The sequence below is a fragment of the Papaver somniferum genome, chromosome 2, assembly GCF_003573695.1.
Source record: "Papaver somniferum cultivar HN1 chromosome 2, ASM357369v1, whole genome shotgun sequence".
Lineage (NCBI taxonomy): Eukaryota > Viridiplantae > Streptophyta > Magnoliopsida > Ranunculales > Papaveraceae > Papaver > Papaver somniferum.
Window position 1 is genome coordinate 207,219,646 of NC_039359.1, and position 72,089 is coordinate 207,291,734.

General features: G+C 37.4%; 1 long non-coding RNA gene across 1 annotated transcript; it reads right to left on the minus strand.

Annotated features, from left to right (window-relative positions):
* Window positions 1-29,457: 29,457 nt before the first annotated feature.
* LOC113354448 lies at window positions 29,458-30,359 on the minus strand. The gene is made up of 3 exons (XR_003361883.1): window positions 30,026-30,359; window positions 29,829-29,890; window positions 29,458-29,661 (listed from the first exon to the last, which is right to left on the minus strand). It is a non-coding gene; the product is annotated as an uncharacterized LOC113354448 (long non-coding RNA).
* Between the last annotated feature and the right edge of the window lie 41,730 nt (window positions 30,360-72,089).

The window sequence follows — 72,089 nt, forward strand, 5'->3', positions numbered from 1 at the left end:
TCTAAAGGAAAGGGCCAAAACATGGTTTTACGGTTTGAGACCACAATCAATCAACACTTGGGACCAACTCACAGATCTATTTTTCAAAAAATTCTTTCCACATCATAGGACCATCGCTATTCGTCAAAGTATCAATTGTTTTGTCCAATTGGATGAGGAAACTGTTTTTCACTATTTTGAACGTTTTAATGATTTGTTGAGCGAATGTCCGCACCATGGACTTGAGAAGTGGAGACTTGTCGTCATCCTCTATGAGGGACTAGACTTTAAATCTCGAACCATGGTTGAGTCTATGTGTAATGGTAAATTTCTTGATAAATCTGTGGATGATGCATGGAAATTTTTAGCTGAAATTGCAGAGAAAACCCATTAATAGGAATCTGTTAGGGAAACAGGGACAACGCCACACGGTATGAGTCACCCCCATGAGTTAGAGTCTTATTCTTGTGATAGCTCCGACCTTAGGATTGAAAATTATCCTAGATTGAAAAATCCCAATCATGATGATGATGATTATTATGATATTATGTTAGAAGAACATGTCTATACTGAAAATGTTATGGAACCTTTGGGTTCAAATACATTAGGCTTGTCTGCCTCGACCTTCATGAATGATGTTTCTTCTAGTATTCCATATACATGTGATGTTGATACTGATTTTGAGCATGTGCATCTGTCCTATGAAAATGACTTAGGTAATATAGAATCTTCTGTTGACACTAATATGCATGAAAATATAATTGATGTGTCTGATTCTCTACCTGGGTCACGTTGTGATGTTTCCACTGGTTTGCCGATGCATGAGAATAATTCTTCTGATGATGTTGATGATTCTGATTTGTGTGAGCATGGTGAGCATGTTCTGACACTTGTAGAATACTTATGAGATGTTGATTTGATTAATAATGATGTGCCTATCTTCCTACATAAGTCACAATCTGATGGCCTTCCACCCAACCTAGATTTGGTTTGTAACAAAACTTTTAAACCAACTTTTCTGAAAATTCCCAACCTAGGATTGGAACTGTGTGCCTCCCAAGTCCTTTTGGACTATTTTGCATCCAAATACAATACCTTTAAGGAGCCACAGTTGGAATATGCATGTTTGCCCGTCCCTAGCAAAGTCCATTTCGAGTTAGACCTTGTGCATGATGAACCCCCAAAACTGCGATATTTTGTATCCAAAATTTTATCTGTTGAAAAATCTAGGTTTGGGGGTAGCTCATTTTGTTTCACAGCTTCACTTGCATGCTTATCATATTATTATTGTGTGAAGCTGTTGAAATGTCTACACTTCGTCTTTTGGGTTGATCCTCAACTCTTTAGATTGTTAGTGTATGGTGAATTTTCTTGTATATAATCCAGTAGATAATATTCTAGATAAATCTTTTGTTTCTTTTGTATATATTGTGCTAATCCAATATGATCTCGGCTAAAAACTGTTGGATTCTAGCCTTGAATAACGGAGTTCTAATCTTGCTTTCGCCGTCAAATTGGGTAATCTCTTTCCTTTTTCTTTACTCAGCATGATCCTCTTCGTATGTTGTATTACAATTTTGTTCATCTTTTGAAACATTGAGGACAATGTTTAGTTTAGGTTTGGGGGTAAAGAGTAGATACCACGATAGCATGCAATAATTGAAAACAAAACTCTTTCTTTTTGAAAAAAAAAAAAATCATAAAAATGGAGGTCATTTACCTTGAAATGTTGACTCTTGTGCATGTATGTAAACATAAGGATTCTTAGTCTAGATATTTAGGCACCCTGATTCTAGCACAATTCACATGTGATAAGAAACTTGCGCACGAACAATCTACCAATACATGTATAGCCTCGATCTTCAAGGTGTTTGATAAGAAGTTAGATTGCCAATCACTTTAGAATACTGAATGAGACTTGACTAGCTTGTTCTTTGGTTGGCTGGGATAGAAGTTGGAGGATACGTTAAGAAAAGCAACCATAGAATTTGACCGGATGCATTAGATAAGGGCCACCTCTTGCTAAGAGTCATGTAATTATGTTTTTCTTTTTGTTCATGTATCAAAAGTGTCACTATGTTGTAAAGATCAAAGTTATTTCATCAAAAAAAAAAATAAAAAAAATCAAGTATTTATTTATTCCATGTTTTGTCATGTTAAAGACAATAGTTCTCTCTTGTTCCAAAAATAAAAGAGAGTAATCAATGTAAATAAGAGTCATGTAATGGTAGGCATTTAAAGATGTGAAAATAAGACAATAAATGGATGCCTACAGTGATACCTGCAAGTGCACAGGGTCAGTTGTAGCTTGTGTGCAAGAACAGGGTCATTCCACAGGGACTTGGGGTGTTATGAAGTTTTCCTATCTAAGCTATATGCAAGGCAGTGACAATGAGGGATAGGCCAAGGCAGTGAGCAAGGCAACGCAATAAGGCAGAACAGTGAAGAACCAAGGCTGGAAGCCAAGGGCAAGGGGGAGTTTGTGCACTGATTTTAGTGCACAACAGCTACAAATTGCAAGAAATTAAACAAGCAAAACAAGTAAGGAGATATACTGAACAGGAAGCAAAACAGAACTGAATTTATAAGTGACTGTAAAAGGGATTGTGGCTAAGCTAAGGGCTTAGAATCCACCTTGTGTCCTAATCAAGTAATGTAGTTCTAGGTTGAATCCCTAATGGAACTTAGTGACAGTTAAGGCCAACTTAAGATCCTAAGCATACAAAAAGGGAATAGCAAGATAATCAGCTTGCTCAACTGATGTGCTCCTAGTATTGACTGTCTTTTGACAGTACAATCAATCACAAGCACTAGTGAGCACTGATTTCTCCCATTGCTCAATCAATTCAGTGAACTAAGGCTTCTAACCTAACATTCCACTACCTAACAGTCCACTAAAGCTTCATCTGAGCCTCAGCTAGTGAGACTTAGCTCATGACTAACATGCTAACACAAACATACATCATACAAGATAATTGAAACATGAATTCAAATATTGAACATAAACAGAGCATTGAACTGAACATAAACAAACACAGAAGACATAAAACAAAAACATGAACTGAATTGAAACTAAATAAGAGCAACTGAACTGAAACTAAACAAGAGTAATGGAATAAACATAAAGATAGTTGAAAATTAAACACTAACCCTTGAGACACTGGATATTCCAGTGCTCTTGGGTGACACACTGGCTAATCCCGGCATGATTCCAACACTCACCCAATATCCCCTTTTATACCCAATTACATAATTAGGGTTTACACCCTTTTCACCCAAAAATTCCCAAAACAGTAGACATTAGGGTTCTACCTAATGTGACAGAAAATCACAGTTAGGTTCAATTACCTACCCTATATCACCCACTTTATCTTCTCCATGCTCTATCTCAACCTAATTAGGGTTTATGTAAAAACCCCCAAATTGACAGAACTAGGGTTTGGTAAATTCTTACCCAAATTGATGTGATTACACGCTACTGACTTCGACCCATTCTTCTCCTTAGTCTCCTGCTCCTCTCCATGCCTCTGATTATCTCCATCTCATCATCCTATTTCACCTATTTCACACCTAGGATTTCTGTGGCGTGAGAGGAGGTGAAATTGGTTGTTGAGGGAGGTGTAGAGTGTGCTAATGATGAAGGGTTTGGTGTTTGGTGGTGTTTAGGTGGCTATGGAGTAGGTGGTGGCGATGGCAGTGGCAGGGTAGGTGGTGGTGGTTCTGCAACAGGGATGGGTGAAGAAGAAAGAAAGAAAAGAAGAAGAAGTGGTCGATTTGGAGGTATGGGTATTAGGTTTTTAGAGTGTTGAGCGGCTTCATCAAATTTTGATGTTCTGTGACTCTAAGCTGCGGGATGCGAAGATGGTTGGTAGATCTAACGGTGAGATGAGAAATGAATCGCTGCGACCGTTGGATTTTGAAACACAACGAAGTTAACGGTGTTAGATGATGTTAGGTACTGTAGTGTAGATCGGGAGTATCTAATTTTGATGCACATGCATAGAAGCGATCGTTGGATTCAACTACAATCTAATCTGAAGGCTTGGAATTTAAGAGCTGTGGTGTTTGGCAGAGACTTCAGATTTTGATGCTCTACGAAGGAGCGACCGTAGGATTTCGATGTAGTCCCATCTAACGGCTGAGAATGGAGGCGGTTATGGATATAGAAAATGGGTTTGGGTAAGGGTTTTGGGCCTTGGGTATGACAAGCCCATATCTTCTTTAAGAACAATTCTTCCTTCTTGAGCCCATTCCTAGCTCTTTGGACTTGTGCGCACCATTCTTCGCGGCTTCCTTGCGTAATTTCTTCCGCCTTTCTACTACTTTTATGCTCTTTTCCGCTCCGCAATTCATCCAAACTTCATTTATTACCTAAAAATACAAAATTAATTAAGAAAAATATTTATTCTTGATTACAATGAAAATACAGAATATGGGATAAAATGTAGAATTAATGCACAAAAGATGAGTTAAATGCCAAGAAAAATATATAGAAATATGCACTTTTTAGCACTCATCAAATACCCCCAAACCTGAATTTTACTTGTCCTCAAGTAAAACAAAACTAAGGAAATCCTACCTATACCACTGTCGCTGGTCTCTCGAATGCATTTAGCGTATGCACTAAGCCTTTTAAACCACTAAGTGTCCCTAGTGGACGAGTTAAGTCTGTGAAGGTTTGCTTAGAACGTACCTACAAAGTTCTAGGTCAAAATATAAGCTCATATTCCATCAAATGTGACATGTGCAAGACAGTTTAAGCTCACAGCAAAATGGAGATGTCAATCTAGCTATCAAAGGCACAATCCTAGCACTGATAACAAAAAAAGACATGTGATAAGAGTGTAAAGTGTATCTACACATGTGTAAAGAAAGATCTGAAGTTATGACTACTAATCACCAAGAGATAGTTTCTCAGGCTAAGAACCAAGGTCGAAATCTAGCTAGTTGTCCGGACTTTACGAGAATTGTGAATGAGTTGGAGGTATTTCACAATTACTCGCGTTGTACATCAATGGCATACAGCCTTCCTTGCTTATTACAATAAAACACAAAAGATGACTCTTTACATGACTCTTATTTGCATTGACTACTCTCTATTATTTTTGGAACAAGAGAGAATGGAATTGATAAATACTTGATTTTTTTTTTTTTTTTTTTTGAATAAGGAAACACTTTTGATACATATACAAAAGGAAACAAAAGATTACATGACACTTTGCAAGAGGTAGCCCTTTTTGATGCACCTAGTTAAATTCGATGGTTGTCTTTCTTAATGTAACCTCCACCTTCTATCCCAACCAACCAAAGAACAAGCTAGTCAAGTTTCGTTCAGTATTCTAAAGTGATTGGAAATCGTGACTTCCTATCAAACACCTTGAAGATCGAGGCTATACATGTATTGGTAGATCGTGCGCGTGCAAATTTCTTATCACTATGTGAATTGTGCTAGAATCAGGGTGCCTAAATATCTAGACTAAGACTCCTAATAATTACATATTTGCACAAGAGTCAACATTTCAAGGTAAATGAGCTCAATTTTTATGTTTTTTTTCAATTTTTTATTTTTTAATTTTTTTGAATTTTTTCGATTTTTTCAAAAGAAGAAGGAGTTCGTTTTCAATTATAGCATATTATCATGGTATCCATTCCATACCCCAAAACCTAAACTAAACATTGTCCTCAATGTTTCAAAAGATAACAAAATTATAATGCAACATATGAAGAGGAACATGCTAAGTAGAGTAAAAGGAGAGAGAATACCCGATTCGTCGAAAACACGAACCGAACTCCATTATTCACCGACTAGAATCCAACATTTTCAACTTAGATCATATTGGATTAGCAAAAATATATACAAAAGAAACCAAAAAGTTTTAAAATTTATCTACTGGATTATATACAAAAAATTCACCATACACCAAAAGTCTAAAGAGTTGAGGATCAACCCAAAAGACAAAGTGTAGCGGTTTCAACAACTTCACACATGAAAGAAAAGCACGTGAAGCTGTGAAACCAAATGAGCTACCCCCAAACCTGGATTTTACAGAAGATATAATTTTGAAAACAAAATCGCGCAGTTTTGGGGGTTCATCATGCACAAGATCTAACTCAAAGTGTACTTTGCTATGGACGGGCAAACATGCAATTTCCAACTGTGGTTCCTCAAAGATATTATATTTAAATGCAAAATGGTCCAAGAGGACTTGGGAAGCACACATTTCCAAACCTAGATTAGGCATTCTCAGAAAAATTGGTTTGACAATATGGGTACAAACCAAATCTAGGTTGGGTGGAAGGCCATCATATTGTGACTTATGTAGGACGATAGGCACATCATTACTAATCACATCAACATCTCCTAAGTCTTCTACACGTGTCACAACATGCTCACAATCATCAAACAATTTGGCAAGATCACAATCAGAGTCATCAACATCATCAACAAATTTATTCCCATGCATCGGAAAATCAGGAGAAATATCACAATGTGACCTAGGTAGAGAATCAGACACATCAAATGTATTTTCATGCATATTAGCATTAGTTTCTACAGAAGATTCAACTATTCCTATGTCATGCTCATCTTCACAGAATAATTGTACGAATCCCATGTCAATATCAAAATCATATGAATTACAATGAGTATTAGAAAAAACAACATTCATGAAGGTCAAGGGCGAGAAGCCATATGTTATTGACCCAACAGGTTCCACAATATTTTCATGTTCTTCTAACATATCATCATAATCATCATAATCATCATAATCATCATCATGGTAGCATGCATATTGGTCCTCATTAACAGTGGTGGTGTCATTAGTCGATTCATGTTCCTCTAAATTAGGTTCATATTCAACATCATTTACATGAATGGGACTAGACACTTCATTAGGGACAACATACATTTCCTCATGAATTTCCTCCTTTTGTAGGTGAAGCAAAATCTGATCTAAATATGCATTAATTCGTGATGTAGATCTATCAAAGTTTTGCTTACTGAGTCTTAAAGCTTCTGTGGTGGAGTCTAAATTCATGGGAGTACAAAATTCTTCATGTTCAAATTGTGGTGAATGGTACATGTGTGCATGGTCATTAGGGTTTACAAAATATTGATCGCAACCCTCAAAGGATTGATTATGGTCCCAATGACTACCATTCTCACAATTTATGGGCATTTCATACCTTGGATTTTCTCTAGATTGCCTAAAATTATGCAAAATATGACAATTCTCAACGGGGTGGTCTAAACTACCACATGCGGGACATGCATAGATTTCAGGTTGCCTAAGAAAATTAGATGTGACAGATTCCTCATGTGATTGCATTTCTAAAGCTGTGATTCGAGCTTTTAATTGATCGATCAGTGATGATTGTGTGAGTGAGGCACTAGCAAAATGTTCATTTTCACGTTGTGATGAATGATGCATGTATGAATAGTCATTAGGGTTCATGTATTGCGGCTCGGGACTTTGAAAATGTCCATAATAATTCCTATGACTATTGACATCATGGTCCGTGGAAGGTTCATAACGTGAAGTTTGTCCATATGCAAGTTCTCTAAGGGATTTGTTGTACTCCCCAACTGTAGAAAAAGATCTATTCATGATTGGGCTCAAAGGCTAAGTAAAGAGTTTACAAAGCTCAAAATTTGGTTTTTAAAGGGTTTGGATTTTTGGGAAAAATTTGGTTTTGGTGGGAGACATTTTTTTTTTTTTTGGTTTTTTAAAATTTGGGAGCAAGTTTGGTTTTAATGGGATAAAGAAGAAAAAATTTGGTTGTTAAAATGGGAGCAAGTAAAATTTGGTTTTTGAATGTGAGAAAAGTTTTGGTTTTTGAAATTAGGAGCAAAATTTTGGTTTTTTTTTTTTTTTTTTTTTTTTTTTTAACAGAAAATAAAATTTGGTTTTTGAATGGGAGCAAGCCCACTGTTGGTTTTGTGTTTGCTTTGGCTCAGCTGGTTTGAAAACGTTTGGTGAAACTGAGTCCAAAATCTTGGCCTAGAATTTGGGTACTCGGCCCACTAACGAGTTAACCTAGCATGATCGGTTACAAGCTCAGCTGGGTTTAAAAACCCAGAATACAAAATACCAGTCCAAATTAAACAAGCTCACAAAAATTAAATAGAAGCCCACAAATTAAACAAACAAGCCCACAGAAATTAATTACAAACCCAACAGAAAATAAAAAGCCCAAAAATTGGCTTTAATATTACAAGCCCACAATTAAAAATTGGAAGCCCACAATTCGGGTTCTATTAAATGGGTTACCTTTTAAGCACAGCCCAGCTGCTCTGATATTGTTGCAAAAACCCAGTTGGGCTTTGGTTCTTTTCCTTGGTGGCGTCCCAGCAGAGGAAAAACTGGTTCGGAACAGCAGGGCCAACAGCAAAAGAAGTGAAGCAGATGCAGATGCAAGTGCGATGAAGTGAAATGCAAAATAGCCAAGAAAACTACAAGAAAAACACAACACCAATCCCCGGCAACGGCGCCAAAAACTTGGTAGGCATTTAAAGATGTGAAAATAAGACAATAAATGGATGCCTACAGTGATACCTGCAAGTGCACATGGTCAGTTGTAGCTTGTGTGCAAGAACAGGGTCATTCCACAGGGACTTGGGGTGTTATGAAGTTTTCCTAGCTAAGCTATATGCAAGGCAGTGACAATGAGGGATAGGCCAAGGCAGTGAGCAAGGCAACGCAATAAGGCAGAACAGTGAAGAACCAAGGCTGGAAGCCAAGGGAAAGGGGGAGTTTGTGCACTGATTTTAGTGCACAACAGCTACAAATTGCAAGAAATTAAACAAGCAAAACAGGTAAGGAGATATACTGAACAGGAAGCAAAACAGAACTGAATTTATAAGTGACTGTAAAAGGGATTGTGGCTAAGCTAAGGGCTTAGAATCCACCTTGTGTCCTAATCAAGTAATGTAGTTCTAGGTTGAATCCCTAATGGAACTTAGTGACAGTTAAGGCCAACTTAAGATCCTAAGCATACAAAAAGGGAATAGCAAGATAATCAGCTTGCTCAACTGATGTGCTCCTAGTATTGACTGTCTTTTGACAGTACAATCAATCACAAGCACTAGTGAGCACTGATTTCTCCCATTGCTCAATCAATTCAGTGAACTAAGGCTTCTAACCTAACATTCCACTACCTAACAGTCCACTAAAGCTTCATCTGAGCCTCAGCTAGTGAGACTTAGCTCATGACTAACATGCTAACACAAACATACATCATACAAGATAATTGAAACATGAATTCAAATATTGAACATAAACAGAGCATTGAACTGAACATAAACAAACACAGAAGACATAAAACAAAAACATGAACTGAATTGAAACTAAATAAGAGCAACTGAACTGAAACTAAACAAGAGTAATGGAATAAACATAAAGATAGTTGAAAATTAAACACTAACCCTTGAGACACTGGCTATTCCAGTGCTCTTGGGTGACACACTGGCTAATCCCGGCATGATTCCAACACTCACCCAATATCCCCTTTTATACCCAATTACATAATTAGGGTTTACACCCTTTTCACCCAAAAATTCCCAAAACAGTAGACATTAGGGTTCTACCTAATGTGACAGAAAATCACAGTTAGGTTCAATTACCTACCATATATCACCCACTTTATCTTCTCCATGCTCTATCTCAACCTAATTAGGGTTTATGTAAAAACCCCCAAATTGACAGAACTAGGGTTTGGTAAATTCTTACCCAAATTGATGTGATTACACGCTACTGACTTCGACCCATTCTTTTCCTTAGTCTCCTGCTCCTCTCCATGCCTCTGATTATCTCCATCTCATCATCCTATTTCACCTATTTCACACCTGGTGTGAAAATGGGGTTGCACACAAAACTTGCAAGTATACAAGGCCAAGTTTTATAGTATAGGGATGAGTAGGGGTTTGTCCACAGGGAGTGGGATCATACAAGAAGTTTTCCTAAGCTAGTAATGGAGACAAGGCACTATGGCAGTGAGCAGTGATGGATGAAGGCAGTGGATAGCACTAAAACAGTTAGCAAGCAAAGCAATTAACACAAGATGGCAGCACAACAAAGATTAAATGGCAGAGGATATAAAATAACAATAGCAGGGAACCAAGGCTGTAAGCCAAGGGCAGGGGGAGTTTGTGCACTGATTTCAGTGCACAACAACTTCAAAATGCAAGAAAAACAGGCAAAACAGGCAAGGAGATAAACTGAACAAGGAGCAAAATAGAACTGAATTTAAGTGACTGCAAAGGATTTGTGGCTAAGCTAAGGCTTAGGATCCACCTTGTGTCCTAATCAAACAGCATATTTCTAGGTTGAGTTGAAAATCCTATGCATACATCTAGAATGGGAGGAAAACTAATTTGCTCCCTAGTTTTCCCCTAGCATTGACTGTCTTTTGACAGAACAATCAATCACAGGCACTATGAGCATTAATCTCTTCCCAATGCTCAAGCAAAACAGGGCAAGGAGTTAACTATCCTAGCAACTTATCATTTGACAGTGCACAAGGCTTCACTGAGCCTCAGCCTAATGCAGTTTAGCTCATGCTAAACATGTTACACACACAAGCATTCATCATACAAACTAAATTAAGATACAACATGCACACAGGTTACACACAATCAACTGTTGCTAAAATGGAAATTGGAAAATGAAAATTGATTGAAAATATTGTTCACTGGCTAGCCCAGAGATGATTTCTACAACACCCATAACATCAATTTATAGTTTACAGAACCCTAAATTTCTACAAACCCTAAATTGAAAATCCCCAAATCAGCAGGATTAGGGTTTTGATAAAATTAACTCACCCTCTGATGCAAATAGACTCGACCCATGCTTGTACTTCTCCTCCTCTGCTAATCCTCTACTCGAATGCTGCTCCAATTTCCTTCTTCTCTCCACTGTGAAACCCTAGCTATGTTTGTCTTCTTGGTAGCATCAAAAATTAATGCTAAGAACAAGACAGACACGACTAGGGAAGAGGTAGGTGATGGTGGTGGTGTCCTTGTGGTCGTGGTGGAGATGGAGACGGCGGAGCAGACATGGTAGTGTCTGCCATGGTCGGGGGAAGAGGAGAAATTTGGGGGAAGTGAGTTTTGGGGAAGAAGAAGGTGGGTGTTTGTTTTGGGTTGATGGGTTTGGATGCTAGGGTGTGAAGCGGGGATAGCGCGGTTTGATGATCTGCGACAAGGAGCGATGGATGGGAAGATGGTAGGTGGATCCAACGGCGATACGGAGGTAAGCGTGGAGCGACCGTTGGATGAAGGGATGTAGCAAAACTGACGACCCAAGATGGAGATGGGCGTTGCGATGTAAAGGGGGGCTTCGGAGTTTGATGTGCGATGATGGAGCGACCATAGGATGCTGAAATGCTTCGATCTGACGGCTGAAATCCGAGACGGGCTAGGATAGTGGAAATGTGTTTGAGTAAGGGTTTTGGGCCTTGGGTATGCCAAGACCATATCTTCTTTAAGGAAAATTCTTCTTCTTCAAGCCCACTTCTAGCCTTTTGGTCTTGTGCACAACATTCTTCGCGGCTTCCTTGTGTAATTCCTCCCGGCTTTTCACTACTTTTCTGCTCTTTTCCGCTCTGCTATTCATCCAAACTTTATTTATTACCTAAAAATGCAAAATTAAGTAAGAAAAATATTTATTCTTGAAAACAATGAAAATACAGAATATGGGATAAAATGTAGAATTACTGCACAAAAGATGAGTTAAATGCCAACAAAAAGGGATAAATATATACATTATTTGGCACTCATCAAATACCCCCAAACCTAAATTTTACTTGTCCTCAAGTAAAACAAAACTAAGGAAATCCTACCTATACCACTGTCGCTGGTCTCTCGAATGCATTTAGCGTATGCACTAAGCCTTTTAAACCACTAAGTGTCCCTAGTGGACGAGTTGAAGTCTCGTGAAGGTTTGCTTAGAACGTACCTACAAAGTTCTAGGTCAAAATATAAGCTCAGATTCCATCAAATGTGACATGTGCAAGTCAGTTAAGCTCACAGCAAAATGGAGATGTCAATCTAGCTATCGAAGGCACAATCCTAGCACTGATAACAAATAAAGACATGTGATAAGAGTGTAAAGTGTATCTACACATGTGTAAAGAAAGATCGGATGTTATGACTACTAATCACCAAGAGATAGTTTCTCAGGCTAAGAACCAAGGTCGAAATCTAGCTAGCTGTCCGGACTTTACGAGAATTGTGAATGAGTTGGAGGTATTTCACAATTACTCGCGTTGTACATCAATGGCATACACCCTTCCTTGCTTATTACAATAAAACACAAAAGATGACTCTTTACATGACTCTTATTTACATTGACTACTCTCTTTTATTTTTGGAACAAGAGAGGATGGAATTGAAAAATACTTGATTTTTTTTTCTGAATATATACATCGTTTTTTTTTTTTTTTTTTTTTTTGTACAAGAACTTGAAATTGATTTTTACATATGGTAGCTCTTTTGATACATGACAAAAAGAAACAAAAAATTACATGACACTTTGCAAGAGGTAGCCCTTTTTGATGCACCCAGTTAAATTCGATGGTTGTCTTTCTTAATGTACCCTCCACCCTCTATCCCAAACAACCAAAGAACAAGCTAGTCAAGTTTCGTTCAGTATTCTAAAGTGATTGGCAATCGTGACTTCCTATCAAACACCTTGAAGATCGAGGCCATACATGTATTGGTAGATCGTGCGCGTGCAAATTTCTTATCACTATGTGAATTGTGCTAGAATCAGGGTGCCTAAATATCTAGACTAAGACTCCTAATAATTACATATTTGCACAAGAGTCAACATTTCAAGGTAAATGAGCTCCATTTTTATGATTTTTTAATTTTTTAATTTTTTATTTTGATTTTTCAATTTTTTTTTTTTGGAATTTTTCAATTTTTTCAAAAAGACGGAGTTTTGTTTTCAATTATGGCATATTATCGTGGTATCTACTCTATACCCCCAAACCTAAACTAAACATTGTCCCCAATGTTTCAAAATATGGAAAGAATTATAAAACAATATATGAAGAGGAACATGCTGAGTAGAGTAAAAGGAGAGAGAATACCCGATTGTACGGCGAAAGCTCGATTAAAACTCCGTTATTCAAGGCAAAAATCCATCATATTAGGAGTCACAATGGATGAGCACAAAATATATACAAAAGGAAATTTAACTAACACATTATCTACAAGAAAATTTGGTTTTTAATGGGATTGGACTTTTCGGGAAAAATTTGGTTTTGTCGGGAGACATTTGGTTTTGATGGGAAAAAGAAAAATTTTGGTTTTTAGAGAAACATTTGGAAAACTTTGGTTTTTATGGGAGAAAAACATTTGGTTTTGATGGGAAAAAGAAATTTTTTGGTTTTTAGGGAAACATTTGGAAAACTTTTTGGTTATTTAGGGAAAGAGTGGACCAGTTTAGTCCACATAGACCGGGTCCTCCAGGTTGGTTGTTTCAATGTCGGGTGGGAATGGTTCAAGGAATGGCTTCAATCTCTGCCCGTTGACTTTGAAAATGTTCTTGTTGGAGACACCTTCTAGCTCCACATCTCCATGAGGGTAAACTGTGCGTACTAGGAACGGACCCTTCCATCTGGAACGCAGTTTTCCCGGAAAAAGATGTAACCGGAAGTCATACAGCAAAACTTTCTGACCAGGAGTGAAGGATTTGCGCAGAATACGCTTATCATGAAACATCTTCATCTTCTGCTTATATAACTTGGCACTATCATAAGCCTCATTTCTCAATTCTTCCAACTCGTTGAGTTGAAGTTTCCTTTGAATTCCAGCTTCGTCCAGAGAGAAGTTCAGCTCTTTGATTGCCCAGTAGGCACGATGTTCTAATTCCACAGGTAGATGGCACGGCTTTCCATACACTAGACGATAGGGGGACATGCCAATTGGTGTCTTATAAGCTGTTCTATAGGCCCACAAAGCATCATTCAATCTTAATGACCAATCTTTCCTAGACGGGTTAACTGTCTTCTCGAGAATGTACTTAATTTCCCTATTAGAAACTTCTACTTGTCCACTAGTCTGAGGGTGGTACGGAGTAGAAACCTTGTGAGTTATGCCATACTTGCGTACTAAAGACTCAAAGTACTTGTTACGAAAATGTGAACCGCCGTCACTGATGATAGCTCTAGGGGTACCAAAACGTGCAAATATGTTTTCCTTTAGAAATGAAAGCACCACCTTGTGGTCATTTGTTCTGGTTGCTATGGCTTCTACCCACTTAGAAACGTAATCAACTGCGACTAGGATGTACAATCTACCGTCAGAAATAGGGAATGGACCCATGAAGTCGATCCCCCAAACATCAAAAATCTCCACAATCAAAATGGGGTTCAATGGCATCATGTTTCTCCTCGAAATGCTTCCTAGCTTTTGACAGCGTTCACAAGCAACACAATAATCATGGAAATCCTTGAACAATGATGGCCAATAGAATCCACACTGCAAGATCTTTGCAGCGGTTTTCTTGGCACTGAAATGGCCTCCACATGCTTGGTCATGACAGAAAGATATCACATCTTTCTGTTCAGTGTTGGGGACACATCTCCTAATGATTTGGTCCGGGCACTACTTAAACAAATATGGGTCATCCCAAAGGAAATGTTTAACTTCATCCAAGAACTTATAGCGGTCTTGTCTCGATCAATGTGAGGGCATCCTACCTGCAGCAAGGTAGTTAACGATGTCGGCAAACCAAGGAAGGTTTGACACAGACATCAATTGCTCATCAGGAAATGATTCTCTGATTAGCATGGACTCATCAATAGACTCAATGGTTAATCTAGACAAATGATCAGCAACCACATTCTCACAACCTTTCTTATCACGGATTTCGAGATCGAATTCCTGTAAATCCATCGAATAAGGCGAGCTTTAGCATCCTTCTTGGAAAGAAGATACTTCAAAGCCGCATGGTCAGTGTATATGATGATCTTAGATCCTATGAGATAAGATCTAAACTTGTCTAATGCAAAAACGACAGCAAGAAATTTCTTCTCGGTAGTTGTGTAATTGAGTTGAGTATCATTAAGGGTTTTGCTAGCGTAGTATATCACTTTGGTAGTCTATCAACACGCTGTCCTAAAACAGCACCAACAACATAATCAGAGGCATCACACATGAGTTCAAACGGTAGTTCCCAGTTGGGTGGTCGGACTATAGGAGGCGGTGAGAAGAGTTTTTAATTCATCCCAAGCTTTCACACAAGCATCATCGAAATTGAAGGTAACATCTTTGGCGAGTAGACTACACAGAGGTCTTGAGATTTTGCTAAAGTCTTTGATGAATCGCCGGTAAAAACCAGCATGACCTAAAAATGATCGAATTTCCCTCACAGAGCGGGGTTTTGGTAAATGTCGGATGAGGTCTACTTTAGCTTTATCTACTTCAATGCCTTTTTCCGAGATGATGTGTCCTAGAACTATTCCTGAATTCACCATAAAATGGCACTTTTCCCAATTTAGAACAAGGTTCCTTTTCTTACATCTGGACAACACAAGGGTAAGATGTCTTAAACATTTATCAAACGAAGAACCGAACACGGAGAAATCATCCATGAAGATCTCGAGAAAACTATCTATCATGTCAGAAAAAATGCTCATCATGCATCGCTGAAAAGTGGCAGGTGCATTACACAACCCAAAGGGCATGCGTCTATAAGAAAATGTCCCAAAGGGACACGTGAAGGTAGTTTTTTCCTGATCTTCTGGTGCAATGTGAATTTGGTTATAACCGGAAAAGCCATCTAGAAAACAGTAGTGACTGTGTCCAAACACACGTTCTAGCATTTGGTCTATGAAAGGGAGCGGGAAGTGATCCTTCCTAGTTACTGTGTTCAACTTTCTGTAGTCGATACATACTCGCCATCCTGTGGTTGTACGTGAAGGGACTAACTCATTCTTGTCGTTCTGAACTACAGTAATGCCTGACTTCTTAGGCACAACTTGAATGGGACTAACCCATTTACTATCTGGTATTGGGTATATGATACCCACATCAAGTAGTTTCAGGATTTCTCCTTTGACTACATCTCTCATGTTAGGATTAAGTCTCCTTTGCATTTCCCTAGATGGTTTGGCATTCTCTTCGAGATTAATGTGGTGCATGCAAATGGTGGGGCTTATTCCTTTGAGGTCTGAGATGATCCATCCTAAGGCCTCTTTGTGTTCCTTAAGTACTTCTAAAAGCTTACTTTCCTGTTCCGTGTCTAAACATGAAGAAATAATGACAGGTAAAGTATCAGAAGAACCTAGGAATGCGTACTTCAACGTACTAGTCAATGTTTTCAATTCAAGATTGGGTGGCTCAACAATGGATGGAATGAGCTTGCAATCAGAGAGTGAGGGTGGTTCCACTTCATATCTTCTTTCAGTGACGTCCATTTGAGGTACAGATTCGAGCAGAGATATGACGTCACTACAGTATGCATCATCATAGGAATCTGAGTTAAAGTTCTCCATACATGCTTGAAAGGGGTCGACGGATAGAATGTTAGTCAACGAATCTTGTATTAATCCTTCAATCATATTAACTTCATGCACATCATCATCATCAAGATTCACAGGTTGTTGACTAATATCGAACACATTCAGTTCTACCGTCATGTTGCCAAAAGACAGTTTCAACACTCCATTACGACAATTAATGATTGCGTTGGACGTAGCCAAGAAAGGACGTCCTAAGATGACAGGAATGTGACAGTCTGGGTTTTGTACAGGTTGAGTGTCTAAGACAATGAAGTCTACGGGAAAATAGAATTTGTCAACCTTGATCAAAACGTCTTCGACCACTCCACGAGGAATCTTGACAGATCGGTCTGCCAGTTGTAGAGTGATAGATGTTGGCTTCAACTCCCCAAGACCTAACTGCTCATAAACAGAATATGGCAGAAGGTTAACACTTGCACCCAGGTCTAATAACGCTTTATTGACCGTGTGTTCTCCTATAGTGCAAGAAATTGTTGGACATCCTGGATCCCTAAACTTGGGTGGAGTTTTGTTCAGAATGATGGAACTCACCTGTTCAGCTAAGAAAGCACGTTTGTGCACATTAAGGTTGCGCTTTTGAGTACACAAGTCTTTGAGGAATTTAGCATATGCCGGGATTTGCCTAATTGCTTCAAGAAAAGGAATGTTGATGTTGACTCTCTTGAACAGATCTAACATCTCATTATAATGGGTACTTTTCTGTTGATAGATCAATCTTTGAGGAAATGGGGCAACAGGAGAATGAGTTGGCAAAGGGACATTCACAGCAGTAGAATTGTCAGGCTTTCCAACTTGCTCAGATTCTTTGGTTTTCTGGGGTTGTGGAGACAGCGTGGAATTTGTATCAGATTCATTAGGTTCTCCCACGTTGTTCTCGATGACTTTACCACTTCGGAGGGTGGTAATGGGATGGACTTGATCGGGTGAGGTTTCAGTGCAGGATGTTGTGCCTGTTTGAAATATCCTCTTTGGATTTTGTTGGGGTTGGCTAGGAAGTTTACCCTTTTCTCTCTCACTTGTGGAATCACAGATTTGACCCATCTTTTGATCAAGACTTTTCTGACTTTGCACTAGACTCTGGAACATCTCCTCTAGGGCGGATAATCTCTTGTCGGTATTGTGTTGAGGATATGATTGTTGAGAGTTCGATTGTTGTTGAGGGTTCCTAGGATATTGATAACCTTGATTGTTGTGAGATCCCTGATTGTTTTGATAGCTCTGATTGGGTTGAGATGGTCCTCCCTGAGTGGGTCCTTTGGACCATGAAAAGTTAGGGTGGTTTCTCCATCCTGGATTGTAGGTCTGTGAATAGGGGTTATGCTCTTGTTTTTGAAACATGGCATGTGCCTGTTCAAGCCTAGATTCCTGGACTGCAAGCAAATCGGGGCAATTTTGGAATTGATGGTTGGGATCGTTACAAGCGGCACATACAGACGAAGCGACATGTTCTCGGAGAGTAGTGGTGGAAGGTTTTGAATTTTTATGTAGTTCTAACTCTTCTAATCTCCTAACTATTGATGCCATGTTTGCTCTTCCCTCGAAATCTGCTTCAATCCTAAAAGCCTTCGCTTCGGATGTAGTCTTTCTGGGTTCACGGATGGATTCCCACTGTTGCGTCTTTTCAGCTACTTCAATCAAGAAGTCCCAAGACGCATCAGCAGTTTTGTCTACGAATAGACCATTGCACATCGACTCAACCGTTGTTCGGGTGGACACATCTAGACCTTCATACAAAATTTGCACAAGTCTCCATTTTTCAAAACCATGATGGGGACATTGGAGCAATAATTCATTGAATCTCTCCAGGTATCTAGCTAAGGTCTCACCCTCTAATTGCACAAAGCTATTCATACTTTGACGAATTGTCGCAGTCTTGTGATTCGGGAAAAACTTTTTGAAAAACTCCTTTATGAGGTCATCCCATGTCATGATGGATTGAGGCTGTAAAGCATAAATCCAGGCCTTTGCCTTATCTTTCAGGGAGAAAGGAAAGAGCCTTAACTTTAGGGTTTCGTCGGACATTTGAGTGAAACGCAGAGTTCCACAAATTTCCTCGAATTCTCTCACGTGGTGGTAAGGGTTTTCATTCTCAACACCTCTAAAAATAGGAAGCATCTGTATTGTGCTTGATTTCAGCTCATAATGGCCATTAGCCTCGGGTAGCACAATACAACAAGGTTGACTGGCTCTAGTTGGGTACATATAATCCTTGAGGGTACGGGGTTCTCCCATTGTTTCGGTTTGATCTGGGCTGTCTACCTCAGAACTCAGAATTTCGATAGGTTCGTCTTGATTAATTATAACAAGTCTGTTTGTTTGGTCTCTATAGGTCACAATCATGTCCTTGTAGGTACCTCAACTAACATGTTGGTCAGACAGAGCAATCAGAAACAAATTGGCCCACAAGGGTTACGAAGATTTGGTTTTGAATGGGTGTTGGACTAACAAGGGATTTTGGTTTTTTTTGGTTTAAAATTGGGCTTTGGAAAAAAAAATTTTGAACTAAACCTAGCATAAATTAGCACAACCCATAAAAGAAAATAAAAACAATAATAATAATTAAGACAAGCCCATAAAAGAAAATGAAAAAGAAAAAGAAAAAAATAAAAGAAAAATAAAGACAAAAAAATAATTACAGTTCCAAAGAAAAAAAAAGAAAAAGAAAAAGAAAATAAAGGAAAAATAAAAATTATTACAATCCCAACTAAATAATTAAATTAATTATTACAAGCCCAAATTTGAATTTAAATGAGGCCCAAGTGGGTTAACTCATGGGTTAGGCTTGATTTTTGGAGGGAAGCCCAAAAATAGGCTTTTGGTCCCCTTTTAGTTGCACAGCCCAGTTGGGCTTTAGGATCGTCCTTAGCAACTTCGCTCAAGCCCAGCAACAACAGGTGGAAGAGATCCCAGCAGCAGCAGCAACAAAGCCCAGCTCACAGAAGACCACGAGCCCAGCAACAAAAGAAGGCAGAGCCCAGCAACACTTGGCAAGCCCAGTTCAGTTGAAGTTGGTGAAGCCCAGTTCAGAGAAGTACAACCCACCAGTAGAAGGAAGAGCCCAGCAGCAGCAGTTGGCAGCCCAGTTGCTTTGGCTTGGCAGCAGCAGGCTTGGTTCACCAGCTCCAGCAACAGCAGCAGCAACAGCAACTCAGTGGCACCAGTTCAGGAACTTCAGCTTCACTGCAGTTCCAACAGCAACAGCAGCTTGGCAGCAGCTTTGGCTCCATAAAGCTAACAGCAACAGCAGCTTCAAAACAGCACAACCAAGGCCACAGAACAGCAATGAAAACTTCAAAAATATGGCAGCCAGCTCCCCGGCAGCGGCGCCAAAAACTTGGTGTGAAAATGGGGTTGCACACAAAACTTGCAAGTATACAAGGCCAAGTTTTATAGTATAGGGATGAGTAGGGGTTTGTCCACAGGGAGTGGGATCATACAAGAATTTTTCCTAAGCTAGTAATGGAGACAAGGCATTATGGCAGTGAGCAGTGATGGATGAAGGCAGTGGATAACACTAAAACAGTTAGCAAGCAAAGCAATTAACACAAGATGGCAGCACAGCAAAGATTAAATGGCAGAGGATATAAAATAACAATAGCAGGGAACCAAGGCTGTAAGCCAAGGGCAGGGGGAGTTTGTGCACTGATTTCAGTGCACAACAACTTCAAAATGCAAGAAAAACAGGCAAAACAGGCAAGGAGATAAACTGAACAAGGAGCAAAATAGAACTGAATTTAAGTGACTGCAAAGGATTTGTGGCTAAGCTAAGGCTTAGGATCCACCTTGTGTCCTAATCAAACAGCATATTTCTAGGTTGAGTTGAAAATCCTATGCATACATCTAGAATGGGAGGAAAACTAATTTGCTCCCTAGTTTTCCCCTAGCATTGACTGTCTTTTGACAGAACAATCAATCACAGGCACTATGAGCATTAATATCTTCCCAATGCTCAAGCAAAACAGGGCAAGGAGTTAACTATCCTAGAAACTTATCATTTGACAGTGCACAAGGCTTCACTGAGCCTCAGCCTAATGCAGTTTAGCTCATGCTAAACATGTTACACACACAAGCATTCATCATACAAACTAAATTAAGATACAACATGCACACAGGTTACACACAATCAACTGTTGCTAAAATGGAAATTGGAAAATGAAAATTGATTGAAAATATTGTTCACTGGCTAGCCCAGAGATGATTTCTACAACACCCATAACATCAATTTATAGTTTACAGAACCCTAAATTTCTACAAACCCTAAATTGAAAATCCCCAAATCAGCAGGATTAGGGTTTTGATAAAATTAACTCACCCTCTGATGCAAATAGACTCGACCCATGCTTGTACTTCTCCTCCTCTGCTAATCCTCTACTCGAATGCTGCTCCAATTTCCTTCTTCTCTTCACTGTGAAACCCTAGCTATGTTTGTCTTCTTGGTAGCATCAAAAATTAATGCTAAGAACAAGACAGACACGACTAGGGAAGAGGTAGGTGATGGTGGTGGTGTCCTTGTGGTCGTGGTGGAGATGGAGACGGCAGAGCAGACATGGCAGTGTCTGCCATGGTCGGGGGAAGAGGAGAAATTTGGGGGAAGTGAGTTTTGGGGAAGAAGAAGGTGGGTGTTTGTTTTGGGTCGATGGGTTTGGATGCTAGGGTGTGAAGCGGGGATAACGCGGTTTGATGATCTGTGACAAGGAGCGATGGATGGGAAGATGGTAGGTGGATCCAACGGCGATACGGAGGTAAGCGTGGAGCGACCGTCGGATGAAGGGATGTAGCAAAACGGACGACCCAAGATGGAGATGGGCGTTGCGATGTAAAGCGGGGGCTTCGGAGTTTGATGTGCGATGATGGAGCGACCGTAGGATGCTGAAATGCTTCGATCTGACGGCTGAAATCCGAGACGGGCTAGGATAGTGGAAATGTGTTTGAGTAAGGGTTTTGGGCCTTGGGTATGCCAAGCCCATATCTTCTTTAAGGACAATTCTTCTTCTTCAAGCCCACTTCTAGCCTTTTGGTCTTGTGCACAACATTCTTCGCGGCTTCCTTGTGTAATTCCTCCCGGCTTTTCACTACTTTTCTGCTCTTTTCCGCTCTGCTATTCATCCAAACTTTATTTATCACCTAAAAATGCAAGATTAAGTAAGAAAAATATTTATTCTTGAAAACAATGAAAATACAGAATATGGGATAAAATGTAGAATTACTGCACAAAAGATGAGTTAAATGCCAACAAAAAGGGATAAATATATACATTATTTGGCACTCATCAACACCTAGGATTTCTGTGGCGTGAGAGGAGGTGAAATTGGTTGTTGAGGGAGGTGTAGAGTGTGCTAATGATGAAGGGTTAGGTGTTTGGTGGTGTTTAGGTGGCTATGGAGTAGGTGGTGGCGATGGCAGTGGCAGGGTAGGTGGTGGTGGTTCTGCAACAGGGATGGGTGAAGAAGAAAGAAAAAAAAGAAGAAGAAGTGGTCGATTTGGAGGTATGTGTATTAGGTTTTTAGAGTGTTGAGCGGCTTCATCAAATTTTGATGTTCTGTGACTCTGAGCTGCGGGATACGAAGATGGTTGGTAGATCTAACAGTGAGATGAGAGATGAATCGCTGCGACCGTTGGATTTTGAAACACAACGAAGTCAACGGTGTTAGATGATGTTAGGTACTGTAGTGTAGATCGGGAGTATCTAATTTTGATGCACAGGCATAGAAGTGATCGTTGGATTCAACTACAATCTAATCTGAAGGCTTGGAATTTAAGAGCTGTGGTGTTTGGCAGAGACTTCAGATTTTGATGCTCTACGAAGGAGCGACCGTAGGATTTCGATGTAGTCCCATCTAACGGCTGAGAATGGAGGCGGTTATGGATATAGAAAATGGGTTTGGGTAAGGGTTTTGGGATTTGGGTATGCCAAGCCCACATCTTCTTTAAGAACAATTCTTCCTTCTTGAGCCCATTCCTAGCTCTTTGGACTTGTGCGCACCATTCTTCGCGGCTTCCTTGCGTAATTTCTTCCGGCTTTCTACTACTTTTCTGCTTTTTTCCGCTCCGCAATTCATCCAAACTTCATTTATTACCTAAAAATACAAAATTAATTAAGAAAAATATTTATTCTTGAAAACAATGAAAATACAGAATATGGGATAAAATATAGAATTAATGCACAAAAGATGAGTTAAATGCCAAGAAAAATATATAGAAATATGCACTTTTTAGCACTCATCATGTAAAGAGTCATCTTTTTGTTGTAAATAGTCTTGTAATAAGCAAGGAGGGTGCAGCCATCGATGTATAACGCGGGTAAACTGAAATATCACCAACTCATTGGGTGAACATTCACAATTCTCGTAAAGCCGGACAGCTAGCTTGCCTTAGAATTCGGTTCTTAGCATAAAAACTATCTCTTGGTGATTAATATTCATAACTTCAGGTCATTCTAGAAACATTTGTAGATACACTTTACACTCTTATCACGTGTCTTTAGTTGTTATCAGTGCTATGATTGTGCCTTTGATAGCTATATTGACATCTCCATTTTGCTGTGAGCTTCTACTGTCTTGCACATGTCACATTTCATGAAATCTGAGCTTATATTTTTTCCTAGAACTTTGTAGGTACGTTCTAAGCAAACCTTCACGAGACTTCAACTCGTCCACTAGGGACACTTAGTGGTTTAAAAGGCTTATTGCATTCGCTAAATGCAATCGAGAGACCAGCGACAGTGGTATAGGTAGGATTTCCTTAGTTTTGTTTTACTTGAGGACAAGTAAAATTCAGGTTTGGGGGTATTTGATGAGTGCTAAAAAGTGCATATTTCTATATCTTTTTCTTGGCAATTAACTCATCTTTTGTGCTCTAATTCTCCATTTTATCCCATATTCTGTATTTTCATTGTTTTCAAGAATAAATACTTTTCTTAATTAATTTTGTATTTTTAGGTTCTAAATAAAGCTTGGATGGAATTGCGGAGCGAAAAGAGCAGAAAAGTGGTGGAAGCCGAGAGGAATCACGCAAGGAAGCTGCGAAGAATGTTGTGCGCAAGACCAAAAGGCTAGAAATGGGCTTAACAAGGAAGAAATTGTTCTTAAAGAAGAAATGGGCTCAGAATTATCCCAAGCCCAACTTATCTCCCAAATCCATAGCCCACTTCTCTTGTAGCCATCAGATTGGATCCACAGATGCATCCAACGGTCGCTTCATCGATGTGCATCATATTTCGATACGTCGGACTCACACTACAGCACCTAACTCTAATTTGAGCCGTCAGTTTTGATGTATCACACATCCAACGGTCGCTCCACGCCTGTTTCTCTCGTGCCGTTCGATTCAATCCAGATGTGATAATCCAACACTCATCCTCGCTGTTCATCAAACCCTGCTGCTCCGCCCAACACCATAGCACCTAAACCTATTTCACCCAAAACAGAACCTAATCCCTAATTCCCATCGACTTCTTCTCCTTCTTCTCTCCCTCTCCTCTTCAACTGCTCTCTGCAGAGAGCTCCATCATCACAACCACTCCCTGTCGCCACCAAATCATCTTACAAACGCAACCCATCTTTACCACCAACTATCCATGATATATGTCAACTAATTTCAGCAATGTCACATCTCATCAGTGACGTGTGAGTTGAAGAAATTGGTTGGAAGATATCAATGATGGAAGAGATAAAATCTAGGGCATGGAGATGGACCAGGAGAGGCAGACGAAACATGGGTCGAAGAGCAATTGTCCCATCTAATTAGGTAAATTCGAAACCCTAGTTTACTGTTGAATTTGGGGAAGAACACAAAACCCTAATTTTGTAAATTAGGTATTTTGGGGAAAGTACTTGTAACTATAAATATGGGTTGTGGGTGTTGTGTTGAGGGTATACCTGGACTAGCCAGTGTGTCATTAGGTTTAGGTTTTGTTTTTTTATCTTGTTTCAATTCTAGTTCTATCTCAACAGTGCATAACAATGTTTTGCACAATGTTTGTTATGTTCTGATTTCATGTCTAGGGTTTAGATGAAACCCCAATTCTGATGTTAAGTTGTTCATATTCTAGACAGTGTTCTTGTTGTGATATAATATTGTGGAATATAATATAAACATGTCATCATTTTACTTTCACAATGTATGACTTGTATCCATTGTAGTCAGGTTATTTCTATGTTGAATGTGTTGCAACTCATGCTTAACAGATTGTTGTTCATAACTTTGACTAATTGTACTTTAATCAGACAGTGTGTACTTTGTAGGAACACCTTAGTTGCGATTAGAATATCCTTCAGGATTGTTTATCTATCTAATAGGTTAATCCATAGTTAGTTGCATTGTGAGAAGGCAGCTAGAACTAGGATTAGGATCATCTTAGAGTCACTGAACCATTCTCCTAAGACCATCCTTTGATGAGCAACATGCATAGAACCTCAACTGCCATCTAGATAGTTAGATGAGGCTAGAACTTCACTAATATCTATAAAAGGAACAAGACTCTATTAGAACTAGGAGGACTTAGGTTAGGAAAAGGGTGGATTCAAGATCCTAGTCCCTCCCATATCACTGCCATTTAGAATTCTTTAGGAAATCACTTAAAAAACAACATATCACCCTCCTTGTACCTGTGGACTTTCCCCTACTTGCACACTAGCTTCATCAAGACCCTGTATACTTGTAGGTAAAACATAGGTTGTAGTTTTAGGTACTCTTTGCCTAGCTACCATGACTGCATCTAAATTAAGTTGGTATGTATTTTTCTTTTAGTCTATGAAATGTCTCTTGCGGAAATTTCATTATGATCCCGTTCTTGTACCTTTGCCAATTTTATTGACAAAAAGGGGGAGAAATAATGTAGTTCACACTACAAATACATATGGTTTTCGGATCATTGTGTAAGGAGGAGTGGTTTCCATAATCGAGATGGAATATTGACTAAGGGGGAGTGATACATATCACCGTAGTATTATTGTTAAAGTCGTGATGCAATTGAACTTTGATGTTACATAATAATACTATGTCACTGTATAATGATGATCGAAAATCTCGATTTCTCTCATTGTTATAGCTACGGATCTTCAACAACGGTGATGCTAAACTTACAAACTTTGAGATCATTGGAGTACTTGGAAGGAAGAAGATTTCAGGGAATATTGAAGATTAGACTATGGAATAGGATCCACTAAAGTTTATCTTTTTTGTATTCCATATGAATGCTTTATGCAAACCGTGGCTATAAAGTTCATGAGCCGTATCAATCGATTCAAATCATCTTTGTTTCAATTGTGTCTTGTGTAGTTACATAAGATCTCATAGCAATTGAACAACTCTTTAACTAGTTCATTTGAGTCAATTTAACTAGTTATGGTGAAGAAGAACAAGGTTAATATGAAATGCTCATATGGTTAACCTTTTGGGTTACTATGTTGAACCAATATACACGTACACGTTTGGGAATGGTTTTCACAAACCCAGTAAACGTCTACCCAAGTGTGTGTGACAAGCTAAGTTTTCGATCTAACGGTTGAGAAATATTAGCTTGAATCTAAATCAGGTTTTCATCTAACGGTGAATATGGATTGCTTTGTAACTAAGAACCCTGATTTGAAGGCTATATAAAGGAGACATATATAATTGTGCAAAACTAATCCCCACACGTTTGTGTGATACTAGTGCGTTCGTTAGAGTCGATTCTCCTTTAACCTTTGGTTTTCTTCTCTAAAACTAGGTTAACGACTTAAAGACTTCATTGGGATTGTGAAGCCAGACCGATACTACTTTTATCGTAGTTGTGTGATCTGATCTTGCATCTTCTATCGTACGAGTACAATCGATTGATTGGCTTGAGATCGTGAGAGTTCTACGATAGGCAAGATAAAGAAGTCACAAACATCTTCGTCTCACTGTTTGTGATTTCTCGACAAACCGCATGTGTAGTCAGGAAGTATTGTAGAGAGGTGATTGATTAATCTAGGATGTTCTTCGGGAATATAAGACCGGATTACCAATTGGTTCATGTTCACCTTGATTTCATATCTTAAGACGGAGCAAAACCTAGGGTTTATCTGTGGGAGACAGATTTATCCTTTGATAGACTTTTATGAGTGAGACAGATTTTTTATTATCAAGTCTGTGATTTTGGGTTGCAGCAACTCTTGGTTGCGGTTGAGATCAGCTAAGGGAATCAAGTGCGCAGTATCCTGCCGGGATCAGAGGCGTAGGAGTATAACTGTACCTTGAATCGGTGGGAGACTGATTGGGGTTCAACTATAGTCAAGTCCGAAGTTAGCTTGGAGTAGGCTAGTGTCTGTAGTGGCTTAATACAGTGTGTATTCAATCTGGACTAGGTCCCGGGGTTTTTCTGCTTTTGCGGTTTCCTCTTTAATAAAACTTCTGGTGTCTGTGTTATTTCTTTTTCGCAGTATATTTTTTATAATTAAAATAGTACAGGTTGTGCGTTCGTGATCATCAATTGGAAATCCAACCTTTGGTTGTTGATTGATATTGATTGATTCTTGGACATTGGTCTTTGATACCGTCCAAGTATTCCTTGTGTTTGATTAGGACTCGCTGATTTCTATTAGCTTGAGTAATATCAAAAACATGAGAGAGATATTAACTCCTTGAGATACTTTTATCTAAATTGAGTCTTACTGTCTAGTTGATTCTCTAGCAAAGTATTTCGGAGTTAGTCCATACAGATTTCTAAGCGAATTATTGGATGATGTTGTTAGACCCCCGCTTTTTCAAAAATAACTCCAAGTTACTCAGTTCCTTAAGTATCTGTATGCCTACCACAAATCTGGTTTATGCCCATGAACTCAAGGATAACACTATCTTAAGATGCTTCACATGTTGTGAATACTTCCATCACTCAACTCATTTGGATCGTATAACGAAATAGTAACAAACTATTCAGTAACCGCTTTATCAATCTCCCAGATCAACAAGATAATTAGAAAAGTGACTCCAACACATCATGGGGTAAACCTCCAAAGCCAATAGTTTTATAATAATTATTTGGAAAATGGTGGGAAGGAATTTATGGGAAGATGGTATCCAAAGGACAAGCAACTAGATATCCTAATGTCGGACTTGTGCGAGTCTTAAAAGCTTGGCCCTAGCCCAGAGTACACAAAATTCTCTAAGAAGCATGTTTGGATACCATACCAAGTAGAAATGCTTCTGCTTCTATCCCAAAATTCAAAGAAAAAATCTTTCTGTTATCAGAAAAATTAACATCTTACTTCTAAAAGTCATTCTAAAATTGTGTAGCGAAAAAACTTGAAGGTGTATCACCCCAAGCAACCGCTTTCTTTCTGTTGTCTTCTTTTAAGTGGAAAGGATGATCAAGACCAATCCATTTTCCTTGGTTAGTTTTCTAATCGCAACTAACAATAATAACTTGTTAACATATAAAATAAAACGTACGGTCTTCTTTCATTTCAAGATATTTTAACAGGGTTTATTAGTTAGAAATATTTCTTTCATGAAAAAATCCCAATAATAAATCCATACTATCTCTATAAATTTATTGTGTGCATCAATATATATTAAGTTCATTAAAACTATGTCTCTCATGTGTTAAACACTTAATAATCCATACATAAATAAACATGAGTCATCAAGTTTTAGGCACGTGAATATATTGAAAGCTATAATTGACATTGAACTACATTACATCATAAATATTGATGTCTATGATAATTTATAATTACATTCAATTTTCTGTTTTCATTTCCAAATCTTTAGTAAGATTTGATAAAGAAAGTCAATTTTGAATTGTATAAACTTTTTGAACATTATAGGTACTTAATTACATCATTATGGAAAGACAAATTTTTTTTATGGCCAAATAAACATAATAATCCGAATTATTATAGTTACTATATCTTTGAACATATTTTTTCCTACTCTAATTTTAGGTACCATTTCAAAGATTTTGGCTCTAATATAGACCCGCACTGCATGGTTGGAGACTGTTAGAATTATGATTGCATAGTTGGAAATCCATTTAATAGAGATTGCAATATTAACTTTAGTGACAAACCTATCTATTTTTTTGAACACTGTAAATTTAACTATATCAAGGTTTAGTTTCCTTTCTAAAATTCTTTTGTTAATCCTAATCTAATTTATTTACCATTATAATAACTATTTTTGTGTACACTAATAACTATGTCAATGTTTATTTTCCTGCCAAAGTTCTTTTTGTTAATCTTGTTCTAATTTATCATTGTAATAATCATGCCTACAGTTGTTCTTATGTTTTTCTTTTCTTTCTGAAGACCCAATCACATATATGTTCCCAATCCTTTATGATAATATTTCGCTATAATATCTAGCGTTGTCATAATTTACCACAGAGAATCTTTCCCTTCTCGTGGATAATCATAATTTACCACATGGAAGTCAATTCCATCTTTAGAATAAACAAAGTTCCTAACAAGATCAACAAACAAAATAAGATGAATGCAGATATAATTGATTTTCCTGATATTCCTTTGTCGTGGTATGTTGCTTTGGTTTAATTCAGAATTCCACAAAAGTCAGTTCAGTCATTAGAAGATCCAGGTAGAGTACAAAGTATCAAAAACTAAACAAGTAAGAAGAATATAAGACTATCAATGGAAGCTCTTAATTTTGACATTTAGACAATATTGTGGCTTTTAAGCCTTTTATTTTTTGTAATAATGAGCTTCTCGTCCTTGGATTCACTTATGCTCAAGGTTCTGAGGATTTTTCAGACCTTTAAATTTTGTAATAATGATACTTAGATTCCACTAATAGCATGCTTTCCCATTCGACTAATTTGGTTTCACTTATGTTCTCACTTGTTTTTCGTGTCTTTTCTATGCTATATTTTCTTAAGTTTGTGATTTCAAATCTCTTTTGTAAGTTGTCACCAATAGTTTTACATGATCCTGTGCATTATATATATATATATGCCATAGCAAAGGAGATTGTTAAAGCTAACCTGAACATACTTCTATTGGCTTTTGATTGAAATTTTGTCTCTACCATTTATCTTGGTAACATTTCCAAAGAAGAAACTTGTAGATCTGATCTACAATCCATCACCCTGTTACTTCCAAACTTGAGATAGAGAGAGAGAGAGAGAGAGATCTCAATGCTGAGATATATGGTCTGAGAACCTAGTTGTTTTCACTGGAAGAAGATCCAAGTATTAGAAAAACACATCCATAAAGAAAAAAATTTCTCCGAAAATTTCAGTTCTTGATATATAAATTCTTTGCTCAATTTTTTGAGAGGTGGAAAAAAAAAGACTTAACAAATAGTCTGAAAAATCAACAAGACAAAATTAGAAAACAAACCTGAATATGAGAGAACTCTTCCTTTGAATTCTAATTTTAAATTAACCAGGTCCTGAAGTTCCCTGTATTATGAAACATTACATAGACTAATGTTAAATTTTTTGGAGGGCCTGTATGATTGAGTTTAACATGTTACTAGGATCAACAAAGATACTACTATCAAACTTTAGAGATATAAATTTAGAGGGTTAAATTACCTGAAAGAAAGAATGCTGTGGTGTTGAGGACCAAATCCTTGAGATCTATCTCTTGAGATGTTCACAACATAAATTTAGGAGTGGGAGGAATGTCTAGCCGTTTAACCCACTTATCATTCCAGACCAAAGTTTTTGTTCCACATATAAAATCCCATTTCTGAAATTTCCTAATATATTCTAGACCCATTTCTATCCCTTTCTAGATTCACGAAGAGCCATTATGCTTTTCCTGAAGATATAAAAAAATTGCAGTATGGAGAGTATTTTGACTTCATGATTTGATCCCAAGGTTTATTTTTCTATGTACGCAACCTACAAGGAAATTTAACGATTAGAGCATTATTTTATTGCTCTAGATTCCTAAAAGCCAATTCTCCCCCATTCTTAGAGACATATAAAGAATTCCAAGCTATTATATAAAGATCTCTATTGTTTTTGTGTCCGCGCCAAAATTTTCTTTGGATAATATCGAGTTCTTTCAGGAAAATGTTTAGGAAGCCTGAAATTACTCATGTAATGTGCACGAATGGAGTTCAACAATGATTTAACCAAGGTGGTTCTAGCAACTTGATTAAGAGTCTTGGTACTCCACCCTTGAAGCCTGTTTCCAATAGATTCCTGAATATAACTAAAACAACTTGTTTTAGACTTTCATAGAAGGATTGGAAGACCTAATACTTTTCAGATGACCAAACTTTCTTTACACCCAAAGCATTTCTAATAGAATTTTTCTAGTCATGAGACAAATCTCCAGTTCTGAAGGCTGCAGACTTTGAATTTTTTTATCAAATGTGCAGAAAGTTTACCAAACTCTTGGAGAATAGCCGTCATGTGATTAATGTTGTTATGATCTTCCCGGAAAAAGATCAAGCATTCATCTACGAAAAGAACACGCTAGTCTTCACAGAAACCTAATGCTTGATGTATGTTGTATAGGAAAACACCATTACATTCATTCGAATGCTTTCAACATATCAAGTTTAGGAGAGCATCCTGACCTATCCGTTTCTTAGATTTCTTCATATAATGGATTAATTCATGAGTTATGACGATATTATCATCGTTATATGCTTGAGGCACATATGCAACTTGAGTTGCAGAGATAATCTTCTCTATAAGAGGCTCCATTCTGCAAACTAGAAGCTTTAAAATTATTTTATAAGTGATATTACAAAGACCAATTGGTTTGTAATCATTGGGAGTGGGAGGATGTTTATTTTTAGGATTACCTCTTTGCCCAAACGTTTTTCTAAAAAAAATATCCCAAAACTTTCTTCTTTCAATTTCTTCATGTTCTCTGACTAGATTTGCTTGATTGTGGATCTGATTTTCGGATCTACCAAGTAGATCTAGTTGAACTTATTAGTATCCTATTAACTAGTATGTATTTATTATATATTAAATAAATTGTAATCTCTATTTTGGGTGATTATCAGGGTATGTTAGGTTTCTTTGTTTATATTTCAATCACAATTTCATATATCCTTCAGGGCGTTTCTATAGATTGATACAATCGTTTCAATTATATTTTCGAGGGAAATCTACACCGACTTGACGTAGATACAAATTCTTATGGAGATCCATAGCTACTGGGTTTGATTGCAGTTTCGAAGCATTATGCAAATTACTCCTTTGTTATAGGAGCATTTAATCTTGACGAAGATAAAAAAAATCATTCTTGAAGAAGAAGAAATCATTCTTGAAGAAGAAGAATCCAAATGGTGGAATTTGGAAACTTACACCATCCCTCAAATATTATTGTCGATCTCCTCACAGTATTACCTGTACTTAATACTTTGGTTTTATTGTATTTTTTCATGTATTTCAACTTTGATATTCTTGATCGACGTATGCACTCTTTTATATAATATAAGAAATTGGGAGACCTTCTCCCGTTCCTTCAATAAAATAAAATAAAATAAATAATGCTAATAACATTATCTCCTACTGTGTTCCATTGAGTTTGAAAAAAGCCAGTTGAGAATCCATCTGGACCCGAAGCATTCCATCTAGGTAAGCTTTTCACAATACTATAAATTTTATTCTTTAAAGGAAATCTCATTAAAGCATCATTATCATCTTGAGAAACGATTGTATTAATGAGATTAAAAGAAGAATCATGAATGATGGGTGAAGTAGCTACGTACAAAAAGACTACTACAATTTCGTATAGTTGAGACCAAGTAAACTTACTACAAATCTGGTCTATGCCCATGAACTCAAGGATAGCACTATCTTTAGACGCTTCACCTGTTGTGAATATTTCCATCATTCAAATCATTTGGATCGTATAACGAAACAGTAACAGACTATTCAGTAACCGCTTTATCAATCTCCCAGATCAACAAGTTAATTAGAGACGTAGTTGAGTTACAAATTTTCTTCCGTTTAATCAATATAAACTCCTTTATATCGACTAGATCAACTAAAATAAAGATTACCTACATATTAATCTTAGTTCGCAAACTTATCAGAGTAGATCTCAAAGAGAAACACTTAGATAAATCGCTGATCTATACAACAAGCTATAAAAGTTGTATACAAGTTAAATAAGCTTGTCGCATCCCAGTAGATCAAGTGTGCAAGAAGTTATCAGAAAGATCAGAATACCAAAAATAAAATCTTTTAGTCTTCGATCTTCAGTCATCAAAGTACTCTACTCTATCTTGCATAACGCGAGGAGTTGGAATACGTAACCAACGATTTACTATACTTATCCCGTGGGGATAATTTCTCGAATACGAACATCCTGATGTTGTAGTTGTAGGCGGCGTTTTAACCCATTATAGAAATTTTGATCAACATCACGTTGATTTCCTCATACTCTTGCAATTTCATTGTTGTACTCATCACTTCGACTTGCTCTTGGTGCAATCATTGATTTTGATTTGTATTTCTCAAGCTTTTTTCTCTGCTCCAAGGTGGGGTCCAAAAGATGTTTTAGTAAATATATTCCTACAACACTCGTCAAGGTTCACGACTGATGATGAGAATTTAGCCGTTGGATGATTCTACAATTTTATCAAGATGCGTTCTTGATGAAAGTTGTGATTTCTGCTTCTTGATGTATCAACTCTGCTATATAGCTTTGTCTATCCAAGAGTTATTGATAAATAAAAGTGGAGGGTGGGGGATACTCCGATGCCTCAATAAATAAGAGTTTACTACATGTTTTTATAAGGAGAGAAGGATTATGGATGTGTACCTTTTGAGTTAGATTTCCATCTCTATTTATAGGTTGTAGAGAAATTTTTCTAGTCCAGTAGTCATCTGGATACATTTTAGCTACGTATCTGAACCAAATGCTCTCTAAATTCATCCTTATTTATAACTAGAATTATGTATCTAGATAGTAAAAATGTATCTAGTACAATAATTGAATCTACGTTCATCCCCTCTTTTTAGGGTGACCAGATTAGTTAATGTACTTGAACTAGATATATGCTTAGATTAACTCCAACATCTAAGTTTGAACATATACCTGAATCTTACGATCAAATTAATTCACCCTTTTCTAAGTATTTCTAGCCTCTGGGTTTGAATATATACCTGGTTTTACCATCAAACCAATTAACCTTTTCCTAATGATATAATGAATCTGGTCACTTTTCTGGATAGGATATCATCGGATTAGGTTGCTAGTATTTTGTGGATTTAAAATTTAGCCTATGGCTCAATTATTTGTTTTTCCTTAATTGTATAAAATACACTGGGCTTAAGAGTTGTTAGGCCCATTTGAAATGTAATAGTTACATGGTACAAAAAGTATGCTCATATACGTTGACATGACTACAACAAATCTTCTAAATCTAACGACAGCACGAAAAAGCAAACGTAAACATTTCATAATTTCAAATCAACAGCAAATAAATATGTGAAATCAGTTTTAGCTCATGTTCACCTATAGGCTAACTTTCAGATTATGAAGCTGAAATGCATTTGAAGTATATCTAACAGTGATCAACTGCACAACTCCGCTTTGTTCAATACTTCTGAGATCGGTATAGCAAAACCACAAAATATTTATCAAATTGCAAAAACCAAAGCCGATGGTCTCTCTATCCTTAACTGTAAAACTGCTAGTCATTCCTTCTATGTTTCGCAAATTAACTTGTACTCTACACAAATGAAATTCTAGAACGAATTATTTTGATACTTGGTGTGACGTCCAGAGCTCAAATTCCAAGCCTCAAGAGTTTTACTATTTTTCAAAAATTCATCGGACCTATTGAAAATTTGAACGCCTTAGTTCGTTAAGGAGATATAAATTTACAGAGCAGGAGCAGAAATGCAGGTACACAAAATAGACTCACCACGTGTCAATACGAGAAGGCCTTAAAGAGAGGAATGTATCTCGGTCAAAGATCCCATTCAGTGACTTGTCAAATCAAGTCAGAAAGTCATTATTAATTAACTGACGAATGTACGTGCGAGATAACAATGCGAGAAGAGTCCAAGTCACGAGAAATCTATAGGAGTGTCTGGTAAGATACCACACGAAGCATATATACAGGCGAAGGAAGGTTGCTTGGCTTAGAAGTCACTCGGCGAAGACAGTAAATTATTGAGCAAGAAATAGGACAGCTGTCCCGACAGGCTCACATGGGTATCAACAAAAGAAGGGGAAAAACTTTATGGAAAACGGGCTGGGAGAAGGATAAAGCGAGACCACGAAGCTCCCACGAAGAAAAATGAGCTGTCCAGCACTAAGGGTGATATGCCTATAAATAGAGGTCCTTGGGCAACGAATGATGGATAGAATTTTTGGTAAAGTAGGAACCTTAGCTTAGAGAGTAAGATTAAGGTTTTCCTTTGTGTGTAATCTTGTGATCGAGAGTTCTCATTCAATAAATCAATAAAAGTTCTTTAATCAAATTGGTATCTCATGTCTTAGATCTTGTTTACTTACTATTTGGGTGTACTACTGATTTTCGGTAGTTACATTTTGGCGTCCAGAAACAGGGAACTTAGATTGGGGATTTATCCTCTAAAGGAAAGAAATTGTCTTAGAGATTGTAGAGATTATAGATCTAGCGAATTGGTTGAAGTTAGGGTTGTAGATCTTGAGTTTTTACATTCGTAGACAAGGTTAGGGACATAGAATAGGGAGAGATCTTGGAATTTCACGTGGAGAGCAAAAAAGATTGTGGAAGTTGAAGATTGTTAGATGGCCAGGGCACCGGATTGAGCAAGGCATGTGATAGCAACAAGAAGAAGCAAACGTATACAGGCGAGGAGAGGAAGAATGGAAAAGGAAGGAACGTCAGCTGCAGGGGAAAGGCAAGGTGCAAATCACTGACAGAATGGTCTGGACGGAGAGGAAAATTACAGAGAAGGTTCGGTACACACCTCCGACACGGAGACTGCTGCAGAGGAGGAGATGACTCATGAAGAGTTAGAGGATAACGTTGAGGAAGAACATATGACGTTGGAGCAGCTAAGAGAGACGCTTCGTCTCGAGCAAGAACGAGAAAAGAACTTGGAGGACCAACATGCTAGGCTGACAAGCCAAAACGCTAGTCTAATGATGCAAAACAACCGACTCAACGAAGAGTTAGAGGAAAATGATGTGGAATCGGGATAAAACGAAATAATATCAGAAGATAAAGAGCCACGGCGAGGAAGATTTACTCGCGAAGATGATGGAGGAGAACAACGAAGAAGACGACAACTTGAAGATAGTGAAGAACGATATTTAAGAAGAATGCTAGAGGCAACAAGATGGGAAGATCAAAGACGAAGATATAAGGAAGAAAGTAGAAGGGCGTATGAATTGAGTAGAGAATAAGAGGCCCAACTAGACGAAATGGAGAGAAATCAGGGGGCAATCAGGCGACGTGAGGGAAGACTTAGCTTGCTGAGGTGTGGTCATAACGAAGGAAACCGGGGAAACCCAAATCAGGAGATCATGAACGAGCTGCGAGAGATGAGATCCATGATCAGCAACTCGAAGAAAGGAGGAAGAGCTCAATTGGTGGAAACAATAGAAGAGGCGGGCAAGTCTCTGCTTACCTATGATACAATGTATGCGGATATTCCAGAAAAGTGTGTGTTACCCACGTTTACAAGCATATTCAGCGGAACGGAAAGTGTTGTACACCACTTGAGACAATATACTCTGTCATTAATGCAATGGGGAATAAACGACGCTGTACTATGAAAGTACTTCCCGGCAAGCCTGACCGACGAAGCATTGGCATGGTTTGACGGATTACCAGAAAGGTCGATTTCATCTTTCAAGGATATGCAAAGGATATTCTTAACGACGTATATCAGCAACAACCTGCTGAGGCTAGGAATTGAAACCTTTTTCAACTTAAGGCGAAGACCAGGAGATAGCTTGCGAGAATTAGTGACGAGATGGAGAACGGTGTGCAGCGAGCTAGCAGGAAGGGTGGACGAGAGGAATTTTATCTTAGCCTTCGTTAATGCCTTGTTCCCGACCGATTTACTCTACACTCAAATATTCATAATCCGGAACTTTATGATGATGAATGAATTAAGGGAGTGTCAGGAGGAATATATAGCGTTGGAAGAAAAGCAAAGGCAAGCTGGCGAAGTAACACCCGTTACTATGAAGGAGGGAAATTCGAGGATGTTGCCAAGGACGGTACATGCGGTAGAAGACGATAAAAGATGCGAGAAGAGGGAGCCATCAACCCCCATCCCGACGAAGCTCGTAGATGTGTCAAGTGGAGATCAGGAGTGGATTGATCAACAAAAATATGAGGAATCGAGGAGAAAGAGCTATGAACCACGAAGTTATAATCCGGGATATCAGCAGAGGAATAACCAGGCACACTGTTGAGAAGATATGTGAAGTAATATTGCTGACGGAAGAAATACCACCTCCACCAAACGTGGGAAAAGAGCCTCCTCCAGGCGCGAGGAGAACCGAATTTTGCAGGCACCACCGATTCCACGGGCACCATACAAATGACTGCAGGAACATTCGAAAGATCATACTTCGTTTGCTGGATCAAGGAAAGATCGCCCATTTTCTGGAAGGATATGTTCAACCATTACCACCACCGCCACGAGAAAACCTGCCTGTGTACCGAATCGAAATAGATCGAGGAGCCAGCAAACTAAATTGCAATTTAATAATACACTCAACGAAGAGCATTCAAAACTTCCATGACAATGTTCTCAAAAGAGTATACAAGAGGGACTTCGGAGGAAATGAAATATTCAGTGTAGCGCAAAAGGAGCCGTTAGCAAAAAAGAGAAATAACGTTCTCGGCGAAGGATGCACCCGAAGGAGGAGCTTCACACGCCGAACCACTGGTCATAAATTTGAACTTCGGGAAATATTCAAGATGGGAAAGTGATGAAGGGAAAAAAAGGAAAAAATCTGGGCGATAGATAGAATCTTGGTCGATACTGGAAGCTCAGTCGACATATTATTTTATCATGCATTCAGAACTATGGGTTACAAAGATTCCGACCTTGTGCACTCTACATATAACATATACTGGTTCAACGACGTTGCATCAAGACCAAAAGGAGAGTTGACCGTGAAGATCTTCGCAGGAGAGTTGGAAACAAAAGTTACCGTTTGTGTAATAGACATAGATTCTCCCTATAATGCTCTTATTGGAAGACCCTGGATACACGGGATAAAAGGAATTGCGTCGACGTATCATCAAGCCATACGGTTCCCAATACCCAGCGGGATAGGCGAAACTAAAGGAGATATAAAAGATGCGCGACATTGTATTGAAAAAGACGTCAACAAATATGACGAAAAACTAAGGAAAAGGATAGAGCGAAAGAAGCAGGCATGTGAAGCCAAAAGAGCTGAAAATACGATGATGTTTACAATTGGAATAAGCGAAGAGTAGGCCAAAATACAGACAAGTGTTGAAGAGACATACAAGGCAAGATGCGCCAATGAGGTCTGCGGCGAAATGACTCCAGATTCCGAAATCCAAATGGAGGTAAAGCAAAGTGAAAAGACAAAGAAAACAAAGGCAAGTATAGGGAGCGAAAAGGAAGCTCCCATAGTTAAGGAGAAACGAACTCCACGCGGAGGAGCCAAAACGAGCACTTCTAAACAGAAGAAGGCATTCACACAAGAAACATATGAAAGTCAAGAACCAAGTAAGCCTATTCAGAAGGGAAAAGAAGTATGTGATGAAGAAAAAAAAATGGAGAAATTAAAAGAGCAATTATATCGAGAACGACGAAAGAAAGAGGAATTGGTAAGAGAAAGAATCAGGCTTGAAAGACAAAACGAGAAGCTATTAATCAAGAACAACCACCTAAAATGAAAGCAAGCAGAATATGGGGTACAAAAAGTAGAAAGGACACCTGGGAAAAGAGTAATGGAGGAAGATAATAAGGACCCACTGCGAGGTACAAAGGGGCAAGGAGAACGAAGCGAGCGGGAAAATTTGAGGAAAGCCATAGAATCAAGCAGAAGAGAATCCAAGGAGAAATAGTATCTGTTGCAACAAGCAAGAATAGCGGAAAGAAGAAGAATAACTAGCAATAGCCGGTCGACGAGAAGGGAATCCGATGCACGAGGAAGGCAAGAAATGACAAACAAGTGCGCGAGAAGTGAACCATGCAAGCCCGAAATATCATCTTTATTTTCATTAAAGCAAGGAGAAAACGAGAGCTTGCGCAGCATTGTGGCAAGGTGTGACACGATTTGTAAAGGACTACTAGGGAGACTATCAGAGGAAGACCTGGTGCGGTCCTTTATCTACGCCCTGTCAACAAAGCACCGTTATTCTCGACGCTATTCAAGATCAGGAACTAAGTAAAGATGAAGGACTTAAAGCGGTATCAATCTGAGCACATTCGTCTCGAAGAAGGGCATTGATTCTGAGAGAGAATCACAAAGAAAAATGTACTGATTTGGCGTTGTACCAAAATTTAAGAAATAATAACAATCATATTTTGAAATAAGAAAAAGATCTTCATAAGAAAGTATAAGGAAATTTCAATAAGACTTCAAGAATATGAGGCATATAAGACCCACGAAATAAACAGTTTCTAGGAAAACTTAAAACCTTCGCCTAGGAAGGCTGAGAATCCACGACATGCACCTTAGTTCGCACGAAAGTGTAAGAGGAAAAGCCTAACGCATGTTATGAACAACTCCCAGACAGAAATTTAGGGGCAATGATAAGACCTATCCTGAGGGTCCCTTTTATGATGGCCTTCGGTTGAGCTGCGAGTGCCTGGGGCGTCTGGAGCGTTCCCGGCCATGACCGTATGACAAGTCTTGGCTACAAAGCATTCGATCCCAAAGAAACCTCACTTAGGGTGTGCCTTCGTAACCAATAGACACATCGGCGAAAGGGATAAGAAGTCACAAAAAAAATTGTTGTCGTAATAACCGGATGGGAAGATCTCAACATGCATGTTAGGGGTAACTTCCTTGAAGGGGCATTCAGGAGGAATATAAAGGGATGGCACCCTCTAGAATTAGGGAGCTGAATGACCAAAAAAGACGAGGATGTAATGGGGCCAACATTCAGAGGAATAGATAGGCCTATTACATCGTCGCGATAAAGGGATCCAATAAAATGATAAGGCGAGGTAGATGGATTACTACTTGAAAGAGTAGTAAGCGCCTGATACTTCGTTGAATTAAGATCCTTCATAAAGGATGATGCAAAATAAGACCTTAATTAGGAGGCATACTAAGACCTTGTAAAGAAACCAGACGCACAATCAAATGAATGCCAAATAGTATCATGTAAACACATAGATAAATGACACCAAGACAACGAAACAAAGGCAACATAAGACAACAAAAAGAAGCCAAAGGCGAAGCAAGAGACAAAGAAAAGGATACTATAAAAATAAGCGAGATGACAACCGATGTTGCAACCTTGGAAACACTCAAAAGAACAAGAGACAAGTATATACTTTTAAAACTTATTGTTCATTTGAGTATTCCCGCGGTAAGTATATACTTAACGGATATGCATCAAACAAGGAGTGGTACTTCACAAAGGAAACTATAACATCACCGAAAAAATTGAGTAAATGTTTTTCCCCCCAAGCTTGGGAGCACCCAGATGAAAAGAAAATGTACAAAATAGCCAAAGTTAGAAATTGGAGCACAACTAGAATTTAACGACTAGGATTCAAGATGAAAGCCATTATTGAAGGGGAGCACCATCAGTACCAGTGCCAGCATCTCCAGAGGCATCGGCATGAGGTTGACCCTCCTCATCCAGGTAATTTTCTTCCTATGGAGGCTGCTTTTCGTCGTTGGAAAACACCTCTAAAGGAAGAGAAGGGTAAGGAATACCGCGTTCATCACAGTAGCCGTTGAAGAGGGGGACTAAATAATCCTGGGTATTCCTACGAGCTAGATTCTCCATATTTTTGGAGGTTTAGATCATATCCTCAATATCATTATTGAGCTTCTTGACTTCGTCTTGAAGGTTGGAAACCTCTTTGCGAGACTCATCTCTCTCGCGGGAAAGCTGGATGACCTGATTCTTGTAACGACCCTCGGACTCTGCAAAACAAAATAGAGCATTGTCAAGAACATGAAATATGACTTAGTTAATGATATTTCTCGCTACGCATAAAGCTACCTTCCGCCTGACGAAGGGTAATATCCAAAGTTTTTTGGACGTAATTGTACAAATGGTCCAGCTTGGAAATCTTAAGATCTGACTCCTTCAATCGAACATATAGCTCGTGATAGGCATTGTCCCAACCTTTACCATGAGGATATTTTGAAATAACGTGGCTGGATTGGACAACGAGAGCGCCTTTGTCTTCGTGAAGAGTAGCGGACTTAACTCGTGAGGAAGATCTGGTAGAACTGGGAGGCTTATTTAGTTGAGCTTGTAGGAATTCCACTTTCCTCTTCAAACAATCCACTTCTTCGTTCAGACCAGCCGCTTTGTTGCGAGACTTGCGAAGATCGACCATAAGTTGGTCTTTCTTCTTTACCACCTGTTTATAATCCTCCTCCAGTCGTTTGTAAGCTGACATCGCCGAATCATGAAGTATCCTTGATGTGGTAAGGGAGTTACTAAGACGCTTCAGGTCAATCTTGAGGCGTTCATTCTCTTCGTGAAGATGAAGGTTTAACTCCTCATTACGAGCAGAATCAGCAGATGAATTGTCCAGTTGGAGATAAAGAGTATCGATCTTCTCGTTCAGGATAAAATTTCAGAAATATAGCTATCATTTTGAGTCAAGAGGTTCAAGTTCTCGGCATGGATATCCTCAAGAGATGCAGACGCTTCGGAGGCGTCCATATGACGTTTCATGGACCGCACTTGATGAAGCGCATAAAAAGAAAATAAAGGACCGCAGAAGAAAGGCAGAAAAGGAATTTATCAAAAAAACAACTTACTCGAAAGTTTCTCCACCTTCTTCTCTTGTTTATTAGAATGTTCCTTTTCTTCTTTGAGCTCCTTCGCCAACGACGCGACCTTCTCTCGCGGAAACTTAGTTTCAATCAAACATGCCATATGGCGGTTGACCTCCTGAAAGTCGACGAAGATGAAGTAAGAAGCCAACCACGAAGAAAACAAGAAATAATACATGAAGGGATGGAGTGAGAATCTCACCAACATCATTAAGGCAGAATGCTGTTGAAGAGACAGGCCCATGGATGCATCCAAAATAGAGCTGGCAAACGGGCGGGCCGGGGCTGGCTTGTTACGGGTTATACGGGTTCGGGTTAACACGGGTCAAAACCTGCGGGTTGATATTCTTCACGGGTGGTCATTTCTTTAACCCGCACCCGTAACGGGTTAAACCTGCGGGTTCACGGGTTAACCCGTTTATGGTGAGTCAACTCACCAGAAACCGATTTGACAGAGTTTCCTCTGATTTATGAATCAATCCAATCAACAGATTCAACATTCACATACTCACATTGATAGTTTCAGCCTGTCACACGCCAAAATTTACAATCCAATGCCGATAGAATGAAGAACAAACAAATAATGGCAATCACAAAAACTTTGTATCATTTAAATTACAAAAAATTTCAAAAGATAGAAAGACATCACTACTATCTGCTAATCCCAGCACAAAATACAGTATGCTATTTGAAGAAAAGGTAAAACCCGCGAAAAGGAAGATAAAAAAGACCTTTTCTTAAACAAATAAAACAAGCAAAAAGACGTATGGATTAGCATATGTAGTTTAATCTCTTAATACTGATATTGTCTTTGTCCTTCACAAAATAATTTCCACCAAGAAGTTCATTCAGAGCATATTAATTTATTAAACTACTATATGGATACTGCGTCTTATGAAGGTGTAGGTATTAGGATTCTGATCCTTTACCCAGTCTGGCAGTTCAAATTCGACTGGACTTCCAATTTCTTCGGTAAGCTTGTCAAATATATGCCCAAAATTGTGGTGCTCAAAACTCTGTTTCAAATTAAGATTTAAGAATAAATAAAGAGCTAAGAAATTCACAGAAGAACCTAGTGCGTCAAATTAGTATACTGACCTTTGTCATAGCAGGCATGTTGCAATCAGAACAAGCGTACTTGATAGGCTTCTAAAAGGTCCTAAAAATTATCCCCGCCCAAAAACTTGGTGGGCCCGGAGATATGTATAAAATTAAGCGCAATGAAAACGCGGGCCTATAGTAATACCGCAAGTGCACGGTCGTCAGTTGTAGCTCGTGCAAGTACGGGTCGATCCACAGAGATCGGGTGTGTTTTGTAGTGTTCTAGCTATTTGGGCTCTAAATTGCTATTGGGCTATGAAGCCTTTTGGCTTAAATTGGGCTTTGAGTACTAATGGTTTTGATAACAATAAAATGAACTGAGCTTGGGCTCAGTTAGTCTTTGAAGTGTAAATGGGCTTTGGCCTTAAACTTAGGCTTTTGATTAAGCCCACAGTTGACTGAATTGGGCTTTTAGCCTTAACCTAAACTGTGGGTGGGCCTTACTGAACTGGGCTTTGAGCCTTAATGAAATGGGCTTCAGTTTGTACAAACAATGGACAGTGGGCTTAGAACTGAGAACTAGGCCTTGAACTGGACTGATGGGCTTTTGCTTGGCAGCAGGCTTGGCAGCAACAACAGCAGCAGCAGCAACAACAGCAGAGGCAACACAGAGAAGGCACCAGCAGCAGCACAAGGCAAAGATGGAAGCAGCAGCAGTACTGCAGGGCAGAGGCAAGTGCACAGCAGCAGGGGAAGAAAAAGGCAGCTGCAGCAACACAAGGTAAAGAAAGCAGCAGCAGTGCAAAGGGAGGCAACAAGAAAACAAGTAGCAGCAGAGAGGAAGGAAAGCAGCAGCACTGCAAGTGCACAGTGCAGTGCAGGGGAAGAAAACAGTTAATGCAGCAGTGCAATGCAGCAAGGCAAGTGCACAGCAGCAGTGCAAGGCAAGTGCAAGAGAGGCAACAACAGGGCAAAAGCAAAGAACAATGCAAGAAGAACCAAGGCCTAAGCCAAGGGCAGGGATGATAGTGAAACTGAAATGGAGCAAAACTAAGGCATTCTTCTAGAGTGGGAAGAGAACTAGCTTGCTCATTGTCACTGGTGAGCACTAGTTTCTCCCCACTACTCAATCAACACAATGCATCAAAGTTTTAATCTAACATTTCATTACTTAACAGTGAACAACAACTAACAGTGAACTAAAGATGGCACTAACAAGACATTAACAATGACTCTAACACATAAACAAGAACAACACATGTTAACAGGACACATGTAACAGGAATAACTTAGGATGGCAAAACAGGAACAACACATATAAACAACACACATTAACAGAACATGAGCAGTGCATGAAACAACACAAAATTGAAGAGAAAAACAACATTAACAGAACATAGCAAACATGAACATAAATGAAATTGAACTGAGCTTGAAAATTAACAGAACTTGAAAGTTCTGGACACTGGCTAGTCCAGCATACCTTTCTACACCACACCCATTCTCTATTTATAGTCCACAAGCTTCAATTTCCCTAAATACCTAATTCCCCCAAAATTAGGGTTTGTTCTTCCCCAAATTACACAAAATAGAAATTAGGTTGTCTCAATTACCTAATCCATCGTGATAGTCGCAACCCATGATGCCAATTCTCTTTCTCTACCTCTCCATAGCCTTGTTGTCCTCGATTGATGACATGCAATCACTTTCACCAATTCCACACGTCACTGAGGTCGTGTGATGTTGATGAAGGGATTGAAAATCATCATGGATAGTTGGTGGTGAAGGTGATGGTGGTTCTGCAGAGGGAGGTGAGGGAGATGGTGGAGCAGGTGGTGGCAGGGATGATGATGGAGGTTCTGCACAGGGTATGGTGGTGAAGGTGATGGTGAGGGTCGACTGTTTTGGGAAGAAGGGGGGTGTTTGGTTAGATGGTATAGGGTTCGGGTGTTCCAGTGTGTGGCGGCTTCATCGATTTTTGATGTTTAGCGAGACTAAGCCGTGAGATGTGGAGCTGGTAGGTAGATCGGACGGTGATGCGGAGGCAAGCGAGGAGCGACCGTCGGATGAAGGTATACAACGAAACGAACGGTGCTAGATTAGGTTAGGTGCTGTAGTGTAAGGCGGAGATATCAAACTTCGATGCACAGCAAGGGAGCAACCGTTGGATTCAACTACCATCTAATCTGAAGGCTTGGAATTTCAGCGCTGTGGTGCTTGGCAGAGACTTCAGATTTTGATGCTCTATGAAGGAGCGACCATCGGATGCTTCTGAGAACTGATCTGATGGCTGAGAACGGAGGCGTTTTTGTGTGTAGAAAATGAGGTTGTGCGCACCATTCTTCGCGGCTTCCTTGCGTGATTTCTCCCGGCTTTTCACTACTTTTCTGCTCTTTTTGCTCCGCAAGTCATCCAGACTTTATTTATTACCTAAAAATGCAAAATTAATTAATAAAAATATTTATTCTTGAAAACAATGAAAATACAGAATATGGGATAAAATGTAGACTTAATGCATAAAAGATGAGTTAAATGCCAACAAAAAGGGATAAATATATACAATATTTGGCACTCATCAGTACTCAACCACAGTCCACGAGAATGATCTATAGATGTCTAGTAACATTTACCTAAATATACCAAAAGGCCAATCCACCGGCAGTTAGTTTCACATACTGCAAAATACAAACTACAGGGACGAGAAACTGATATCAACCTTTCACTCACACATTGTATCAGATAAACACACCCATTGTTATTCACTATAGTTTCTCACAAGTTTCCTACTAAATACGAGGAGTACATATGCGTGCGAGCAAAGAACCATAAGTTACAAATTATATGTAATATGAACATCTGATACGAACTACACCAAAAGGCTTTTGGTGAGGGTTTCTCCTTGAGTAACCATTCAATGAATTACAGAACAAATCCAAAGCTATCACAATCTCAAAACCCTTTGCCCCTTATCACCCTGTAGTGAAGTATGCACAGAAAATCCTACCATTACTATATTCATTCTCTCTAATCTTCTCTATTTCTAGGGTTTTACTGGTTTGAACATTCATTCAAGCAATTTATCTACAAAACATTCTCAATAAGTACTTCCTCAATACAAACATAACCATCACTTTCAACATGAATTACCAACTAATTTGAATAAAAAGAATACTGTGGATTCAACACAACAACATAAAATCCTAGTTTCTTCTTCTTCATAGTCAACAGAAAGATCATCACAGAAACAAGAAACCCAGAAAACGAATTAAAAAGAAAACTTCACCTGCGAAATAAACTCCAAGAACCAGAAGATTATAACTTGTTTATGGAAAGAAACTTCTTCTTCTTTGAATTGAATAAAAGACACCACCAGATTCACACTTAAGCAAAATTGATGAACTGTACACCGGTTGAGATCTCTCTGTATAAGTACTGAAAACTTAATCTGAATCAAAGGGTTATCGTGATTTTTGAATTTAATTCATCATCATATCTCAGATCACGCTTTTACAAATCGAAATCTCTGATTTCTCTTGATTCAAACTTGACAGCCGCAGCAGCTGCTCATCTCTCACTTGCACTGCAAAATAAATAAATAAACATCAACAATATCAAATCTGCAACCCTGTAGTATAAGGAAATAAAAAGGATAATAATTGATATGAGAAGGAACGGAGAATGAAGGAGATAACAAACCCTGAGAGAGATAAAGACCTAGCTTCCAGAGAATCGTGCCAAATGATTCATTGTTTATCCCAGATTCAATTCACAACTGAAGAACGCAAAAGAAGGGAAGGAGGCAAGGAGCAGAAGAAGAAAAGAGAGAGATAAAAAAGAAAGATATCTCTTCATTTAGTTTTAGGGTTTCGCCTTTTATACCTTAATCGTGTGGATGTGATTAATCCTAGATAATCCGACGGACAGGATTATATAAAAATTACTAATTAGTAATTGTGGACGGGTTTACGGGCTGTACCCGCGGTTTCACGGGCCGGGACGGGTTAACCCGTTTATTCACAAGCCGTCATTTCTCTAACCCGAACCCGGCTTGTTTAGAAACCAGCCGAGCCGGGTTCGGGTTTTTACGGGCCGGGCACGGGTTAACCCGCGGGTTTCATCTTGTTTGCCAGCTCTAATCCAAAAGGACGGAGGTATCCAGATAAAGGAACTCATCATCACTAAAAGTCTCCAAAGACTTAAGTGCAACAAACTGTAAAGATGAGTCCTCGTTGGCTTTGTGATAAATATCGTGGAGAAACTTCATGTCGGGGTTGAAGAGAGGGTTGGCCATCGTCGAGGAAGCTATCCGCTTTCCTTTGTCACCAGCAGGAGTCTTGGATGGAGGTTTCTCGACACGGGGAGAAGGAACAGGAGGATCATTGGTCTTCACAGGAATGGTTGCAGGAATCTGAGGGGATGAGGTATGAGAAGAAGAAGGAGGAACGGAAGTAACCGCAACAACTTTAACAACAGCTAAGCCTTCCAGATCTAAAACCCTGTGACGCCTTTTGGGCTCTCCAGAAGAAGGAGCAGCAAGAAAATCATCCTGCGAAGTAGATGGATTCTAGACGATCAATGGAAGATAAAAGTACAACATATAAGAAGGAAATTCGAAGGGATACCTTAGGAAGAGGGTGATCTCGTTTCTTCGATTCCTTGGCTGAATCGGAGGGGGGACGCTGTGCGGAGTCGATAGCACTCTGCGAAAAAAAAAGGTAAGAAAAGGAAGACAGGAAAACGCGAGTCACGAGTTAAATAGATTAGATACTCGTTTGGGGTTGGGAAACCCAACAGTAAGCCCCACTTCCTTGTGATCTCTGATTAGACCAAAAACTAGTAGCTCGTACTACACAAGAAATGATAGAGATGTGAGAACCAGTACGCCCAAAGGCAAGACAAGGAGATAAGGAAGAGAGGATACCTCGTCAGGAACAGACCAATACAACTTCCAAGGATTACAGTTTAGAAGATGACGGTGCTGAGGAAGAGGTCCCTCTCTGGCAAGCCAATTTTCGTCTATTCCCCAAATAAAAGGACCTCTTACCACGAGAGGAAACACTGCCCAGTCATCATCCTGCTCAATCTTGAGAGGACCCACACCTGGGGGAGATTCTTCGACGAAGAATACTTGTGAACAAGCTCGATACCTCACTCTTGGTATCTCTTTATGCTAGTGAATCTCGCAGAAAAGCTAGCTGCGAAGGAGTCAGCATTGTAGTCGCGAGGATTGAATTTGCCCGCCGAGAAAGGTATTTGCGAAGCACCCTCGCCGGAGCGAATAAAAAACTCGCTAGAGATGCGAAGAACGTTACCAGTAAGCTGGAAAGCTCCACCTTGAAGCTTGCTCAGAATCTCGAGAAAGATGGGGCTGGAAGGGTTGTAAAGAGGGAAGGTAAGCCCCTCCCTTAGTTGACCTAATTAAACTATCATCTTGTCTAAGGACCAAGCGTCGGAAAGAACCCACCGGGAGTTCAACTCCATATACGAAGTAGCGTGAATAGAAGGAGTCACCGAGGAATCAACAACAGGGAGAAGAGACAAACCCTTCTTTTGAAAGTCTGCCTGAAATTCTTTGTAGGAAGTAAGCAAAGAATGGGGTGATACTTTCTGAGAAGCCATGATAATAAAGAAAGATGAAGGAAGAGTAAGGAGGTCGAAGAAGTCTGAGGCAAAGAAGAGAGCTGTAAGGGTTTGTGCAGAAGGGAAGAGAAAAGAAAAACTCGAATAGAAGATTGGAAGAGATATTTAAAGTAAAAGGGAATGACCGGAAGAACAGGTTGGGTGGCACATTCGAAGTTGTATAACCGATAATAGCGGTTACTAAAAAAACATGGGAGAGTAAAAACCGGAGAATGGAGAACGTGGCGGTTGAAGAATTTCTAGACGGTTCTTATTCTGTTCTCGCGAAACTCGAACGAAATAAGAAAAGGCAAAATGTAGGTACACAAAATAGACTCACCACGTGTCAACACGAGAAGGTCTTAAAGAGAGGAATGTATCTCGGTCAAAGATCTCAGTCAGTGACTTGTCAAATTAAGTCAGAAAGTCATTATTAATTAACTGACGAAAGTACGTGTGAGATAACAGTGCGAGAAGAGTCCAAGTCACGAGAAAGCTATAGGAGTGTCTTGTAAGATACTACACGAAGCATATATATAGGCGAAGGAAGATTGCTTGTCTTAGAAGTCATTCGGCGAAGGCAGTAAATTATTGAGCAAGAAATAGAACAGCTGTCCCGACAGAATCACATGGATATCAGCGAAAGAAGGGGAAAAACTTTATGGAAAACGAGTTGGGCGAAGGATAAAGCGAGACCACGAAGCTCCCACGAAGAAAAATGAGCTGTCCAACATTAAGGGTGATATGCCTATAAATAAAGGTCCTTGGACAACGAATGATGGATAGAATTTTTGGTAAAGTAGGAACCTTAGCTTAGAGAGTAAGATTAGGGTTTTCCTTTGTGTGTAATCTTTTAATCGAGAGTTCTCATTCAATAAATCAATAAAAATTCTTTAATCAAACTGGTATCTCATGTCTTAGATCTTGTTTACTTACTATTTGGGTATACTACTGATTTCGGGTGGTTATAGGATTAGTGGCACCCGCAGTCTGCCGCATTGGAGTGTAGAGAGCGTCTCAAGTATATGGACGATTCTTAGAATGGGGGTTTTTGGTTCCGAGCTGGGTTGGTCTTGAGGCCACATATAATACAAATGTAAGCTGAGCCGAGCCAGATAGTCCAACCCATTTATTACAATTTGGCTTCCGTTGTCGAATGTAGTATTGCGGCCTCAAAGATTTTGAACATAATGTAGTTTAAAACTATTTGTCCATTTAATGCTATTATTAAAAGAGAAGTAAAAAAAGACTAATAGAATTACGATAGAGTTGTAACCACTTTAGTATCCAAATTTTGGGGATTTCACCACCACCCAAATGCAGGTGTGACTTGCAGACTCCGGCAGTGAAATTGCTGCATACAATAATCCAAACTCCCATCAGTCAAAATTAACCCTGCATCAGCATCTCTTCTTCATCTTAACAGCGTCTCTTCCTTATCTTGCAGTTTCCTGAGCGTCCTCTTTGCATAGAGTGGGATAAAAACCGTAACACCAACTGTTAAAACGAATCCAATGGCGTTGTAGATAATTTGAGATGTCGAAAGATACTGGTGTCCTTGTGTGGCATCTGCCAAGCTTGCAACTAAAATCCCACTGTTAAAGCACAAAATTACCCACAATTTTAGAAGATAACTATGACAATGGAGAAGCAGTGAAGGGGAAAAAATGTTATATTTAACTGCCTCAAATAAAGTAATGATTCATCTTTGGACAAGAAGGGAAAAAATGTCAATGCTTTTTACACTCACTTAAACTTAGAAATATAGAAGAAAAAACAGAAGAACACAAAAGCAGCATAAAATATAAAGGAATATTGAACTAATTGGCATGATAACTACAAATCAACCGCCGAGGTTCCATCTTGTCTCTCCAAAAATTCCTTGGTTGGAATCCCTTGTCCAAGTCATGCTAATACTGTTATCAAACACTAGGCTGCTAAAAGTTGCATCCTGTGTCTTTCTAAAACACTTGGGAACAAAAAATTATGGCCAGGCGACATGCACGCAAGCATATAGTGTAGGGAGTACATATAACTGGCACAAGCTATGGACCTCACTGGATAGGTGATCAAAATTCCATTCACATGTGTAACAAAACTCTCTGGCACTAATAGTTGTAAAGTGAACTTTACGGAAACAAACAGACCCTCATATATAGCAGATGAACTGTAAAGGAGTAAGGTTCAGTAATAAGGTATTGCTGTCACAACAACTTAGCTCCATATTGCAATTTATGTTTCCGACTCATCCAAAAAGTTATCTTACACGTACATGGAAAAGAACAACAGATCGAAGACTAACTAAAGCTTTCTAGAGTCTTTGTCCACTAATGGTTAAATTACACTCCCAATGGACAATTATGCAGCACATTAATCAAAACTACGAGAAGAACAATGAGCATCTATATGTATATATATTGTAAACGTCATGCAACGCATAAAATGCGATACCTCATGCACATTTTTTTTTTTTGATCAGAAAAGAAGATATATTAAAGAGGAAGAACGTACAAGCTACCAGAGGTAGAAAAAAACTGAAAATACACCAAATTACATGAATAAGTTATCCCAACCCTCGAGTACAGAACTAGTAAAGTTCACATGTACTCTTCTTTCCGCAGCTGCTGCCCAAAGTTAAGTAGGGTTGAAGTTTTAGCTTCATTTCCTAAATCTTCATCTGTTTTAAAGTTATGATTACAATCAAAGGTGTGACTGTTACGCTCCTTCCATAAAGTCCAGAAAACAGCCGCAGGGATTAAACTCCAAATACAATTATCATTGTTTGTGAATGAAGTAGAGTGCCAGCAAAGAGCTAACGCCATTATTGTTCTAGGAGTGACCCAAGCGCAACAGTTGCTCGGCAGTAACATAGACCAAATTCTGTGTGCAATCTTACAGTGCAAAAACAGATGGTCTTGAGTTTCCACGTCATTCCCACATAGCACACAGGAAGCATCTACTTCAACACCTTTATGCATCAGTACATCTTTAGTGTTTATCCTACCGTGAACCAGACTCCAAACAAAGAAATTAACCTTGGGTGGTATACCTGCCTTCCAAATGAACTGAAAAGGGAAATCTGATTCCACTAACTTTGCATATAAAGTTTTCACCGAGAACACGCCTGTGGAGTGAAGTGACCAACGCCGGGTATCTGATATGCCATCTAAAACAGGTGGGCTTATCTCCGATAATGGTTATTAGAGATGCAAATTCATTGGCTTCCGAGTTAGTAAGAACCCTTTTGAAATGGAATTTCCAACTCCCCTCTGAATTGATCATGTCCGCCACCTTCAAATTCCTATCCATGGACAGCTTATAAAGAGTAGGTGCACTATTGGCTAGTGAGGTTTGCCCACACCAAATGTCATTCCAGAAAGAGATCTGTGTACCTGAATGCAAATAAAGAGTAGAGTTGGAACTGATTAAAGTCGCCGAGTCTGCAATTGCTCGCCAACACGGAACGCCGTAGGTTTTTGTAACCGGGCCTGGAATCTAACAAGAGAACTCCGTACCATATTTGTCTGCAATAATCTTGTACCAAAGTTTGTTCTTTTCAACCCAAAATCTCCGGCACCATTTGGCTAATAAAGCCATGTTCATAAGTTTAAGATTACAAACACCCAAGCCACCCCGTTCTTTAGTAGCACGAACCATATCCCAATTAACCAAGTAAGATAACTTTGTCCCGTCTTTGTATCCTCATAAAAAGTTGGGCATTTTCTTTTCAAGGGTTTTAATGACATAAATAGGTGCCTTAAACAATGAAAAGAAATAACACAAAATTGGTTAAAAAGACCAAAATCAACAATTCCTGGGTGAAAAAGACTTGTACATTTTGATACTGTTTAAATGGACAAAAATTAAAAAGATATTGTTCAAATGGACAAAAATATAAAAGTAGTTAAGATGTAACCAGTTTCATCCTACCCATTTTCAAATATTTTTTCTTATTTTTAATTTATATCAGGATGCATCCAGTTTCATCCTTGTTATTTTTTAAGTTTAAGCCGCGATGAATCCAGTTTCATCCTTGCTATTTTTTTTTGTGTCCATTACACCCATACTAATTTTTACTCGTCCATTTGAACCACGTTTTAAAATTTTTTGGACAAATGACCCATTTTCCGAAGAAACAAGTAGGTAAAAAAGATAAGATACATTTAAAAAGAGAGAGTTTACCTCCTTTTGATAAAGAAATCCTCCTCCAAATGGATAATCTAGCCTCAATCTTCTCTATGATTGGGTCCCAAATGCTTTTTGAGCCTGATTTGGATCCTAAAGGCATTCCCAGGTACAAGAAGGGTAGACAATCTGTTGCACAACCAAATTCTTCTGCCCATATTGATAAATCTGGAACCTCTCAACGGCGATGAGTTTAGTTTTTGAATTATTTACCTTCAAACCATCTATGAACTCAAAACAATGTAAGGCAGAAAACAAGTTATATGTGATTCCTCATTTTTATTATCTATAAAGAAAATAGTATCATCTGCATAATGAAGGTGATTAACGGTGATGCTTATAAGAGAAACTGAGAAACCACTGAACAATCCTTGATTGGCAGCCCTATCCATGAATCTTGAGAAACCTTCCATGGCAATGTTAAACAAAAGAGGAGAAATTGGACAATCTTGCCTGACACCCCTTGAGCTATTGAACTAACCAAAAGAAGATCCATTAATAAAAACCGAAAAGGAAGAAGTAGAGTAACAAAATCTCAACCAATTACACCATTTCCTGCTGAAACCCATTTTTTTAACACAAATTCAAGGTATCTCCAATTAATTCTGTCAAAAGCCTTTTCAAGGTCAATTTTGCAAACAATCCCAACATTCCCTGACCTGAGTCTAGAGTCTACAAGTTCATTAGCAATAAAAGCACCATTAATAATTTGTCTACCCTCAATATAAGCACACTGTACCGGAGATATAAGCTTGTCCATAACTAGTTTAAGTCTCGTAGCTAAGACTTTTGCAATGATCGTGTAGACACTAGTGAGTAAACAAATAGGTCTACAATCTTTTATAGTCTCAATATGGTCCTTTTTAGGGACAAGAATAATAAAAGTAGAATTATGCTTAGAATTAATGGTATATGTGGTGCAGAACTCATGTACAATGTTCATTATATCATCCTTGATGAAATGCCAACACTTATGGAAAACAATTATAGGAAAACCATCCGGGCCAGGTGCCATGTCATTCCCTAAATCTCTTATGGCATGTTGAACCTCTTATTTAGTAAAATCGGCTTCTAAAATTTCAAATTCCATAGAAGAGATACTATTGAACATAATACCTTCTAAATCAGGCCTTATAACCTCTTCCTCAGTAAAAAGGGTCTTGTAATAGTTTACAATATTCTCCTGCAATTATACTCTGTCAGAGACCAATTCATTACAGATGTAGAGTTGCCTGATTCTATTGTACCGACGTGTTGCTGAACCATTGCTGATAAAGAAAAATGTATTTATATCTCTGATACTGTTTTTGATTGTCGTTGTATTTTTAGTAAATAGGATTCGAACTCTAAGACTTGTTAAGATTAATTTTATAGGAATAAAATAGAGAGTTACTGGGTCTAGGATTCGGCCAAACTCATATCAATAGGTTCAATTATTCATTCTCAAACAATTATCGCTCGACAAATAAAACAACATCGACTCTTATTCTTGCCAAGGTAGATTCTCCAAACATTAGTTATAAATCGTAAGCATGGGACATCAAACATCTAAGAAAGCATGGCCCATCTAATAAAATAATAACTAATTTTTTCGAATCATAAATCAATTTAAAATAAGTGAAAAAGTCAAATAGAAAATAAAACAAATTCACCCATATATGAAGTCCGACTTCCTCCGTCAACCCAGTGTTTGGGTTTAGCTTCTCATGATGAAAACACACTCAAAAAATATAATTAATAGCTCAAATGGTGTTTACAATGGTGAAAATGAAGAAAAATTAAACGCAACAATTTTGCTCTACCAAAACTCCCCCCTCTTTTTCCCCTATTTGGTCCTATTAACACCCTATTTATAGACAACAACCCATTACTCAAACATCTTTTCAAAATATTCTTCCATAACTCCACCAGATCTTCTCTTTGATGAAACATATCTCAGGAATAATTTCTTTCTTCATTATCACACATCTTCCTCTATTTGCTAGAATAAAATCCTGGGGATATTATTATTTTTTATTTATAAATAAAACCACAAATTTTCTTTCTCCTTTTCAATAAAAACAAACTCATTAATATATTATCTCTTTCAACTTCAAGATATGAAAACTTCTTGTATAATAGGCAACAAGATATCTTTGCGTTAAATCTTTGAGATCTCCCATAAATTATGTGAATCTGTTTCAAATGAAGAAGAAGAGGGTTCCTCTATCCATTTGTTCATTTGTTGGGTGTCTTTAACAAGTTAGGTGACCGTATCTGAAATGATGGGTGCCTTTATCAGTTCCTCTGGCTGCTTTTAACACTTTTTTCGATCTATTTTTCCAAAAGAGCTTATTTCCTTGAAAAGGCTTAAAACAAGTTTATTAGTGATAAAATGAGTCCCAACTAATGTATTTATGGGTGAAAATGCGTCGCACTTTCGTGCTTTTCAATCTCCTTCCTTTAACCATTTAATGTTGGATTTGATTCTCCAAGAGGTTTCTTCCATTTGTTATCTTCTCAAACTCCGCCTTATTCTGTAATTGCACAAGCAATTCCTCTTCTGAAAGTATATTGTCTTCCGCCATGACGTCCAAGGTTTGAATTTCAGAGAGAATAGAATTCAACTTTGTAATTGTGTGACCGAAAACTACTTTGTTCCATACCTTCAACTTATCTCTAAGTGCTTTGATTTTTATCCAGAGAACTGTGCTTGGTGTACCTACAAAACAAAAATAAATCCACCACTAGGTCTTCCAAAAGTTGTAAGAAACCATTCTCCAAAAACCACATTACTTCAGACCTAAAAGGACTAGGTCCCCAAAATGAGTCTGGGAGGGATATGATTAGAGGCGGGTCTTGCTTTGGCTAGATGGGAAACAAATGAGTAGTATTTTTTAAAGGAAGGAGAGATAACAAACATGTGCACATAACAAGATTTGTCTGACCGTTAGACCAAGTATATCTTCCTCCTTTTAGAGGTGGGTCAATAAGATCATGCTTAATGATAAACTTTTTAAACTTCTTCATGCTACTTGTAATCTTGTTACAATTCTTCTTCTCATCACATTTAGTAATAGTATTGAAATCACCGCCAAGACACCAAGGTATGTTAATCTAGTATCTATAAATATTGTCCAATTCCACCCAAAACTCTGTTCTTTCAACAGGTTTATTTGGACCATAAACATTTGTAAGAATCTATTGGAAGTTATCCATATTATTAGTGCAAAGAATGGAGAGAGTATACTCACCCACAAGAGAGTCAGTAACTTCCACAAGATCTTTATCCCATAAAATAAACATAACACCAGAGCTTCCCGCAGATTGTTGTAATGTCCACCCAACATTTTTGTACCCACAAATATGCTTTATGTCCCAAGAAGAACACTGCATCATTTTTGTTTCTTGAAGAATTATAATGGGAGCCCTTATCAACTGAATAACCTTCTGAACAACCGTTCTTCTACTGTTAGAGTTTAAACCTCTAACATTCCAAGTGAGTATTTTGAGACTCAATTGGAATTATAAATTCCCTTCAAGTTAACTGCTCTTCTAGTTCTTGTGGGAGGAGAAGCAATAATATCGACAGTAATACCCAACCTTCTCAACTCATTCTTCAACTTCAGAGGTATGACCGACTATGGGTTAGAGGCCAAAGAAGCATTTGAGCATGCATCATCAGATAAATGTTCTTTGATGGGTTCAAATCCGGGTGGGTATAAAGGTGTGCTTGTATCCGAGGAGCAACGAGATTCCATACCATTTTCAATGTTCTTCAAAAAAAAAATCTTCAAAACCCAATAAAGGAACATCGTGTTGTTTTTCCTCATGTGTTGGTAAGAAATCAACAGCGTCTATGAGTACAGTACTTTGAACAACAAAATCTTCATGTATCTGCTTTTTTAATGGTAAAATAGGGATGGGTTTGAGAATGGGTACAATATTGGCAATCTTAGAGAATAAGAATTTCCGGGAGTGATTTGGCATGGAAGAGAAACCAATACCAAGAGTGATACCAAGATCAAATAGACTATTCTCCTTATTAAATATATCCAGGTTGGGATTGAAAGTTGAAAAAATTTCTGCTTACGAGGGTATGCAGTCTGGTATTAATCTCTGTGGAAGGAACAAATGAAGGTGTTGATATGTGAATGGAGGAAGCCGGGGTGGGGTATTGAATTAGGTTTTGGATGATTGTGTTGAGTATAGATGAACTTACAACATGAGGAAATCTTGGTGCAGAAGATACAGTTGTAGGTGGAGTCGGAGTACGCAAATTAGGGCTTGGATTATCCCCAGGAAATTCAGAGATTGCAATTCTGAAAGCAGCAGAATGAGTTAACACGTCACTGGATGTATGTCCACGTCAATCTCCATGTCAGCATAAAGTGCATCCATGTCATCTGGTACAGTGGAAGCAAAGAATTACCAGAATTAGATTCTTTTATGTTTAGGTTTTCGACCCGCTGTCATAATTGCTTTACCACTTTGGATTTGAATTTATTCTTCCTCTTTCGGGGCCTTCTCTTCTTCTTTGACTTGTGCGTTACATTAATGTTTGGGTTAAAGGACAAAATGCCCCAAAATCGACCCCCAGGTTTGAAAATGCCCCGGACGTTAGGAAAGAAATTAAAATGCCCAAAACCGTATCAAAATGCCCCATTTTGTTATGTTTTCCGTTTCAGAGCGTTAAGTGGTCAAATGCGTAAGCATGTGGCCAGCACGTGGAAATTATTTGACATTTATACCCTTCTGTTCACCAAGATGAAAATCTAGGGTCCTATTTTGGGGCATTACATGTACCGTTTTTTTAAATGACCACGGTGTCCTATTAGCTAGGATCGCGACACGTGGAACATCCTAGCCAATCAACGGCTAGATTTTCCGACCGTTGTGATATTCCAACCGTTGTAATAACGGTCATTTTTTTTGTCTCCCCTGACTTATAAATTGTGAAGATGATCCAACCAAAAATCAGTAAAAAAAATTCCTTCTTCATAATGGCTGCTACATCAAGCCAGGAATGTGAGATGTGCAACGAAAGAAATCATCAATCAATTGATTGTCATTGGATCTACACAAGGTGTAAATTAGTTCCTTATAATGGTATTCGTAAACTTTTAAAGGTCAAAGATGGTGCTAATTCAGGTAAGAAATTCTTCTCTTGCTCTAATCCCATGTGTTCATATTTCGAATGGTTTGATGATGCAATTAAATCCATTGCACCTCAGTGTGAAACGATTCGTTGCATTGTCTCGACTCAGTACATAGACAATCACTTTCAGAGAAAGGATTTATAAGTGGAAGAGTTTTAGATTGAGGTATATTTTGGTAGCCTCGTCTTTTCACAATTGGTTCATGTTCACCTTGATTTATCAAAAGACGTAACAAAACTCACAGGTATATCTGTGGGAGAAAGATTATCTATTCAATAGACTTTTATGTGTGAGACAGATTGGTTTATCAAGTCTTCGAGTTTGGGTCATAGAAACTCTAGTTGTGGGTGAGATCAGCTAAGGGAATTAAGTGCGCATAATCTGTCGTGGTTCTAGAGGCGTAAGGAACGCGACTGTACCTTGACCAGTGCGAGATTGGTTAGGCCTCAACTACATTCAAGTCCGAAGTTAACTTGGAGTAGGCTAGTGTCTGTAGCGGCTTAATACAGTGTGGTGTTCAAATCTGGACTAGGTCCCGTGGTTTTTTTGCATTTGCGGTTTTCTCATTAACAAAATTTCTGGTGTTTGTGTTATTTCTTTTCCGCATTATATTTGTGTATATAATTAAAATATCACAGGTTGTGCGTAAGTTCAGTCAATTGTGAATCCAACCTTTGGTTGTTGATTGAATTGATTGACACTGGATATTGTTTTTTGACACCGTCCAAGTTATTTCTTATATTCAACCGGTCTCGCAAATTCCTATTTGTTTGATTGCGGATTGAATTGAGAAATTGAGATATAACTCTTTGATATACTTTTTCTTAAGATTGAGTTTAACTGTCTAGTTGATTCTATTAAAAGTATATTGGAGTTATTCCATAGAGATTGCTATAAGGGAAATATTGGGTGTGGTTGTTAGACTTCCGCTTTTTCATATACATATATATATATATATATATAATCATTTGATTTAGATAACATGAAAAGTTATCTAACAAAACAAATTTGGTGAAAGATCTTGGTGAAGGATCAAAACTTGGAAAGAGTAAAGTTTTTGACGACCATAGTGTAATCAATTACATTCTGACAAAACGTGGTCGAAAAAAAAAAGAAACGCAAAGCCAATCTACCAAGGAAAGTAATTGGTGCCTGAAAGTTGTAGGCATCATAATCCAATTCGATGAAAACAATGAAGTTGGAAGCTTTTGACATGGCAAAGTTACAGTACCGGTACCTTCTAATTCAAATTTGTACAAGCTCTGATCTTCGGGTAATGTGTAATACAAACAACCTTTCTTAAGACCCAACTCAGCTGCGGAGGAATAGGCTGTTGTAAAATTTCCCGAAAAAGAAAACATGATCACCAAAACTGCTCACCCCTTTCCACAACATCAAAGAAAAATCCAACCTTGCAACATTAACAGAGATCACTTCCTTACCTCGTACTTCCTCACTTATCAATGTGTATCCAAAACTAACCCTGTAGAGTTCTTCATAGGTTTGAACATATTTTATTATAGGTCTGGTGTAACTTCCTCATATAGTCTTAAATTTCCTTAAACACAGGTTAACATTGATGCCATCTGTTTGTTCTATTTCGATCTTGAAATGATAAACTTTTGAACAACACATGCCATATAAATTGCCTTTAAGGCAGTGAAGTGATAAAACAGGGTTATCTCCCACATTATGTGTTTCTCTAGTAACCTTGTGTGTACTCCATTTTCGTCTCCAGGGCGGCAAAACAAAAGGACATAATTGTACTTATCACGTCGTTCCAAAAGAATGAAAACCATTGATTGATCTACTGACTCTAAGTTTCCTTTGAGAAACATAATTAGGTTTACAGCCTAAACACTTCACTTAGAGATTTGAGAAAACGACTATCTTTACCTTCATAGTTCGTATATCCTGATCTTGTTATTAATTATCTTCGAGGTACTTGTTGTCTCAGATAAAGGACGAGATACATAGAAATTGCAAATTTCTCTTAGTGTCAGACTTTCTCTTAATTATATAAAAACTCTTTTTTCTTGATCGGTTTAAGATTACTTGAAAGGTTTTTAGTAATCCAGGCTTCTCAGTGTAAGTGTTCCGGATTCATGCTTTGTCTATTGCAAACATAATTCCAAGCATTGATTTAAATGATCTAAAGGACAATAAAATATGATTAACTATTAGAGACAAATTGATATTCCAAAGTCTTCACTTAGGTTGAAGCAACTCTTAGGATTTGAAGGATGTCAGCTAAAGGAATCAATTCCGTAGAGCCTTTCGAGGTTTGATAGACGTAAGGATCACGATTTTAGATGAATTGCTTGGAGGGTTAATTCGGTCTCAACTAAATTCCAGTTCGAAGTCTGATAATAGGCTAGTGTTGCAGCGACTTATTAAAGTTTGATGTTCAAAGATGGACTAGGTCCCGGAGTTTTTATGCAAGTGCAATTTTCTTCGGTAACAAAACTTCTAGTGTCTTATGTTTTCTTTTCCGCATTTTAATTTTTTTTATCTTTATAATAGGAATAGCACAAGTAGTTCGTATTCAATTTAGGTAGTTTAAGTTTTTATTATTTGTGGTCAATTACAAGACTTGTTCTTGGAGAATTCTTATCTTGAATATATATAATAAGTTTCATACCATACGACTAGATTTATCGTGGATATTGATTTGTGATATCTTCCAAGAACTCTTCTACATAATCAGGTTCACAGACTTTGTTGTTTAATCATATTGATTCTGGAAGAGATAAGAAAAAAATTCTATATAAATATTGTTCAATGATCATTAATGGGTCTACTTGCAATTGTATTAGGTTTTGTCCATATAGGTTGCCGAACGAAAAAGTTGGTGGTGTACTTGGTGCCCTATCTTTTCATCTATCGATTATGGAAGTAGCCCCAAAAATAAATTTTCTCAAACATTAAAATTTTCGAGTTTTCTACTTTCATAATCGGTAGTTTTAGAAAATTACTCATTTGTCGATTGTTAAGGTAGCACCATCACTAAATTCTCCCAAATCTAAAAAATTTCGAATTTTTCTACTTTCATAATCGGTAGTTTGGTTAATTAGATATCTACCAATTATGAAAGTAGTCCAAAAAATAAATTTTATCAAATTTAAAAATCTGATTTTTTTTTTTTTACTTTTTATAATCGTTAGTTTGGAAAATTATCTGCCGATTATGAAGATAATCCAAAAATAAATTTTGCCAAACTTTAAACTTTTCGAGTTTTTCTACTTTTATAATCGGTAGTTTGGTTAACTAGATATCTACTGATTATAAAAGTAATCTCAAACATAAATTTTACCAATATTAAAAGATTTAGTTGTCTACTTTTAAAATCGGTAGTTTAGATAACTAGATAACTACATTATGAAAGTAATCCCAAAAATAAAAAATTTCAAACTTAAAATTTCTCGAATTTTCCTACTTTCATAATTTAGCTAACTCAATTTTTACTGATTATGGAAGTAGTCCGAAAAATAAATTTCCAGTATGGACATCAATTATTAGCCCCAAATTCTTTTTGATTAACCCTCAAAAACGCCCTACATATTTAATTTATACGAGGGGTTGGATCACTGGCATTGCAATTCCAAAATTGTCTTTTGGGAACCCCTCTGTCGGACCAAGGAGAAACATAGCATCTGAAGTGATGGGCCTGACGTGGACACAAATAAAATAAAAGGGTAAAAGGGACAAATTAGTTTAATTGTATCTCGTGAGTCGTCACCCTTGGTCCTCAAATCCAATCAACATAAAGATATCTCATTTTTCCTCACGCCGTTGAAACAGTCCCAAAACCCTAAAACGTGTGTCATGAGAGAGAACGTGTGTCTAGGCAGTGGAAGTTATTTTTCCATGAGATACACGACTCACCAATACAATTCATTAAAATAAAGATAACGAAATTATAAACTCCTTAGTCGATGTAAAAAAAGATTATTAGAGATAAAAAAAATTGCTACAAACTCAAGGACTTGCTTAATCGGTGTATTAAGGTAGTCGGCTTACAGCAAAACGTAATTGCACTTAGTTTTTTAGTGATGGATTATATAAAAGTATTGACTCGGATAAACATGTATGCGAATATGAAATATTTGTGTGTGTGTGAGAGTAATTTGTTTTTTGAAGCATTGTCTACGAGTAAATGAAACTGCTATGAACTATAGTGGATAATGGTAATAAGAAAAAATTTGTTTCATATCTTTAATCAGTTGCTTTGATAGACCTATTTAATTATAGGGTTTTTAGAAGGCATGGCCGTCGGATTTATGTGTTCAAACTGACTAGTTACGTAAGTTCTTCGGAGATCATAAAAAGGATTTTCTTGCATCCCGTTGTTATTCTTTTGAAATGGTTTTCCTTGATTTTCTACTGTAGGTTTTCCTTGAGAAAAAATGAATAATAAGAGCAATCCATAAGTAATCGAAGTGGTCTTCTAAAGTTAAAGTTGTGGCATGCACTCTGTTTTATCGGTTTCATTTTAATTTATAATTAACTTAACATTTTTTAAATAAACAAAGATTTGTCTAGAAAACACATACGTAGATTCAGTTGTATGTTGAAGATTTTATTTATTATATAACTAAGAAAATGATATATAAATATTGAGAATGTACATCATCTATAAGAATTAGATTAGAAAACTAGCATATATCTAAAGTGTGAAACTATATACGCACACACTGAGCCTCTATTAAACATACATGTTGATGAATTGTTATATAACTACAGAACTAGCATACAACTGAAACTACAAAAAGACTGAGTCTTAACTAAACATACATGTTTTGCGATTTATACTTGACTTCAGTCAGTAAACTTGATAATATTCAAATGTAAAACTTACTCTTCTTGTGTACAAAAAGAAAGAAGAGAAAAAATCTTTTGTTTTTCCTTCCTTTTTTCGTAAGTGTTCTTCCAACTTTCATATATGATTCACTTCGATTATTAAAATTAGTAAACAAGATGGTGATATTTTCAATAGCAATTAATATTCAATAAGTACTTTATCTATCATTTTCAATTTATGTTTCACTTCCGTTCTCAAATTATTTATAATATGTTAAAGTAAACAAATATAGGAAAACCAAATGAAGATTAACTTTGACATCTTTTAGAACAAGTTTTATTTTATTTTTGGATCCTACTTAAGTGGACTAAAACCAGAAAAATCCCAAAAATGTCTAATGCCATATTTGTGTCATAGTTAAACAATATGTTAGAAACCGTTAAACAGTTTGGACCCCGAAAGTATTTTTACCATATTAGTCATGATATATTACATTATTTTTCGGAAACACGATATTTTCACTTTTTCATTGTTACCTAAAAATAAACCAAATTAAAAACGTGAAAGTATCATTATAATTTAAACGAAGAGTATATAAGATCAGCCAATTCGACACCATTTGCATGAACAAACTAAACAAAAACAGTACACGACTTTCTCATTAGTAATAAATTGGGAAATAAATCTATTTTCTTAAATAAATATACGATATTTGAAAAGAGTATTTGCGTCCCTCTCATAATCCCATTCTAGTCAATACCGGATAAGAGGAAGGAATTCGGAAATAGGAATTCTAAAAAAACACAACTTTCGGAAAGTTAATACCCTTATAAATACAACTCTCGATACCTCTAATTCATCAGAGTGTTTTTCCTCCAAATTTCTTTCATTCGGTTTTTTAAGAGTGTTTGATAGGATCGTTTTGGACGTTAGATTAAGAAATATAGACGACCGGGATTAATTCAAAATAAAATGGTTATCCTGGTTTAACTATATAACTTATTCTTCTTTCATATGTTTTTTTCTCAGTTCTCTTTCGTGTCTGATATATTTCTATGAAATCGGGGAAAAAATCCCCTATTTCTTTAATATACTTGAAGTCTTGAACCAATGAAAAAAAAAATCGAAATAGTGAAGAACAAAAATATGAACATATATTTTTTGTTTGATAATTTATCGATATTTTGATTCATTGAATAACCGAAATCAAGAGATCAATTTACTGCCTATTGATCTCTAAGAGATACCATTGAATTTTGTGATGTTTTTACATTTAAACAAAAGTTAGATATGTTTATGATTCGATTACAACACATAATTTGGAAAAAGAAGGAAAGTTGGGTTTTTAAGCCTAAAGTTTTAATTATGAAATAATGAAAACCAAAACATTGAACATTTAATTACAACGATCTTTCTTTCTAGGGTTTGAAGGAAAGTGCCTGTTAGTAGTTCGAGAATTTGTTTTCAGATTGATCGGAAGTAGTCTAACAATTTCTGTTAATTAATCAAGAATTTTTTCTGTAAAATTGGTTAGCTACGCAGTTTTGTTGAAATTTGCAAAAATGAACTTCAACTTTAGTATTCAAAGATTCAAACCTTAATAGCCGTTGTAGATATTAAACTCATGATATTCTAGGATAAGTAAATGATATGTCAATATAGTTTTGTTATATTATAACCGAAGAACATGACTTATCGACTAATAGAGACACTAACGAAAAAATATCGAGAGGCGGTTAATAAAATAGAAAGTAAAACATTAAAAAAAATCAAATAGGCATGATAGGTTATGGTTGAACCAAATAACCCATATTATTTTAGAAATTGAACCAAGCTTGTCAAACCATGTCAAAAGGGGGCATGTCAATAGAAAGCATAATTTTAGAAATATGATCTTGTTTATAATAACTATAATCTATGAAAATGGTATTTTTAGAAATATGATCTTCTTTATTTATAAGAGTCAACTTTGGAGGGACAAAAACTTAAACTGAAAGGGTCATCTTTAACGGGACAAAGGGAGTATTTTTCTTCGGTAAGTGAAGAATATTTTATGGTAGGTATTACAAACAAATTAAACACTTTATTTTAACATAATACAGAAAATTTTTGGTAGGTAACTAAAGAATATGGTATTGATGATTTTCGAACTCAGGTCACCGATATTATTATCCAATAACTTTACTACTAACAACGACCACCTCTTTTTAACTATTTGTTTGCTTAAATAAAATTTAGAAAAAAACTCATTTATTTTAGCTTAATAAATGTCATTGCTTTTTTTATATAAACCAACAACACCTTTTGTATGAAATTGTTTTACTTTATGAGCAGCTAACTGCCCTTAAGTTTTATTCTGAGGGTGTAGTTAAATATTCATAATTTCCGATGCCATGTTAACTTGACGGAAAAGGTTATTCCAATTTTCTGGCATGAAACCTGGTTGGAGGATACCACTCAAGGGAAAACAACACTGAGGATAATATATATGACTAATTATTATTGCATGTCTCTTAATTTTTCTAACGGGTGCTTGAGTTGAATCCCCTTATGGTGTTTCTTGTTGTATTTTGTTCTCTTGGATAAAAAAGGGTTAGATTTATAGATATAAGCGTGAAGTAATTCCATATTTCTTTGGAAAATTTGTAATGCAGCAAAGTGTGATTTACTTCCTCCTGATCTACATTGCAGAGAGAGCATCTTGTTTTTGTAATTTGACAATCTCTCTTAAGTAGATTGCCCAATGTGGGGATGACATTGCGGATGGACAACCAAGCCTATAAGGTGGAGATACTTTATTTCTCTCTATATATTTAAAGTCCTCTATATTTCCGTTTGGAGATTCTGCATTTACCGGTTATATCCTTCTTTGGTAATTGATAGGCTTTGGGTATATTTATATATAATAACCATAAACGCACGTCATCTAACTAGTAGACAACGACAAGAATGGGTCGAACCCATAGGGAGTAATGGAAATACATGTAACCAATATTCCTAATCAAAACTAACTAATGAGATATGAATTTCTGATTTTTGAAAGAACAAAAACAAAGAAAACAAAAGAAAATAAACTAATAGAATGAATGAATCAATCCAATGGAAAAGTCGGTAAACATGGTTTATAGTATCCACCACTATTTTTATTCAATTACTGAAATGAAACATAATTCATGAATATTTATTTATTGTTCGTTCTATCGACATAACTTATTATATGTATTGGAGTCGCAAAAATCATTGGTATACCCTAATCATAACACATCAAAAGATTAAATCTGAGCATGCACAATCAAATTGCATCAACGAGGAAATTATACTAAACTAAATATAGGTTCACAAAGTTTCTTTGGCTTTTCTAAGTATAACCCATCAAAAGAAATTAACCAAGCATGGATCATCAAATAATAAGACAAACATATTTGCGAAATTAATTCAATTACACACATAGTTTTTTTTTAAACCGATGAAGCAACAACAAATTCTTTAATTAGTCAATAAACAATATTCAAAGATTAATCTATTCAATTCATAATAGTCTTTTCTCAATTTTATTCAAAATAGCCTTAAACTCCAAGTGGTTTCAATCATAAACCCTAGTTTCAAAAATCTAGCAAGACATGGCTTTATCAAAAGCCATAGACATATTAAGAGAAGCACAAGCAAAGAAAATCAAAATCGGAAACAAAAAAATATAACCCCTCTCTTCAGTCTGTAGTCGCGACCTCGTTGTCGGCTCTGTAGCCTTGTCCGCCTCATCTCTTTCTGACTTTCTGTCTGTCTATGTTATTAAAACTAGATTAGTATCCGTGATATGCACCGAGATTTTTTTTTCTTCTTTTAACCATATTTTTGATTTAGTGTCGCCGCGCCCCGTCTCGATGTGAAGAAAAGATAAGAAATATGTGTGGATTTTATTTATTTTTTCCTTTTATTTTCGCAGAAATTATGTGTTTTTTTTATGTATTAATTTTGGGAAAAAGAGTCCTAATACGGTAGACACTCGATTTCCGAATTTCATCTGGACGTCCATAGAATTCCGAACACGGTAAATTTTCCTTTTGAGTTGGTAATTTTTAAACCAATTATATGTTGCCAAGTTCCCTCCCCAAAGCTCTCATTTAGAAAATCGAACTAGTATTAAAACACCAAGGTGACCAAGTTTGAAGTACAAAAACTCCGTTCAAATGTTGGGATCCATTAAAACACCATATTAAACAAAACTGATACAAAAACCCAAAATTTTTAAAAGCTGATACGAAAACCCCGAACAAAATTTTTTTCATCAAACTCTATGATGAAACCAATTTTGGTTTCAACTTATTTTTGCCTATTTTTTAATCATGAAACTAAATATTTTAATGATGAAATAATAAGTTTATGATGAAACAAAATTTTTGGTGGTACTGTTTCTGGTTAGTGGTGGTGTTGGTTGGTGGTGGTGCTTTTTATGGTGATGGTAGTGCTAGTATTTATTGGTGGATATGGTGTTGGTTGCTAGTAGTGGTAGTTAGTGGTGGCAATGATGGTTATGAAGCTGATGGTGAAGGGTGGTGCTAGTTGGTGGAGATGGTGGTGCTGGTATATATTGATGGTGGATATGGTGGTGGTGGTTGGTGATGGTAGTGATGGCGGCGATGATGATGTTGCTGGTTGGTGATGGTAGGATGGTGGCGGTGATGATGTTTGTCATGTTACCGTTGATTAGTAATGGCGTTATTACTGGTTGGTGGTGATTGGTGGTGGATAATGATACCTTTGGTATTTGTGTTACTTTTGTTATTTGGAATTTTTGTGTTACTTTTGTTTTGATGAGTTTTTTATGGATGGATCTTTGGGGTTATAACTTACATCCCGTTTCACAAAAACCACAAAAAAACTTATCTTGGCCAATAGAGAGCGAGGGTTTCCTTACCGTTCAATGTGGGAGTTTTATTTGTCTAGGACTTTAAGTCTTTAGTTGTGATGCAAGAACTTTGCATTCCAAGGAGATTATAGCCAAGGCCCAGTTCGAATTCAGTACCCATGTCCAAAACTGGACCCAGCTCACAAATTCAGGCCCTCAACTACAACACCTTTTTGTCCGTCACCAGCTGCAACTTCTCTGACCATCTCTCAACTAATCGATGCCACCATTCCCGATTAATCCTGCCAACATACCCGTCTCCACATTCTCCATCTTCACTATTAAGAACGACGCCAATTTGAAAAACGACTAAGTTAGCCGCTTAAATTTCTTCTCACCTGGATTCAAGCTCCAATTAATCAATCTTCATAATTTCATAAGTTATTAAGGTTTTATTTCTTAACCATCTTTTTGGTATAGTAAAAACAATTTTGGCTCAAAAAGATACAAAAAATATCCCGCCAAAAGCACGTAGGATAACTAAAGAAGAAAAATCAAAAACAAAGTCGATTTGTTTTTTCATCAACAGCACAAAAAACACCTCACAGTTCGGAAGAGTAAGGCCTTTTCTTACGTCGGAACGAAAATACCTTTTTTTTTAGTTTGAACCTTGAGCAGCAAGACACTTCATTTATTTATTTTTCTGTCCACAAGACATATTCTGGTCACTAGAGAAGTTGAGCCACGAGCTAGTTTCATGTCAAAGGCTTATCTTTTGCCACACAACAAATGTGGGGAACATTTTGGAATACAGAAGAAATTATGGACTACGCTGCAAATTACGAGCCGCATGGCCTTTTGAGGCACTAAACAAATTTTGAGTCCAAGGAATCCGATCACAGCGTTTTTCAGTCATCAAAAATGTTTTGGGTCTAGGGAATTGGATTCCGGCGCATATATAACAAGTAGGAATTACCAATAGGCACTATTATGGTGTTCTTAGTTAGTGGCAGGTCCACCCACTAAAGTTCAGTAACTGGAGGTCCATAATTAAAAGAAAACAATAAAACTGGACCCAAATTTTTAGTCACTGATCTCATTTTTTCAGATCCATTTTTTTCTCTCTTTCCTCTCGATGCAGCTTCGAAATCTCGACATGGTTTTTGAAGATTGTTTGTTCCAGGTATGTTTTCTAATCATCTTATTTGATTCTTTGTTAGTTTTTTCTTTTTTTTTTTGATTTGTTTTTTCAACCGAATCATGAGGATCAAATCGATTTTCATGATGTTTTATATTTTTTTTCCTTTTTGGTAATCGTTATAGATGTATTCCCAACTGATTTTGATGATTTACAGTTTTTTTATTAGTTTATTAGTGTTTTAGATCGGCTTTGTTTTGTTTTACTCATGGATTCATCACTTAATTTGTATAATTCAACAGTACATATATGTCGTACTGAAAATTGTTGAATCAATTTTGTTATTAGTTATGTTTTCATCACTTTTTGGTAATCGTTATAGATGTATTCCCAACTGATTTTGATGATCTACAGTTCTTTATTAATTTATTAGGTTTTAGACCGACTTACTCATGGATTCATCACTTAATTTGTATGATTCAACAGTACATATATGTCGTACTGAAAACTGTTGAATCAATTTTGTTATTATTTATATTTTTATCACTTTTTTTTGTTTGATCCATAAGTATATATATGGGATACTAAAGTAAAAGTGTTTTGATTATATTTTTTTCGTTGATTCATTAAATTATACTGAAATATGTGTTTTGATTCGGTTATATCAAGAGTTTTTCCACTGGTTTTGGGTTCGATCCATTAATACGTATATGTAATACCGAAATATGTGCTTTGATTATGTTATATTCATCGATTTCATCAATTTTTCTTTACATGTAGTTGATTTTTAGTTCATGAATACGCAGTAAGTATATGACGTACTGATAGAACTTCTTCTGATTCTGCTTTATTCAGATTTTTGCCACTTTTTTTGCTTGATCCATGAGTACGTATGCAAAATACTGAAATATGTGCTAGTTTTGTATAGCTTTTTTCTTTGTTTATCACCAGTACATATATGAAGTACTGAAACAACTGCTTTGATTTTGTTATATTCACTTAAAGTTATCATCGCAGTACATACATAGAATACTAACTTATGAATTCATTGAATTGTTGCAGGTGTTGATATCAGTATGAACTCCCATTTGAATGCAGTGAAACTGATGTTGAAGGTTAAAATCCAGTGATATTGGATCGCCTGAGTGTGAGGTTAAACTGATATCTACTCAAATTCTGTAAGCAATATAACATATATGTACTCAATTTATGTAAGCAGTGTAGCAGACATGTACTCGAATTTATAAGCAATGTAGCAGATATGTACTCGATAATAAGGTTGTAAGCAGTGCAACAAATATGTACTCGAATTTATAAGCAACAAATATATTGTCGAATTTGTAAGTTGTGTAGTATAGAAGATATGTACTCAAATTTGTAAGCAGTGTAGCAGATATGTACTCGAATTTATAAGCAGTGTAGTATATAAGATACATATTTAAATTTATAAGCAGTGCAGAAGATATGTACTCGAATTTATAAGTATATAAGATATGTACTCAAATTTGTAAGCAGTGAAGCGGATATGTACTCAATATAATAAGGATGTAGACACGCACACGTTTGGTAGTAGAGGGTATTATGGTCATTTCAGTGTTTTCAATTAATTTTGGACCTCCGGGTAAATGAAAATTTCTGTTGGACCCTACTATAAATAATTATATGGGCCCAGGACCAACCAACAAATTTTCCTAATATGTCGGACAAATTAAATAAGCCGATATTGTATACCAAAACCAAAAAAAACAAATCACTCACGGCCAAAAGAACAGCAGCAGCCAAAGGACGAGTAGTTGAGGTTTGCGCATGACATGGGTTATGTAGCTGGCCAATAATCAGATAAGAAATCATGGGAATATATATTCAAATAAAACGATGACTAAAATTTAGGGAGTAGGGAGGAAACAGAGATAAAGATGATATATTACTTAGTTTAGTTTTCTTTATTTTCAAGGAATCTCTAGTGTAAATCCTAATTCCAGTCAGAAACCAATTAGAGGAAGTCTTTCCCTTCCTGAATTAAGAATCCAAGAAACACAAAATTTTATAGAAAGATCACCCCTATAAATACAACTTTCTCTGTACCTCTCAATATATATTATAGAGGTAGTTTTCTTGTGCACTTCTTTTCATGGCTGAAAAAAGCCAGGAAACATCATTATCAGCATTGTCAATGGCGGGGAGAAGTGAACGTCGCAGGCCACCATTACCCAAGGTAGCACCTTGGCTCCTAATTCCGCACGGAAAATTAGAGAAAAATCAAGCTTTCTATAATATATGCGAACCCGATAATAGGGCCTGTCGAAAATTTGTACCCGAGTTGAGTGGCAAATCGTTCTATCAGAAAACTTGTCAGCAAGGATGGTTGGTTATTCAATGTAGTGATGAAGAGGTTGATTACACCCCAACTTGGAATTATGGGGATTGTTTTCTGTGGAATCCTGCAACACTAGAGACCATACAATTACCTAGTATACTCTCCACCGTCTACAAATTCGATAAATACATTCTTATGGATTGTGTTTTGACTTCGTCTCCTAGAACTTTTTGAGCTAGTACTAATCCTGGTGATGGCAATGATTCACTGGTTTTCTTTCTGTTCAGAGGACGTTATGAAATGTACAACTATGTCTTTTTATTTTGCCGCCCTGGAGATCAACACTGGAGAACACAGGAAGTGTCTCGAGATATTATTGACGATGAGGATCCTGTTGGTATTATATCACTTAACTACTCACAAGGTAAGTTATATGGTATGTCTGATAATGGGAATTCTCACTTAAAGATTGAAATAGAACAAGTAGATGACCTCAATGTTAAACTCATAATAAACCCACTTGAGACAAGTTGCTTCGTATATTTTCCATATATTGGAGGAATGTACACCAGCGATTATGATTTCAATTATGTGCAAACCTGTGATGAAGAACTCTACAGGTTTTCTTTAGGCTACAGCACAAGAAGTCTTATGAGGGAAGTCATTTGGATTCGGGTTGTGAAGCTGGATTTTTCTTTGATGGAGTGGAAGGAGGTGAGCAGTTTTGGTGATCATGTTCTTTTTCCAGCAAAAATACAACAGCTTGTTGCTCGGCAGCTGAGTTGGGTCTTAAGAGGGGTTGTTTATATTACACACTATCCGACGATCAGTGCTTGTACAAATATGAATCAGAAGAAACTAGTACTGTAATTTTGCCGTGTCTAAAGCTGCCAACACCATGGTTTTCGTCAGGTTGGATTATGATCTCATTCCCAACAAATTCCAGGTACTGATGACTTTCTTTAGGAATCTAGAATCGTCTTATTATTGTTGCTTCTTTGTCCAATATCATAATCATACCTCGTGAAAATAGTTGATACACATATAAAAGCGTACCATGATGACAACTAGTTGAATCCCTTTGACTTCTGTTCTATTTTTATACTTACATGATGTTGAAAATTAGAGTCTTTCTCATGCTTTGTTGACGACGGACTACAAAGAATTGAACTAAAGTTGAACGAAATTAAAGAGGAAGATTACACAATGAACCCCCGAGAAAAAACAAGATCAAGTAACCAGAATAAGGAGAATCATGGGGAAGTATATAACAGTGGAGAACTAAAGCAACAAAGACCTTGGTGTATTCTTGATAAGGACGCCGTACAAATGATAGCCAGTTATCTCCATCCAATTGACTACAAGCAGTTTCGACCGGTCTGTAAAGCAAATCGATCTAATCTGCCTATAGTTAAGCGACATCAACTTCTAAGAGGATCATAAGCAACACTTATGTGCCACCATTGCTGGTATATTCTACCAAGAGTGGCTGCAATGTGTACAATTTTGTTGACCCGATGCATAATAATGAGAACTACTTTATGAAACTTCCCGTGCTAAGAGGAGCTACAATTCGTTTTCAAAAGGGCGGTTGGCTACTTATGTCCGAGGGATATTACAGATTAT